Below are 62,803 nucleotides of genomic sequence, written 5' to 3'. Positions count from 1 at the left end.
CAGTTTATATATCTGGTAAGGGTCTGATATACAGAATATATTAAAAAAAAAACAAAACCTCTTAAAAGTTAAAAAAAAAAAGACAAATTTTTATTGAAAAATAGGGAAAGCATTTAAATAGACATTTCTAAAGAAGATATACAAATGGTCAATAATTACATGAAAAAATAAAAATGCCCAATACCATTAGTCACCACAGAAATACATATCAAAACCATAATAAGTGGATGATTATAATAAAAAGACAGACAATAACAAGTGTTGGCAAGGATATGGAAAGTCAGAACACTCATACAGTGTTGGCGAGAATGTAAAATGGTGCAGCCCCTTTGGAAAACAGTTTAACCAGAAGTTAAATATTGAGTTACCATTTAACCCTGCAGTTCCACCCCAAGGTATATATCTAAGGGAAATGAAAATATATGTCCACGTAACATGAGTGTTCATAGCTGCATTATTCATTATAGGCACAAAGTAGAAACAACCCAAATGCCTCTCAACAGACGAATAGATAAACACATGTAGTATACCCATGTGATGGAATATTATCCAGCCACAGAAAAACGAGATAAAGATACATGTTAAAACATGAATGAATCTTAAAAAACGTTATGCTAAGTCCTAGCCGGTTTGGTTCAGTGGATAGAGCGTTGGCCTGAGGACCTAAGGGTCCCAGGTTCCATTCCAGTCAAGGGCAGGTACCTTGGTTGCAGGATCCTCCCCCACCCAGGCCTTGATCGGGGCACGTGCAGGAGGCAACCAATCGATGTGTTTCTCTCACACCGATGTTTTTCTCTTTTTCCCTCTCTCTTCCACTCTTTCTAAAAGATCAATGGAAAAATATCCTCGGGTGAGGATTAACAACAACAAAAAACAACCCCAAACAAACAATAAAAAAAACAGTATATGATTCCATTTATATGAAATGTCCAGAAGAGAAATCTATAAAGACATAAAGTTGGTTAGTGATTGCTTAGGGTGTGGCTGGGTTGGGGTGGGGTGGAGAGTGGCTTAATGTGTTTTTTGGGGGGGGGGGGGTGATGAAAATGTTGTGAACTTAGATTGTGATGAACTTGATAATGAATATGCCAAAAACCATTTGAATTGGGGAATTTTATGGGATGTGAATTATATTTCAATAAAAATATTTTAACAACTAAAAGAAATCCCTAGGACTGATGGGAGAGAGTGGTAATACAGGGGGGACCTCCAGGGCATGGCTCCTCGTGACTGGGTCTCTCTGACCTGGAGGGTGCCCCCTGAAGGCTCAAGCACTGAAGCTGGAGTTGAGAGAGAAGCTTTGGGTCTGCACTGGCCTTGCCCCAGAGGAAAACTGGGCGGTGTCTCCTCAGTGCTTCCTCTGGGGTTTTCTGACTGTGAGGCCCCCCCCCCCCCGTAGCAGAGAAGTGCACGCAACACGGAGTGGGGTGACTGGTAATCTGAAGAGCACTTCCCCATCTTTCTTGCTTCAGTGATCGCACTAATCCTGAGAGGAATTCTGTTAATTCCACTTAACGGGGGAAACCGAGGCCCGAGAGGTGAGAAGGGTTGGCCAAGGCCAGTCGGCATGTTAGTGGAGGATTTAGCGAGTCCCAGTCAGTGGCCTTTCTATTCCAATCACTGCTGCACATCTACAAGACGTGTGGTCTGCTTTCTGCGGAGAAAGGGAGCCAGGCCGCTCTCGGGTCAGCCCTGTTCGCTCCCAGCAGGGATGAGGGCCGCAGCCGCTGTGAGGGCCGCAGTGGGTGGGATGTGGCTGTCTCGGCCTGAGACTCAAATGGAGACACCTGTGTCCACCTGCTCATGAGGAGGGCCGTTTCCCGCTTGGTCCAGTGACAGAGGTAAGGGCTCTGGTCTATTTAACGATCTCATCTCAGCCTTCTGTGCTTTTCCAGCAATAAGAGAGTTTGAAAACTCCACTTTGCTAATCTCCGTAAGATCAGAATCATTTGGGCCTCTGTGGGCATGGGTAAGTGCCCGCACATCCTGGGCCTTCAGAGCAGACGCCCCCTTAACTGGGAGGCAGCGGGAAGCCCCGACGGCTCAGTCCCACACCCATCACATCACCTGGAACTCCCGTGTCCCCACCGCTAAGACACAGACAAAACAAGGCTCGTGGGTGTAAGAAATGTTTATTCACATTCCCCTCCGGGTGTGCTTCTTGCACATGACCTGGCCACCTACCCAGCTCTGCTGACCAGACTTCTGAGAATGGAGTGGGAGCACCGGGTCCGCAGAGGCCGCCTGCATTGTGCTGGGCTCATCACCACCCCTCTCACCGGACAGGCACAGAGCCGGCTCCTCCCCACTTGGGCTCCTGTCTAGGCCACCTCCCCATTGGGAACTGGGCACAGTTCCCCTCCCCATACCCATGTTCCATGGCATTCACTCTCCTCTGACTGACTCAAATCCTGAAGTCCCTCCTCTCGCAGTTAAAGAAAGAGCTCCACTACTTCCACCACGGAGGGCTTGTGGAAATGTTTATCTTCTTTTCCACTTGGTTTTACACAAGAGGTGAGTTATTGCAGGAAGAGATCCGCTTATTTGGGACACTTGCTGCATTGAGGCACCAAACTGATCCTAGCTTTGGCTATTTCCATACATTTGCAAACTAACCTGCAAGCGGTGGAGGGGAGGGAGGGTTTGAAAATCATACAAGAAAGAGCACATTTCTTCTCTGGACCTAGAGCACGTGGTCCAAGGCAGGCTCTGCGGAGCGTGGCTGCTCACACAGACGAACTCGGGAGCCGTTACCTCTCTCTGGGTTGCTCGTTGATTGAGATGGTCCATGAAGAAGAGTGTGTTTGCTCTCCTTGCAACAATCCCATGGACCCAAGGACACTTTTTAGAAATGAAAGCCGTATTGCAAATCCTTAACTAAGGACTATCTGGGTTAACTGTCACTTCCATGGCTTGCAGAGAGCTGGTCCCCCTACCCATACCCATGTTCCATGTCATTCACTCTCCTCTGACTGACTCTCAAATCCTGAAGTCCCTCCTCTTGGGGGAAGTACTGCTCCTGCCAGCCCTCCCCTCCCCGTTTAAACCTGTCTCTACCCTCTATTCTGCTGCCGGGCACCTCCGTGTGGCAGAGCCACTTCCCTGTGCTGTGCGCGTCTCAGGGCACAGCCTCTGGCCCGTGTGTGCAGCGGGCGCTGCCTCCTGCTGCGGCTTTCCCTGCTGAAGCTCTCGATGGCTTCCAGGATCTTTTTGTTCACACCGTCCACTTGGGGCCTTGGCAGGGTTGGTGTGGTGGCCATGCAGAGAGCCCGCAGCCGTGCGCTTGGAGTGAGCACCGCTACCTGGCCGGCTGTTTCCCGGAGAGGCTCTGTGACGCCTGCTGCCCAGCGCCAGCCCAGAGCACAGAGGACGCAGGCCGCTGCTGGGCACTGCTCTCTGCCTCGAGGGCCTGCAGCCTGGCCTTCCCTCCCCATCCCCCAATTTCCGTTCAGGGTTGGGGCCCATGGTGCCGTCAACACCTGCCTGTGGACATGTCTAAGCTGCCGGCACATCCTTGGCCTTCAGAGCTGGGTGATGAGCCCGGGGGCTTGCTGAGTGCTGGGCGCTGTGTCTGGAGCAGCAGGAGCCCGGCGGCTTCTCCTGGGGCCGAGGCAGCCTGTGGGAAGCGGGAGTGATGGTCGCTTTGGGAAAAGCACAAGGATTTCCTCACTCCGTGTCCAGGAGGAAGGACCTATGCCAGCTCGAGCCAGCATGGCTTCGTTTGCACCCCCTTAAGGCTGTTGAGGGACCTCTCATGTCACTCGATGGCCCTGGGGGCCCAGTGAAGGGTGCCTGGTCCCCCCTTGAAGAGCCGGCCTACGAAGACCGGGCTCCCTGAGGGCCACGCTGTGAGGGAGCTCCAAGCAGGGCCATCAGTCCGCGCAGACCCCTTGCCGAGCATCTCCCAGGCTGGAGCCTGCAGCTCAGAAGAGGCTGCTGCCCGAGAGAGAAGACAGGAAGGATGGAGCCTGTGGGGGAGGGATGATGGGGGTGGTGTCCGAGCTGGCTTCCTCCGGCTCCGGCTCGCTGTCCTCGCTGTCCAGGCCAGCGGCGAGGGCGGGGATGATCCTGGCCGCACTGTCTTCAAAGCGCACCTGCTTCTTCACGGCCAGTGAGGCAGCAGGCTCCAGAGTCAGCTCGGTGGGGGCCTCCGGGCGCTGGGGCGCGCTGGGCTTCCTGGGCCCCTTCAGGATGCACCTCATGTGGGCGAGGAGGGAGCCGGGCCCCGGTCCGAGGGCTCCGTGGAAGGTGTAGGTTTGCTCAGTGTCCCCGGAGCCGGTGGTGCTCCTGGCGCTGCTGGAGGGGTCCGTGTACTGCTCCTGGGCGGCCAGCACTGTGGGCGCAGCTCTGCTCTTCTTCCGCTTGCTGAGCAGGAAGTAGGCCAGGCCAGTGAGGACCAGCATGGAGCCTGGAAGAGAGCTGGGCGGTCAGGGTGCTGGAAGTGTCCTGGAGAGAAGCCCGAGGCTGCCCAAGCCCACGGTTCCCGAAGGCCCCGGCGCACACCTGTGTGGCCACTCAGGCTGCTGTGCTGCAGCCCTCACTTCCCCTCACACCACAGCAGGCCCCGGGGGCGGCCTGATGCCGCGCTGGGGCCCTGCCCCTGCCCGTGAGCTAGGGGACCTTGTGCCCGAGGCTCCCTTCCTGGTGACAGCCCCCTGGTGCTGCCAGAACAGCCTCCATCGCTGCGCTCAGCCTCTCTCACTATGGCTTATTGGAGCTGGACCTGGACCCGGCCAGTAGGTCCGGGTTCTATGTTGGATACCAGGCCCCACCTGCTGAACTGGATTTCCCGTCCCAGAGGCGGGAGCCCGCCTTCACTGTAGCCTCCCCAGCAAACAGAAGCAAGTGCAGACTCCTTGGGTAGGGCCGGCGTAGCATCGCCCCTTCCTGGCCTGCCCAAGGCCTCCAGGCAGAGGACCCTCCGTCCCAGGCTGGGACCTGCTGCTCTGGGTTCCCTGCTGGGACCCCTGCCCTGTGCAGAGGAAGCGGGGACCCAGTCCTGCCTCTTGGGCCAGAGCCTCCTGGGCCTCTCTTGCTTTCCCAGGGGCTGGAAGCCATGGCTTGCTCTAGCTCTACAGGGCTGTGTCCTGCTCAGGCGTCCACGGAGGCCGTGGGGGTGGGTTGAGGGGAGCCCTGGGGGATATGACAGGGACTGCAGGAAGGAAATGGGGCTCTGCCTTCAGTCTTGTCTCCCTGGGAGGTTTGCTTTCTGGATTTTAGGTGGGTCACGAGGAGGGTGTTAGCGGAAAAGCCATGAATAGAACCCGGGAGGTGGGAGGTGGGAGGTGGCAGACTCCTGCCTTCGCAGCCAGGAGCCGCTGACCCAGGGCCTGAGGAGCAGGACATGCTGCGGCTGTGAGGGTCTTCGGTCCCTTCCTGCTGTGCTCCCACCTCAGGCCGAGGGTGTGGCCTGAGTCAGGGCACTGGGAGACACGATGGGCAGAGAAATGACTGTCACCCTCTGAAAGCTCAGTCCACACACAGGCTTCGACAGAAAGGCCACGTCCGTTGGGGTGCAGCCTCTGGACGCCTACACGAAGGATGCACTTCTGGCACATTCCTGCCGCTGCATCAGGTCTGACAGGTCCTCATCCCACGGCCTGAGCCAGAGAGGGCAGTGGGCTTGGGGCCCTGGGGCCACGTCACCGCAGGCTGAGTGAGGGGGACCCAGCCCTCGTGCTCAGAGCCTCCCCGTGTGGGCGGCCTGCCTCTACTCCCCCTGGCGTCCTACCTGGGATGGTCACATGCCAGACCAGGACGGGGTGGAGGAAGCAGGCCACGGACAGCAGCAGGTAGGCCAGGAACTTCTGGAAGCAGCCCAGCCAGCGGGCCTTCTCCCTCGCTCTGGCGGCCAGGGACCCTGGCTGACACCTGGGAGGAAGGAGTCGGGGGTGAGCAGGGAGCAGGCAGTGACTCGGGAAAGCCCAGCAACTCTCGAGGCTGTGGAGGCTCTGCTGAGGCCATGCTCTCTGCAGACACCCCGTTGGGAGTCCTCAGTGAGGGGTCTCGCTGTGCCCCTTCCCCCTCAGGGGTCCGCTGGGGGCCCACAGGCGTGCAGTGTGGGGGACACGGGCGGGGCATGCCCTGCACGAGGGGCCTGGCTGCTTAGGGTCTTGCCTGGGCGTAGATGACACGGGCCCAGAGGGGCTTCCTGACGGGCATGCAGAGTCCACACCCGCCTGATTCCTTCAGGGCTGCTGCCTCCAGGTTCAAAGGAGAAAAGCACCTGCCCTTAGGCCCAGCTCCTTTGCCCTCTAGACTGACTTGGAGCAGGGATCTCACCTCTCTTCCTGGCAGGCTGGCTCTGGGGAGCAGTGGGACTGGCGGATGGTGTGTTGGCCCAGACATGGCCTCTTCCACACCCACTGCCATGGCTCTTTGGTCCCCCCTGGTGGTCATTCTTTTGTGCCCAGGTCCTAGTTGGGGTGGAGCCCTCCAGAACTGGTAAAATGCCCTGCAAGCCTAGGGCTCCTCCCTCACCTGCCCCCAGAAGTTGCAAGGATCCCTGGGTGGTGGGAGCTACTCACTGGAAGCAGATGGCCAGCAGCTGAGCCACGAAGTAGGCCCCTTCGCACACGGCGACGGTGGCTCCCGTGAACCTGTGTGGAGACAGGTGAGGGAGGCTGGGCCTCCTCCGGCTCTCCCTTCACCTTCCTGCGGTCGTCTTGTCGCCGCACCTTGTCCTCCTGACCAGAAGCTTCTCAACCTCATCCTGTCACCCAGCCAGCGTCCCCCAGGCGGGTCTTGATGCCAGGGCCGGCACGAGGTTGGGCTGTGGTGGTGGAGGGGTTGGGGCCTGGGGCCCACAGACAGGTGAGGAGGGAGCTGCAGGCCAGCAGGAGGGGCCACCTTGACCCAGCACCGTGGGGAACACTGGCAGACGTTCTGCCTACTGTCACCAGGACGGACACCCCCTGCCCGACCGAGAGGCTTAAAGCTGCACCCGTTCCCGAGCCTTTTCTTCTCCCGCTTTGCTCATCACGCACAAGGTCGCTGGGACGGCTGACTGTGTCCTGAAATCATCTCAGCATCCATCCCGTTCTCTCTGGCCTCACCCGAGAGCCTGCGTTTGGGCCTTGCTCCCAGGCACCTGCACCACTTTCCCCTTTTGGTCTCCCCGGCTGCCTGGCCCTCACCTGCTCCTCCACGTGGTCACACCAGCTGCCCAAGGGCTCCTTCTGACACCTGAATCTGATCATACTCTTCCCAGGCTAGGATTCTTCAAAGCCTCCTCATGTTCCAGTTGTGGTCCGGAGACCCTCAATCAGAATTTCCTGGGAATATGTAAAGTCATCGATTCCTGGACCAGGCATCACAATCTTCGGGAATGGGACTCACATTTCTTATTGGAGAGTCTCACTGGCCGATAGGATTGAATTTCCTTAGCACACCTTTTAAAGCCCGTCCACATACTCTGACTACACAGGAAGCTGCTAGGTGCCCCAGGGCCTTTGCACAGGCCGGCCCCTCTTGCAAGGACTCCTCCTTTCTCCCCCTGTCTGGTAGCCTCTAATTCTTCCATGCAGCCCGGCCCACTCTGGGAAAGGCTTAGTGTTAAGTGTTCCATGGACTTCTAGGGAGACTGTGCACAGTGGCTGGGACACTCAGTAGGACCCGGGGACCTTCAGACAGGAGGTCACTCCCAGCCGGTGGGGGTCCCGGCATGGGCAGGGGTTTCAGGGCCGGATGCCAGGAAGGACCCTGGGACTCAGGTGAAGTGGGTGGAAAGGCACCCTGGGTACCTGACGGGACGAGCAAAGGCTCAGAGGTGAGGTGGGTGAGTTTGGGAAAGAGAACCGCTTGGGTGTAAACCGAGTGACTAGAAATAAGGTGGAGGTGAGGGATGACAAGCATGGCCTGGAGGCTGTGGCAGCCATGAAGTCACCAAAGGGACCTGTGTGTCCAGGCGGCTGACGTGGTGGCAGTGTGCACATGCACTGCAGGGTCGTGGCCTGGCTGGGAGATGGTGGACATGACCCACCTCGCGTACTGGAGAGCTTGTCTGAGGCAGGGGGGCTCCTTAGGATGCCGAAGAGGCCACATGCTGAGCTTGGACATGGAGGGGAGTGTGGGGGCAGAGGAGGCATCCTGCTGACCCCACAGGCATGCTGGGCTCCTCTTGGGAGGGGCTGCTGGGAGCTGGTGGTCAGAGCTGCAGGGGTGCCAGGCTTCCCTCCCCCTCAGGGACTCACTGCACAGTGCTCTCCCCCTGCCAGGGGCATTTGCAGGGACAGCGGGCAGAGAAGAAAGGACAGAGGCTGCTCATGAGCTTGGTGATGTGGCTAAGCTGCTCATTCCCACTGAATTTCTCATCTGCAAAACCAGCACTGGTCGCTTCTCCGGCTGCCTGAGCTAAAGGACACCGTGTACAGAAAACCTTTAGCTGCTTGGCAGGAAGGTGGCACAAGTTTATAGTCCTCTGAGACCCCCTCTCTCTAAAACAAGAGCTCGGTTAATGTTTGGTCCCTAAAAATTCCTGAAGAGATGAATGGGTGGATAGGTGGCCATGGGAATAGACGGATGGATGAATATGGATGGATAGATGGGTGGGTGGATGAGTGGATGGGTGTGTGGATGAGTGGGTGGGTGGGTGGATGAATGGATGGGGGGTGGGTAGATGAGTGGGTGGGTGGGTGGATGGGAGGGTAATTGGTTGGTTGATGGGATAATTTGATTATAGCCCTTTCTAAAGCAGAGGATACTCTAAGGCGCCCTCTAGCCCTTCCACCTCTGGGACAGGATGGACTCAGGAAGAGAGGGCGGGCTGCTCCGCATTAATCCGAGGAGAAAGCAAACACACCCCGAGGAGAGCACGTGCGTACTCACAGCAGGTAGAAGGCCAGGCTCTTGAAGTGCCCCTGGAGGAAGGTCTCGGTGCCCACGCCGATCAACACTGAGAGGGGAGAGGAAGGGACAGTGGCCCAGGTGCTCCCGCCATAGCCCTGCCCTGAGCAGGGCGCCATGGCCAGGAGCCAGGCTGTCCCTGGGACTGAGAGCTGGGGAGGCTCTTCCCATGAGGCACAGAGACAGGAGGCTGGGAAGATGGAGAGAGCAGGAGCCTCCTGACTCATCTCGGAAACCAGGGTGGCTTCAGGCAGAGCCCCAGAGGTGTGCGGTGCAGTCTCCCCAGAGCACAGACGCCACCCACCCAGGTGCCCCAGGGACAGCCACGACGCCAGGACCTCCGCTCTGCTGTCACCGTCCTGCCTGTGTCCTGGTGCCGAGGGCCCTGGCTGCCCGCAGGCCTGTGCCGGGGCTGCTGTGTTTGGGCGTCAGTGCGTGGTCCGGGGGGACCCGCCTGCTCTTGCTGTCCCGTGGCTCCGTTTCCCTTGCTGTTTGGCAGCTGCCTCACACTCACGGCTCGGCCCCAGGGCCGATCAAGCCCTGACACAGATGCCGCTCAGCCCCATATCCCTCTTGCCCTTTCCTGGCAGTTGGTACTCGGACACTTAACCCCCCTTTTCCCAGGGTGCACTTTGCCTTGGAGCCACCTTTGCAGACTCGCTGGCTCACCGTCATCTCCTCCAGGGACGCGCTGCTCTAACAGCTTCACTGCCCCAGCCACTGCTCCCACCCCAGCCCCTCGCTGATGAAACAGGTCACGGCGGCACTCAGAGCTCCCAGGCCTGTCCGGACCGTGGTGGCCCCGGGTCAGACCTCTTTCTGGGCCCAATCGATCATACTCCTTGCACCTGCATGTCTCTCTGGGCTCAGGTGATGTCGTAGCCCGGTGTTTCCCCTGTGGTGTTTGCCACCGTGTCCTTCCCGCTCTTCTGAAACTCAAAGAGGCAGCTGGGGTTGCCAGCATTGGCTGAATGGCCCTCGATCTGCGGCGCCCGGGTGGGCTGCTTCCCTGGGCCTGAGGCCTCCCCTCATCCCAGGTGGAGATGCTGTGTGAGCTCCCGCCCCTGGGTGACCCCAGCCCTTTGGGCAGAAGGGCTGCCCCCCTCGAAGTGTGGAGCCCCTTGCTTAGGCCTTAGGCTGCCAGCACCTCCACCCTCACTTCTGGGGGAGATGGAAGTGCTGCAGGGAGACGGGAGGGGGTACCTTGACCTAGGAAGGGCGGGGAGGCACCAGGCACCCAGGTTGTCTCGCTGATGGAGCCCCGTGCTCGAGAGGTGGGGACAGTGTCTCTGTCCTCTGCAGGATCAGCCAGGTGAGGAGCTGGGGATGCGTGTCAGCACCACCTGCAGACTCACTGGTTTACACACGATGGTCACACATGTCCCGACTAATAGCATCCCTGCACACAGTGAGCTCTGCACGCCCCATTTTGCAGGGAAGAAAACGAGGCTGGTGTGCTCACAGGACACACACTCGCCAGAATGTGAAGGAGCAAACGTGAGGTTTCTGGCTGCAGGTGGTGAGCAGTTTCCTGGTTTCCACTGTGTACCAGTGTATGTGTGTGGTGTGTGTGTGCGTGTGTGCACGTGCGTGTGTGTGCATGCATGCACATGTGTTGTGTGTGATATACATAGCTGTGTGTTGTGTGTGGTATGTGATATGTGTATTATATTTGTTATGCATGCATGTGGTGTATGTGGTATGTGAGTGTTAGACTATAGTATGTGTGTGGTGTATGTGATATGCATGTGTGTTGGTATGTTTTGTATGTGGTGTGTATGTGTGGGTATGGTGGGTGTGATGTGCATGGTGTGTATGTGTGTTATAGTGTGGTGTGTGTGTGGTATGTGTATATATTAGTGTGTGGTGTGTGTGTGTGTGTTATAGGCAAATGTTCATTTATTTAATTTTCACTGTGTATCCTGCCCTGTTCTCAGCACTTAGCATTTATTAACTTATTTAATGGTCACAACATTCCATGTGAAAGTAGCATGTCAACCTCATTTTCCAGGAGAGGAAACTGAGGTTCAGGGAATGGAAGCAAAACAAATAAACCAACCGGCCACGGTGGCCTAGGTCAGATCCTGCAGTTCAGCCTCACATGCGCTAGTTAATAGCTGAGTCACTCATCCCTCCGGCCTCAGTTTCCTCATTGTCCCTCTTGAACATAATGATTATGAGGATTTAGTAGGCTAATTGATCCCAAGCACATCACAGTTGCTCAATGAAATAGCTTGTTATTTTTTGGGGGGGTTTCATTCTGATCATGGTCTTTGTAGATTCCCACGGGCTTGTGGCAAATGGCCAGCAGATGGCAGGAGAGGGCCTTGGGAACAGCCTGGTTCCCTAACTTGCACCATCAGGCCTGTGGAGAGCTATGTTAATACCTATTGACTGAAACAAAGGGTCAGTGGTCAAAGGGGCATTGGAGAAGCACCAGAGGCAGAGGGGTTTGCAATCTAAAAAATCAAAGTGACAATAGAAATAAGAAAGCCGGCTTAGACGTCCAGTTCTAGGTGATGTGACCTGGGTAGAGTGGGTACATGTGACCTTGGGGTGGGTATGCATGACCTTGGTGGAGTGGGTACATGTGACCTTGATGGATTGGGTACATATGACCTTGGTGGAGTGGGTACACATGACCTGGGTAGAGTGGGTACACGTGACCTTGATGGATTGGGTACATGTGACCTTGGAGTGGGTACACGTGACCTGGGTGGAGTGGGTGTGTACTGACTGTCTGAGCTGAGTTCCCTCTGAAAGGGGAGAATAAGTTACACCTCAGAGCTGTTGCTGGGCTTGGGGAGACTGACAAAGCTGAGATGCAGGGCTCTGTGCGTGGTGGGGCCAGGGGACCGTGCACACGAGCTCCTTCCTCCCCTTACTCGGTTTGGGCAGCTTTCCCAGCCTCCATCTAGCCCCGTTCAGAGAGGTGGGGTACCCACCCAGAAGCTCTGCAAGCCCAGGGCAGGGGTGCCCTTTGGCTGGAGGAGGGGGACAGGGTGATGGAGTGAGGAGGGTGGGTTCTAAGGCCAGGAGATCCCTAAGGGGATCCAGTGGGATTCTCCTGGAAGCCAAAGGTCCTTCGACACTGGGGCCATAGGGTCACCTGCTTTCTGCTTGATCATCCCAGTTCTGGGCTCCCGAGCTCAGAGGCAGACCATGCACGGCCGAGACAACGTAAAGTCCTTCCTTGGGTCCCTGCATCCGCCTCTCTGCCTGCGGCCTCAACCCGATCCCGTTTCTGCCCTGGAGCTAATTGGCTGACTCCTTTGTCTCCTGGCAGCTCTTCCTAGGCTGTGCTTCCATCTCATCTTCTGGGTTTTCCTGTTGGGGTGAGTGGGGGTCCACCCAGCGGCAGGTTGGTCAGGCATGTGCTCCTCTCTGGGGCATGCTTGGTCCAGGGGAGACACGTGGTATGTATAGACTGAAAAAGAGAGGCTCACCTAAGCATTCAGAGAGCCAGAGAGAGGAGGGCCATTCCTGAAGGTATTGAACCAAGAAGGACTGGCAGGCAGGCAGGCAGGCAGGAGACAGACCTGAGCCACTGGGCCCGGCAAGTGTGACAGTAAGTGATTTCCTCTGGAGCTGGGGCCTGGGATGGGCATGGGCAGTGCCTGTGGTCTGAGGCCAGACTGTGGCTCTTTAAATAGCAGGCTCCACGGGCTGGGCACGGGGTGGGGGGAGCAGCTGAGTGATGTGCTCAGATTGGAATCTCAGAAAGCTTCCTGCCCTTAGGCAGAGGGTAGGAGGCTTTGGCGAGATACTGGCTAAGACTGCCTGGCGGAGGAGAGGTGGTGGCGGAGGTACAGGACCTGCTCCGGGTGCTCCTGGCCTCCCATCCCCCAGCACACCGGCAGCCTCCAGTTCCTTTGTGGGTCTGGCTTGAAGCAAAGTTCTGGTCGTGGCTCCTAACGGTGTGCTTGGGTGACTCTGTTCACCTGCCTGCAGGCAGGGCACCCGGGAGAGGGGGCAGGGGAGAAGGGCATGGCCTGCTGTCGCATGATGGCCTTTTTCCGTGTAGAGGAAATGGGATGGTCAAGGTGACCACAAGACATTGGGGTTGGAAGCTCTCTGGGCGAGTCAGCCCAGCTGCCCCACAGGGCGGTCCCACCCAGTGCTGTAGACTGCAGCAGGCCCCGCACACGTCCTGCGACTGTGCATAACACTCCTCAAGGTGGGGCTTGTCAGCCCCATGTTATCATGAAAAAGTTCCAACCAGCGCCCGGGAGGTGAGCACCTTGGCCCAGCACCCGACTGTGATGGGCAGAGTGACGGGATCAGGACCGCCTCGCACGGTTCTGAGGTCCCTGCTGGCAGAGGTCGGGGAAGGACTCGAGAGAGAGCGTGCAGGTGGGGAGGATGTTTACTGGGGCCAAGCATGGGGGTGTCAAGTGAATGAGACCTTGTCACCACGGGCAGTGGGCCATGGCATCGCCCCGTCCAGCTGTGCATGCATTTTTGCTATGTCTTCATCAGATAGAGGCAGGAACCTGCCCCTGCACTGCCTCAGCGACCAGCTGGTGCCCAAGCTGTGGGTCAGGGTGGTGATCACCCCCTCACCCCTCACCCTGGGCATGTTGCAAAGGGCCCACAGCCTGGGCAGAGCTCTCTGCTGAGTGTCACAAGTGGTCCCAGCCTGAATCTCACCCCCAGGTTGTTGCCCCAGCCACCAAGGGTTGCTCTGGTTGATCAAGGCACAGGGTCCCCATGGCGAGTCCACACCCCTGCTCACAGCACATCCTCTGAGCCAGGTCCAGGTAAAGTACAGGGGTGCAAAGCAAACGCATGGCCCGCCTGGGCAGACAGCCCCAGCACCCACCCAGGAAATGGGGATGCGGAAGGTGGGAACAAGCCACAGCACGAGGAACAGGAAGAAGGCAGAGGAGACAGGCAGTCCCTGTGGAGGAGACAGGCCAGGTGAAGCAGGCTGACGGAACAGAGTTCAGGGCTTGGATCTGTGACGCCGTGAGTCGGTGCACAGGTCAGGGGCAGGGCCTTGTCTCTGGGTGCCTCTCAGTGCAGCTCCCGGAGCTGAGCAGGTTCACGGGTTGCACTGGAGCAGACAGCGTGGCTTCCGGGGCCCACACCCTCATGCTCTTTCACCTCGTCCCGCCCTCTAAGGGCGCCACGCCGGCTGAGAAGCTGTGCCCCATGTCTGGGGAAACCCCTCCATGGGCAGCTTGGGTGCAGCCAAGTGCCCTGGGACCACTGCTTTTGCGAGGACTTACTCTAGTGCCTAACACCATCTCCCCAAAGGTCTCCCAGGCCTCTCTCCTGTGAGGACATCCCTGCAGACCCCGGCAGGAGCTCATCCAGAGAGCTGGAGAGATTGTTGCTGGATCTATGACAGACAGTTGCCCCCCACAAACTTAGTCTGCTTGGTGAGGAGACACCCTGACTGTAACAATGTAAGATGGGGTGCTTCGTTACAGCAGATGCTAGATGGAAGCCGGGAACAAACCGCAGCTCTTCCCATCGAGAGGTGTAGTGTAACCCCTCCGCTGGAGGGTCTGTCTGATAGAAGGAAGGATGTACAAGTAAAGTTTGGGGACTGGCATGGCTAATTCGCAAAGAGCTTCTTCTACTGTGACTTTCTAAAATGCTTGTTCTGGGAGAAGCTACCCACTATGTGGAAGTCTGACGCTCCTGAAGAACCCCAAGATAATTATGGAGAGAGAGAGAGAGAGAGAGAGAGAGAGAGAGAAGAGAGAGAGAGAGAGAGAGAGAGCTCTCTAGCTGGTTTGGGACCTCTCAGCTGGGCATTGGACATGGGAGTGAACTTCTTGGACATCCAGCCCCAGAAGGTCCAAGTGGAGGAGAACCACTGACTCGAGCTTGCAGTCAGGACACATGGCCAACCCAGCACCCACCCAGGCCCCGCATGGAGAGATGCCATCCTCACGGTGCCCTGCCTGTGCCCCTGAGCCACAACGTTTGAGCAAAAGGAAAGAGCTGTAGTCTTAAGCCGCTAAGTTTTGAGTGGCTTTAGATGTAGCTGCAGATAACTGGAAATGCAGCTAATCCTGTCCTCTGACTGCCTGGCAGTGGGGCCCGAGGTTCCCGTGCCGGCCTGGTGGGCCCTGACTCTCAGCAGTGAGCATCCCCAGGCCCCATGGCCTCTGCACCTCTCACCGGGGCTGCCCCCTCCAGGCTCCCAGATCCTGCAGCACCGGTCCCCTGCCCACATGTGTGCACAGCCTCAGGGTGCAGTCCCCAGGAGCAGGCTGGTGTCGGCCTGCGTTTGGGCCGTGGAATCCTCTGGTATCTCGTGCCTTGGCTTTCCTGGAGGACCCTTGAGGGCCTGCCTTCCACTGGGCCCTCTGCAGCTTCATTTCACAGAGACGCTCAGTTGAAAAAGCGAGGAAAGCAAGTGAGGCCTCCTGCTACAGGGGAGTTTGTGACCTCGCCCAGTGCCCCCTGGGCAGCCACCCCCTCCAGGCGCGCTGGCTGACCTGTGCTGGGGACCAGCTCTCCTTGGGAGGCACCACTGTTCCCTGTGACACAGACATAGCACCCCAAAACTGCTCTCACCGAGGCCTGGAGTTCCCTGTGCTTTGCAGGGACTAGTCTTCAAAACCAGACACTTCAGAAGCCAGGAATTGGACATCAAGTGTAGCCTTAATTGGGGGTGAAGAGTGGGATGGGTGTGTGAGAAGATCGGCCCGCCTGCCTCCCTCTGCCCTCTGCCCAGACTGCAGGGGGCACCTGCTCGCTAAGAGGCCTCAGGACCCATGGGAACGAGGACGGCGCAGTCCTCGCTTTGTGGCATGGACTGAGGAACGGCCCGGTTTTCGGCTGTAGGCAGGGCTGTCTGTACAACAGAGAAGTTATTCAGCGGAGCCAGGACTAGGATGAGCTGAGCCAGGCACCTGGGCACACATTTAAATTCTAAATTGAAGGAGGCATTCACTCCCAGGCTGGGCTGCAAGCTCTGGCGTCCAGCGCTGTACACGGCCCATGGTTTGTGGGCTTCTGGCTACTCATGGAGGTTGGCCTGCACTCTGTCCTGGCTGAGATGTCTGAAACTCTATATCCCCGGGGCTCCAGTTCAGTACAAAATGGGCGACTTTCATCAGCAACCCACCCAACCAGTGACCCCGAGGCCTTGTCTAGAAGTCAGGAGAGCTGACAGTGTGACATGGAGACAGGAGACAAGTGCCCTGCTCACCCCAGAACCGGGCTTCATGTAAGAAAGTTTTGCCCCCAGAACTGCCTTCATGTGGCCACATGGTTCTGCCCACTGTCGGTGGGCAAGGTGCTTTCACAGAGCTGTTCAGGGCCCGTCCTTCTATCCCTCCCTGTTATCTGTCCCTCAGGATCCTGTTAGCCCTCATCCTAGTCCCGTGGCTGGCAAACTGCGGCTCTTTGGCCCCTTGAGTGTGGCTCTTCCTAAGCCTTAGGAGTACCCTAATTAAGTTAATAACAATGTACCTACCTATATAGTTTAAGTTTAAAAAAATTTGGCTCTCAAAAGAAATTTCAATCGTTGTACTGTTGATATTTGGCTCTGTTGACTAATGAGTTTGCCGACCACTGTCCTAGTCCAACAGAGCCAATTGCTCCATCCCACTGCCCTGCACAGTCCCCAGCGAGGCCCCCTGGTGGTGCCAGCTGGAGCCAGCTCTTCTCCTCAAGCCCTTGTGGACCAGCCTGGCCCCTGCATCCCACTGCATCCCACCTCGGCCGCTAGTCTCTGTCCCTCCTGTCCGGGCTGGGTCCACACCCCCCACAGAATTTCCTTCTCCCAGAGGCCAGGGTATTCTTCTGCACTGTCTTCCTGTGCTGCTTACACCGGCTTAGCAGTGGTCCGGACCCCGAGGCTGAGGTGCAGCCTGGGCCCGTGGACACCTTCTGAGCACCTTGTGGGCATCCTGGCGCTTGGGGCCAGAGTGTGGGGCAGGGGCAGGAGGGTGCTGAGCTGCAGCGGGCAGGAGGGAGGCGCCTCAGGAAGGTGGATCCTGGCTCTTCCAACAAGTCATCCTCTCACCTGCTTCCTCTTCTGGAAAATGATGAGAATAAAACGTGAGCATTGGCTGTGAGAGTTGGGCCTTGTAAGACGGATGCTCTGCAAATGTAGCGATGGCCAGAGTATTGTTAGGCGAGGGGGTGTTCCCGTTAGTGCTCTCGGGGAAGAGGGGGCTTATTGTCACCCTTCCTTCCACCGATGCACACGCTGACTGGACTAGGAGCCCTTCTCTGTGCCCCGATGCTGCTCATGGACTTTCTGGTCTCAGCTTCCTTCTGCAGCCCGGCAAGGATATAAGTGATCCAAAGCCCCATCCACACACATCTCTCTTGTAACACGCTCTGTGTGGGCCTGTGTGTGTGAGGCTGGGGCCTCCGTGCGGTGCTGCTTGCCCAGGCCCAGCTCCCTGGCTTGAGCATGTGCTGCTTTTGCCTCAGGGTGTACCTCGCGGCTGACGACGGCTTGTCTGTTCCGACTCCGTTGCTGGGTTGAGTTCTGATGCCTGTCTTGCATTGGTGCAGTGCCCTGGTGGCAACACAGGACACTTCACAGTGGTCACTAGAGGCCACACTAACTGGCTTTTCTTTTCTTTTTTCTTTTTGTCAATCCTTATTCGAGGATATTTTGTCCATTCATTTTTAGAGAGAGTGGAAGGGATGCGAGAGAGACACACTGATTTGGTGGCCTCTCACACGTGCCCCAATCAGGGCTGGAGATTGAGCCTGAAAACCAGGCCCTTGACCAGAATCGAACCCAGGACCCTTCAGTCCATGAGCCAACACTCTAACTGGCTTTTCATGCCAGGCAGTGGTCTGGGCCCGGGCTGCCCTGGTAGCTGCATGAGAATGTCATTCTCACTGCTGCAGGGGCAACCTCCTAACTCCCGAGTCTTAGTGACCGCTCCTCTTTCTCAGGGATGGCTGTCTCCTGCTGGTCTTCGGGCTGTGAGGACCCCTTAGGAGCAGGTGCACTGGGTTGATGTTGATTTGATGGCTGGAGAGGGCTTCAGGTCAGAAGAGGGCACAGCTGGTTGCAGAGGTGAAAGCTAGATTTCCACTATGGCTAAGGACGTTGGAGGTATTAGAACTAGTTAGTGGTTGAAGGCTTCTTACTCAGGAGAAGTTCTGGCAGATTCTAACACGGCAGGGACATTTACCTGGGTACTGAGAGCTGTTCAGCCTGACACCTACGAGCCAGGTTTCAGAGGCACTGCGATTAAAGGCCAAGGTTTTACAGGAGAAAGTTTCCGATAGGCAGTTAGAAGAGCTTTCAGAGTACAGCGTGGCACTCAGTACACCCTCACTCTCACACGTCTGTGTAGGTAGAGTTCCCCAGAGGCAAGAGTCAACTCATTCTCTGCTGGATCCTTCAAACATGAGCCACAGACCGAAGCTGACCAGCCAAGAGGCTGATCTTGCACTGCGCAAAGCCCCCGTGCGGAGTGCTGTGGTGCCGAGTGCTGTGGTGTGGAGTGCTGTGGTGCTGTGGGCTGGGGGAAGCTTCCCCTTCACCCCTCTGGGCATCCACACGCTGTTAAGGGACTGCCGTAAAGTCTGTTTCCCTGACCCTTGCATCTGGACTCAGCAACATGGCCTGCTTTGGGCACCATGCAAGAACAGGCGAGAAATGGGCTTGTAAACTTGCATGTTCTCTCATGGAGCATGCCAAAGCCAGTCTGCTGGAGCACCAGGGACACAGAGAGCAGAGTGGCCTATTCATCCCAGCCCTGGCCAGTCTAGACGAGTCAACAGCCCCAGCATGGGAAGCACACCCAGCTGGCATTAGCAGGGCTGCCCAGCCTGCTTGCCCAGATGTGTGAGTAATAAAAGCTTGTTGCTCTCTCCCACTGAGGATCTGCAGATGTTACACAGCATTATTTTGGCAATAGATAACCGGCACATCCCCCCTTTCAAAACAGTTTTATTGAAGTATAATTGATATATAACAACTGCACTTATTCAGAGTGTTCAGTTTGATAAGTATTGATGTGTATATACCCAGAAACCATCACTACAATCAAGATAATGAACATATCTCTCCTCGTATCCTTGTAAACCTACCGTCCTTACCCATCCATCCACCCTCCACAACCACTAATCTATGTTCTGTTACTAGAGATTAGTTTTCATTTTCTAAAAATTTATTTAAATGGTACTCTTTCCATCTGTTTACTTTCATTCCGGGTGATTATTGAGATTCATCCATGTGGTAGCATGTGCTTTTTCTTTTAAAAAAAAATAAATATTTTAATTAATTTTTAGAGAGAGTGGAAGGGAGAGGGAGAGAATGAGACAGCGATTGGCTGCCTCCTGCACGCCCACTCCTGGGGCTCAAGCCCACAACCCAGGAATGTGCCCCGACCAAAATCCAACCAGCAACCGTTTGGTGCCTGGGGCGATGCCCACCTGAGCCGCACCTGCCGGGGCAGCATGTGCTCTTCTGTTGCTGAGTAGTATGGATAGAAGCCTTCTGTTGCTGGGAACTTGGATTGTTTCTAGTTTTGGCTACTATAGAAAAGACGCTATGAACACTCATGTACAATATTTTCAGGAACATATGCTTTCTTTTTCCTTGGGTAAGTACCTAGGAGTGGGTCATTTTTAAGAAACTGCCAAACCATTTCCCAAGTGAGTGTGCCATTTTACATCTCCATCAGCAGAGCTTGAGAGTGCCACATCCTTGCCAACACTTCAGCACGTGGCATGGTGTCTTTCAGCCATTCTAAAGGCCGGCGGTACCTCATTGTAGCTTTGGTGTGCATTTCCCTAGTGACTAATGATATGGAACATTTTTTCATGTGCTTTTTGCCATACAGCTCTTTGTTAACTTGGTTTTTTTTTCATTCTCTTAAAATTATATTTTAAGAGTAAAGTGTTAAATTTTGATGGTGTGCAATTTATTAATTTGTTCTATGGATTGATTGAAATTTGGTATTGTGTCTAAGAAATCTGCCTAACCCATGACTTAAGTTTATCCTATTTTCTAGGAATTTCATAGTTTTAGGTTTTACATTTAGGCCCATAATACATTTTGAGTATTTTTTTTTTTTGTATATGGTACAAAATATAGATAAATTTTGTTTTTTAATTAATGAATATTCAATTGTTAGTAAGCTAAAAAGTTAAAAGTTATTCTTTCTACACTAAATTATCTTTGTACTTAAGTCAAAATTCTGCTGTACATATATGTCTAGTTCTATTTCTGAATGTTATTGTGTTCCATTCATCAATTTGTCTTCTTTGTGTCAAAACTGCATTGTCTTTATTTCTGTAGCTTTAAAAGTCTTAAAATCAGGTAGTGTTAAATTTTTCATTTTGCTCTTTGTGTACAAAGTTGCTTTGGTTATATTAGGACCTTTGCATTTCCAGGTGAATTTTAGAAACAGCCTGTCTACTCTTAGGAAACACACATGCACACACACAAAACAAACCTGCTAGGATTTTGGCTGGGTTTGCAATTACCAGGTGTACCAGTTAATAATGTGGATTTTGTAATCAAAGAAAACACGATAATTTTAAGAGAAACATCAAAAGTGCTTTATTCAAAGTAATGTCCATCACTAGCTGTACATTTCCCCATCTTTAGGTAATTTGTGGATACTGTCCCAATAGAACTTTTCTTGTTTTGAGGCAAATCATTCAGAGACCCAATTTTCCACTTCTTTGTATGTTTTGAAGTGCTGCTCAGAAAGTGCATGTGCCATCAATCGGAACAAGTGGTAATCTGAAGGAGCAAGGTCTGGTGAATACAGTGGGTGGATTAATACTTCCCAGGCAAGATCTTTAAATGTGTCTTTAACTGGTTTTGAAGTGTGTGACAGTGTGTTATCATGAAGCAAATTTTCTTTGCCATGTCTTCTGGCCCATTCTGGTCATTTTATGAGCAAAGCGTGGTTCAAATTGATTATTTGTTGTCGGTAGCAATCATTATTAACGGTTTCATCTGGTTTTAGAAGCTCATAATACACCACACCTTCTCGATCTCACCAAACACAGAGTATTGTCTTCTTTCTGAAGCGATTTGGCCTTGCAGTCGATATTGATAGTTGACCTGGATCAACCCATGATTTTGTGCTTTTGGGATTCTCAAAATAAATCCACTTTTCATCGCCAGTCACAATTCGATGCAAAAAAGACTTTCTTTCGTGCCAGTGAACCAACATTTTACTGATGATTTTTCGGTTTTCCATTTGTCTTTCGTTCAGTTGATGTGGCACCCATTTTCCTTCCTTTAAAATCTTCCCCATTGCTTGAAAATGATCAGAAATTGTTTGCTGAGCAACATTTAATATTTCTGCAAGTTGTTTTTGAGTTTGACACACATCTTCATCCAATAATACTTGTAATTGTTGGTCTTCAAACTTTTTCGGTTGACCTGGACATTCTTTGTCTTTCACATCGAAATCATCACTTTTAAAGCATTTAAACCAGCATTCACAAGTATCTTGAGATGGAGCATGTTCACCATAAGCTTTCTGAAATATATCATAACTTTCAATAGCACTATTCTTCAAAATAAAGTAATGAATTAAAACTTCCCGCAAATGCTCTTTTTTTTTTTTTTTTGGCATGAAATTCGACATTTTTAAAGTGTAAAAATATCTATGATGTTAACACCTTCAGAAAATTTGATGTATGAAGTTTGGAAGCTTGCTGTCAATACAACAAAATAGCATACATGTCAAATCTCATATATATATATATATATTTATATGTATCTCAACATATGTGTAATTCCATCTATTAAAAAAAATCTGCATTATTAACCGGTACACCTGATAATCTATAGAACAATTTTAGGGAGAACTGGTCTTTTAAAAATATTTTTTAGTTTCCAATGTATAAATTTTTGTCAGGTTTATCCTATAGTATTTCATAGTTTGATGCTATCATTTTACATGTTTTTATTTGATTTTCTAAAACTTGGTTAAGAATGTTTCCCTCTGTGTGGATGGGGGATGTTAATCTGTGGCTTTCTTGTGACGTCTTTGTCTAGCATTGGAGTCATGCTAGTTTTATAACGTGGGTTGAGACATATTCCCATCTTTTTAAATTTCTGGAAGGGTTGTGTAGAATAGTGACTATTTCTTCCTTGAATGCTGTAGAACTCACCTGTGAAGCCACCTAGGCTGATACACCAGGTTCTGGTGATGACGTTGTTCACAAGGAGGACTCTGCAGATCTGCAGGATTTACGATAGTATTGAGGATCTGGCCTCCAGCACAGAGTGCCATCTCCCTTGTAAGAACCCATGAGGGAAAATTTCTTCTAGGTCTTGACTTCAGGTCAAGGTATTTGTCCAAGATATTTGATTCTTTTTCTATCTTGCATTTAAAGAGAACACATCTGATCATTCTTCCAAATGGCAGCTTTCCTGGTGCCAGAAAACAATGGTGATGCCTCCAGGTGTTTTCTGCCATGCCACACATGCCATGTTTCTTTATCTGACCTTTACCTGACCCATGGGAAGCTAGGAAGGCTCAGAGGGAAGCCCCAAGAGAGCTCCCTCTTCCCAGCATCAGCCTCTTATGTATGACTTCATTTCTTTCCGATAATAACCTCTATTCAGATGGTTGCATAGACTAAGAACAAGCTTAAAAGAACTGCCATCCTATGAAAAATAAAACAAGGCTACCATCTTCCTTCTGGTTGGATCACTATGAGGGGATCCAGTGTATAGTGATGGAAACTTAACTTTGGGTAGTGGGCACACAGTGCAATATACAGGTGATGTATCATAGAATTGTACACTTGAAAGCTAACCAATGTCACCCCAATAAATTTAATATTAATAAAAAATAACCAAGTCCTGGCCGGTGTGGCTCAGTTGGTTAGGTATCCTCCCATGCACCAAGAGGTTGCTGGTTTGACTCTCATTTGGAGCACATGTCAGATTGCAGGCTCCCTCCCCAGTGAGGGGCCTGTAGGAGGCAGCTGATTGATATTGAGCTCTCACATCTATGTTTTTCTATCTTCCTCCCCCTTCCTCTCTCTCTCTCTCTCTCTCTCTCTCTATATATATATACATATATATGTATATGTATATATACACACAAACACACACTAGAGGCCCGAAATTCGTGCACAGATAGGGTCCCTAGGCCTGGCCAGTGATCAGAGCCAATCTGTGGGACAACTGGTGGGGTGATTGTGGTGCCCCTGCTGGCACCCGCCTTGGCAGGCCTGGCGCCACTCACTTGATGGCTATGCCCTCTGCCACCGTCGCTGGTCGCCTCCCTCTCCAGGGTGACCAGGGGGGCAATCGGGGGCCACCACTTGCACCCACTGTGGCTGGCCTGGAGACTGTGGGCTGGGGGAAGCTTCTGCATTTGAGTGACTGCCCCCGGTGGTCAGTGTGCATCATAGCGACCAGTCGTTCTGCTGGTTGTTCCGCTGTTTGCATATTAGGCTTGTATTATATAGGAGATTATATATATATGAAATAACCAAGTTCTTGAGAGACTGATCTTAATAACCCAAGCTCAAAATGTGAAGGAAAATGTTACTCAGCGTCAGATCTCTCACAGTCTAGCCCCGTTCTCCCTCTCCAGCTTCAAGGGTCATATGTTGCCTGTTCTTTTCCTCTGATCTCCCATTTTCCCATACTGCAGGAAGAGCCCGTCACCCATGCTGCACAGCCCCTGTGTTCTGCAAATGCCTCTAAAACCAACCAGCACTGTTAACCAGCACTGCGTGAGAACCTGTGTGCCAGGCCTTTCCCTGGTTTAGTCATTGTTTCACTGAATGCTCACAACCCCAAAGGGTAGATGCACTTGTTATTCCCATTTCATAGATGAGAAAACTGGTTTTTTAAGTTGAATTTGTTGGGGTGACATTGGTTAATAACAGTTATACAGGTTTCAGGCATACAATTCTATAATACATCATCTGCACGTTGTATCATGTGTTCAAGTCTCCTTCCATCATCATTAAAGTGCTAGGCAACATGCCTGAAGGCACACACCTAGTCAGGGGGAGAGAAGGACGTGTTTCATCCTCCCAAACCCGGGGCTGCAGTGCTTAGTGCCAGGGCATGCGTTTTCTAGCTTGTCTCCTTGGTCACCACATGCTTCTCGGGAGGGAGGTCGTGCCGTTCTAATATGTGTGTCTACATGGTGCACGGTGGGAATCCTGCAAATGTTTGCTGAATAAATGAATCTTAAGTGGAGTTCTAGGTTTCTTGTTCTAAATCTAAGATAAAGGGCACGAGTATAATGAAATAAAGAAAGAAATGCTTAAGCCAAATCGCATTATCTTTCAGGTGGAGCAGAGGTAGGGAAATTTCATTTACTTGTTGAAACAATCAGATTGGAAAAGAACCAGCCAACATCCGCGTGGACGATCTGAAAACAGTGTGGTTAATAAACCCACCTGTGGATGTGCTGGGTGCAGGAAGCTTCCTCCTGTGGCAGGAAGTGGTCGCGGGGATAACATTTCACAAGGTGGAAATTAGCATGGAGAGCCCGGGCTGGTTGCCTCAGAAGCATTAGTTTGTTTCTGAAGGCTTTGAAAAGGGCTGAGGTCAAACTATGCATTTGCTGTGCCCTTTGAAAAATAATGAGAACATCTGGGTTTAAGTGCTGCTGTCGTCCTAGTCTACATTAATAAGTCACCATTTCAAATGGAGTGTGGCAGGAGGGCGCTGCTGAAAATCTGGCTCTGTCCTTGGTGTGGAGGAGAGGTTAATGGGTCAAACCCTAGAATAAAACAAACCCCTGAGCGATCCCAGGTTGGCCGTCACGGACGCAGGTGGGGCTTCAGCAAGATGAAGACTTTCTAGCACGTTGTGGTCATGCAGCTCTGGGCCCGTCAATGGAAGGGCCTGCTGTGACAGTTGTCTCTGGAAACCTGCGCAGATTTGGATGAGGTCCAGGAGAGGGTCTGAGAGTGGTCAAAGCACGTAACCATCCAGAGAGCATGAGCGGCGTGTCAAACATCAGTGTCTTTACGTTTCTGAAGTGTTGGTCATTCTTGACTATACGTCACTGTAACTGTCCACCCTCACCATGATCCACCTGCCTGACAGGGCTGACTGGGGGTGGGGATCTAGGGTAGATGATGGGTGGCTTTAGTCAGGCCTCACTGGTACCCTCTGTGTGTTTTGCATCCTGCATCCTGGGATACCCAAGATATGGAAAGACTTAGGCGGAGGGCACGCTGATTTAGAGTGGGGCCTCGGGAGTGGACCACCATCCATTCACATCTTGCCTCCCTGCTTTCTGGTTGTGAGGACCAGAGCAAATGCTTTTTTGCACGAGGCCTCAGTTTCCCCCTGCACAGGGTGAGGATGAGGATGGGCATCACGGCGCTCCAAAGGGTAGTTATGAGGATAAAACGAGACACTACATTTAAATCATGCAGCAGAGTCCGGCTCACAGTGAATACCCACATAGTAATGTCCATTGCCAGCTCTGACTCCCAGAGCCGAGGCTGGAAGAAGAAAAACTGCCCTTGAGTGTTGGCAGCGAGGAGCCTCAGGCTCGAGCCCTTTGCTCTGAGGAGTGTTAGGCGGCCTCACCAAATGCATTTTCTTGGCAGCTCCTCTTTTGGGGAGACTTTCCCCAGTGGTCAGGGCCTAGGGAAATTAGTCTCCCCTCTTCCCTCCACACTCCACTCAAGTCTAGGACCCTCAAGGTGCAACATCTACCCGGCATGGGGAACTCTTCCCATCCTGTTTCTGGCAGGGCTGGGGCAGGGCTCAGGAGCGGTGAGGAAATTCATGGGAGTCACCCTCGGAGGGGGGGACTGCAAAGTTCACAGGGAAACCAATCCCTCTTCCCCAGAGCAGGAATGGGGCCCAGCCCACGCCCACTTTGTGGGGGAGGAACGCCCTGGGCTGCGGTGCCCCCACCTCAGTTACAGCCCCTCTCCCAGGCCCCTCCTGACGGTTGGTCTGCAGTGAGAACTGCACAAGGTAAGGCCCCTGGAGCTCTTCTCCCAGGCACACCTGGCAGGGCAGCTCTGGGGCAGCAGGCAGATGTGGGCACCTGCGCAGGGAGTGCGAGGGCTCCCAGTCCGTGTGCAGGTCCCGTTGGTGTGCTTCTCTGGTGGCTGCTGAGGCCGCATCTCCATAACAAGCACCGAGAGGTCACACACGGACGCGCACGCACAAACACACCAACACACTCCCCGCCTTCCCTGCCAAGGAAGTTACACAAATGCGTGCAGCCAGCTAAGTGTGAGACTAGTGGGGAGGCGTGGGTTTGTGCTGACCTGGAAACCTTATGATTGATTCAAAGGAAGAGAATTTTCTGGTTTTCGAAACACATCTGGCTGGGCACAGTCTGCCCATGGCCTGTCTCCTCCTATTTGGTGGTATGGGGCTGGCCATGGGGTGGGGCAGCATGGCCTGGGGACCACTGGGCGTGCTAACGAAGCTTCATCCACAGGGGCCTGGGTGGAGAGGGAGAGGTGAGCTCGGCCAGCCGCTGGGCAGCTGTGCAGGCACGCGGTGGCCAAGCTGCTGTGCCGTGCCATTGGGGGAGACCCCGGGGCCTGTGCCTTCGGAGCCTCTGACAGTCACGGGTCCTGTCTGCAGAGGGAGGGAGGCCCAGGGGCCAGGCCAGTCGGTAGTGCTGCCTGGTCCCTGCAGGTGACTGTCTGGGTGGCCTTGGGTCACATGCTTTTCCCAGCTTCTGGGGAACCACACTCCTCCCCACAGTGGGGCCAGGGTCTCCTGAAGTTTCTGCAAACTGAGCGCCTCTGTCTCAAGCCTTATTTCCTCTCCAGCAGCGATGCCTCTGTACACAAGGCATGGGCTTCTCAAAGGGAATTTCACCAAAAAGGAGGCCGAAGGGAATAAAGAACGTGCAAACCTAATACACTGGAAACAGGCCAGGAGTTCCCCGATACTGCCAGGAAACGGGAGGTACGCCCAAGAGCACGAAGTCCTCTCTCTAGCTTCCCCGTCTCCTGCACTTTAGAAAGCCCCAATAAAGTGACCGAGAAGCCCGGCCAGTAAAAGGCAATCTGTGGCCTACTTTCAGCCTGGATCCTTTTCAAAACCAAGCGGAGGCCTGCCCTCAGCGTTAGCAGCGCCCTCTGTGCGGAGGAAGGCATGTGGCCAGAGGAGCAGTGGTGTGCGCCATGGCTGCAGACCCTTCCTCTGGCTGAGAGAAAGCGGATTTAAACGTCTCTAGCTAGTCCATTAGGGTAGATACAGGTCAGAACAGATTCTAGAAGGAGGTGGGCCGGGCTCTGGGTAGGTGTGGCCGGGACCGTCCCTGAGACATCTGCGAACGGAAGGGCTGTGCTTCCGCTTCAGGGAACGGGGCTTACAGGAGGCAGGGCGGAGTCCAGATCAAGTTGTAGAACAGACCTTGAACCCAGACATGGGAACCTATGTAGGGTTCCCTGCCCCTCCCTGGGTGGGCAGTTGGGGGCCTGGGCAGTCATTCCCAGAGTGCAGGGGACAGGTGGCCCTGACAGTGTCTGGAGCTGACTCCCCGCCAGCTCATCTCCTCGGGTCTCAGCAGAGCAGGTCCAGACCTTCCTGGTGTCTTCGGGGTGGGCTTCCTACCCTGTAAGGCAGAGAGCTCTTGGGCAAGAGTCCCAGCCTTTTTGAAAGTTGAAGGACCAGTGCTCCAGGCCGGCTGTCCCTCTGACCTGCAACGTGACCTTGGGTACGGTCATGCCCCTATTTGAGCTCATCTTATGTCGGGAGTTGTGGGATTAGGTCACCTCAAACGGCGGGTTCTGTGCTAACTCAGGGCCTCCACGCTGCAGACCCCACTGGCCAGTCCACCAGTGAGCCTGGCCTGGCGCCTGGGAGTGACCTGGGTCCCCTGAGCACTGAAGTATGTCATGGCTTCTCCCAAGAGGCTTTATCCCCAGTCCAGCTATCTGATCAATTCATGCATCGTTGATCCTTCAAAAACCTGGCCAGCAGGGCTGGTTACCTCCATTGCACAGACCAGAAAGTTCGGTCCCAGAGGGCCCCGATGGCTCTCCCAGGTCACCTGGTGGCAGGTGGCAGGTGGCAGGCCGAGGCTGGAAGCAGCACTGTTTGAGTCTGAGCTGGGGGACATTCCCCATCCACCAAGATCCATGCACAGGATTTGGTCCAGTGATGGAGAAGGACTCGCTGAGCTGTGGGCGTCTCCTCCTTGTCCCCAGGGACAGTGAGGCCCGTGCTCAGAGCTCAGAACACTGCTGCTCACTTCCCCGACACAGATCCTGGCCCTGTGGGGGGCCTGGGCTAGGGCAGGGTTTGCCCTAGGGAAGTGAGAAGGCAGCACTCAGGGCTGTGGTCCCACTGGTTCTGCTCTGTCTGTCCTCCCGCAAGTTGAGCAGCCCCAGGATTAGGCGGGTGAGGGAGAGGAGCCAGCCCAGGAACCACTCCCCCCCAGCCCTGCAGAGCATCGGGGAAGCCCGAGGTCTCCGTGACCAGCCCTCCAGCTCAGCTGGGAATTCTCTCTCCATGACAGGGGCCCGTGGTGTGAATAAAGCCAGATGTGCTCTGCTAACTCTACAGCGAGGCATCAGCCTTTTACACCTTCACCTTCCGCCGCTGCCCCCTCGCAGCAGCCCCACGTGAGGTGGGGCCAACCCTCCACTCATTTCCAAGATGAGGAGGCTGAGGGCTCCCAAGGCCCTTTGGTTCCCAGTCCCCAGCTGACTCCCTGCACCCGCTGTGCCCCGCAGAGCACTGTTCCTGGGGGTCTTGGGGAAGAAAGTGTGGTCAGATGCACCTGCCCATCCCCAGCCAGCTGGCTTCCACCGTTGGGCCAGCCCATCTACTCTGCCCAGCACGCAGAGGACTACAGCAGGGAGGTGGGGTCCTACCTGCAGCGGTGGTGATGCCGAGGAGCCGGCAGGTGTATTCCAGCCCCGTCCAGAACACCTGCAGCTTCATGGTGCCGGGGCAAGGGCAGCGGCCCAGCAGGGCGGGCAGCAACGGCTCTGGCCCGAGATGCTCTCAGACGTCCCGTGTCCAGGGAGGCTGTGGCTGCCAGCTTGGGGCCCTGGTGCCCTGGGGCCCTGCTGTCCCAAACCAGTCCCAGCCACTGCAGCCTGGTCGAGGTGTGAATGGACTCACCTTCCTGCCGGCTGCCTGTGCCTTTGCCAGGCACTCAGCTTAATCATTACCTTGGAAAAATGTCCCCACTGCTTTCACCGGCTGCCATGGCCCCAGTGGCAGCCTGAGATCAGGCCGATTAGGGCTGGGCTGGAGGCAGGCAGCCTGGAGCTGGCAATCAGCTGCTTCTGGCTGGGAGGAGGGAGCCCGCCCAGGAGCCAGCCTGGGCTCTTCCGTCCTGGGCAGCTCAGAGACAGGCCCACCTGGACCTCGGGCCGCGGGGTCTGGGGAGTGGTGTCTGGAGGTGGCAGTGTGCAGGTGAGAGAGAGATGTGTCTCTAAATCAACAGCAGAAACACTCTCTGAGAGGAGTTCTCAGCTCCCACATTTTGGAATATTGGGGATTAGAAAGCTTTCGAGTCTGGGGCAGGTTTGGACTCTGGCCAGGAACACTAAGCTCAGACCCGAGTCACATGGGACCTTCCTTTATTCCCGATGCGTCTCTGGACATGTGATGTGGGAAATCACTATGATTCTTCGGGAGGGAGTTGCTATGACAATAATTAACTGGTGACCTTGGAGAAACACAAAGGTATTTGTGAGCCTCAGAAACTTGCAGAAAATAAGTGAGAGGGTTTGACTGGATTGGTGGTTCTTAAAGTATGCCCCGAGGGCTGCGCCAAGAAGCCCGGCTTCTAAAATTTGGCCATTGTGGGCTTTCACTAATTCTGAATTTACTAAATTATGTAAGAGGTTGAATGATGCCAAGTGTTAGCTTTTCTCCCAGGCTTTTTCTGAAATCTTTACCCCCTAAAAAAAGTTTGTATTGATTGTTTTAGAAAGGAAGGGAGGAGAGAGAGAGAAAAAGAAAAAACAAAAAACATTGATCGGATGCCTCCCACAAGCGCCCCAACTGGGGATCGAACCCATAACCTAGGTATATGCCCCGACGGGAATCAAACCCACCACCCTTTGGTACATGGGATGATGCTCCAACCAACCGGCCAGGGCTCATGTGACCTTTAGGACCAAGTTTCAAAGTGTATGATTTGACATAACTATTTATTTCTTGGGTTAGCTGAATGTGTTTAACAGCAGACACAGATCTCCACACCTGAACCCCCTCCCCCAAACATTGCTACCTGGGCCCCTGTGGCACGCCCTGCACCACGCAGACGCAGACAGAGCTGCTGGGCTGGGGCAGCCGAGGCTCCCGAGCAGGAGGCCCGTTCTCACTGGCTGCCCTCCTTCATCCCTCCTTCATCCAAGGGAACAAAGCTGTTGTTCCTGACGCCTTTGGCCCTGGAGACAGGGAGCCCCTCTAGGCTTTGGGAGGCGGGTCTGGCCTCACCTTCCCAGTGGCTTTGGTTTAGGAATGAGACAATGACCTAGTTCTGTCAAAGAGTCTGGGAGCAGCATGTGCTGCTGGCTCCTGGGAAAGTGAACCTCAGGTTTAACCAGGCCCAAGGACAGGCTTCGTTCCTCCCATTGGGTCCACCTGTGCTGGAGGGGAGCTAGCTTGTGATGGGAGGGCCAGGGGCTGAGGCAAAGGACTGAGCGGCCCCTGGAGCCTGCCCGGTGGGATGGGGAGAGACACTTAGCTGCTGGACTTCCTGTTCCGTGTTGTTAAGCGGCCTTCCTTAGGCTTCATCGCAGCTGGAAGCATCTCTCCTGACACAGTGGGTGGTGCCTGAGCCGAGTTCTCCCCACAGCCGTTTCCTCGCCAAGCTCTCTTCTGCGCACCAAGCCCAGCTGGAGGACTAGAGGCTGGGGGTTTGGGTGCTCTTCCAGCCTGAGGGTGCCCCTGCCTCACCAGGGCTGCCCCTAAGTGGAAGGAAGAGGGGGTGAGGGGCTGGTGGTGGAAGGAGAGGAGGGCGTATTGCAAAAGTAAAATCTCAGAGAGGGCCCATCTTGAAGAAACTGCAGACTGACCGAGGTCGTGACCCCTCCTCCCCCAGTCGGCCTTCTGTGAGCTCTGCGGGGAGAGGAGGCACCTGGCTAGGCGGACCAGTTGCCTTGACCTCAGAATCTGAGGGAAGGTTGCCAGGAGCCAAGGGCCAGAAGCCCTGCAATGGAGGCTGACGGAGGAGGTGGTGAAGTACCAGTACCCACGTCTGACCTGCAGCGGCTGCTGGGCCTGGGGAAGAAGAGAACCTCTCTAGCATTTCCTAGACAGAGGTCGGCAAACCGAGGCTCGCGAGCCACATGCGGCTCTTTGGCCCCTTGAGTGTGGCTCTTCCACAAAATACTGGCTCTTCCACAAAATACCAACTTCTGCACATGGGCCACGAAGTTTCAATCGCACTTTACGTGCGCGCCCACACGTGGTATTTTGTGGAAGAGCCACACTCAAGGGGCCAAAGAGCCGCATGTAGCTCGCGAGCCTCGGTTTGCCGACCACGGTCCTAGAGGAACCCGCGGACGCACAGGGAGCTGGTGAGGGGCTGAGAAGGGGTAGGACAGGGGGAAGGAGAGAGCTGTGGGTGGCTGTGTGAAACCTTCACAGAGGGTGGAAAACACTCTGAGTGCCCAGAGGGAGTCTAAGATCACAGCAGCATGGGAAGCTCTGCCCATGGGCGACGTGGGTGCTACACGGAGCAAGTGCAGTTCAAGTCCCGTTGTGTCCTTATGAGCCCAAACTTGCACTAGGAAGCAGAAGTTATGGGGGAAACAGCTCTAAGCAGGGGAAGGTGTCCTCACAACCGTTCCTTACTGGTAGGACGGGCTGTTGTGGGCGGCCATGACTCCCGGGAGGCCTATGAACATGGGGGGTGGGGGACTGTGGGCAGGGCTCCAGCACTGATTGGGTGGCTCGGACCTGGGTTCTAGATTCCAGATGGCTGTGGTTCCTGAAAGAATCCAGGCAAGTGCTCCAGGAAGGGCCAGGGACAGCACCTGGGAGAGGAAGGCAGGGGCTGGGGCTTCCTCCCTGGCCTGGCTCCTCTTCTGGTCCCTGCCCATGGTCCCCGAGGTGCCAGGCCAGGGCAGAGAAGCACTGTGGGGAGATGAGGGAGGGGCAGGCTCACTTTGCAGGTAACATGTTCGGCCTGTGACATTCCTTATCCCCCCTCCAACCTAGTCTCCTCTTGTAATATGGTGAACAGGGTGTCTTCCTGGGTCCGAAGTCCCGTGTCAAAGGTGCCTGCCTAGGGCAGATGCCAGGAAATGGGAGCTGATGTTACAAGTGAACAAAGAAAACCGACTTCTTTGTGGCCAACCTAGGTAGCTTTAGTTGCCACAGGATCCACTCACCGAGCCAAGAGCACACGAACTGGGGCACAGCCGGCCCTGACCTCATGGAGACCAGGGCGAAGGGAATGACAGGGCTCCCCCAGAGCTCTTTTCTGTGTGGCTTCATTTCACGGTACACCAACCAGAGTGTCTGTGTGCTGTAGCCACAGGAAGGCAGGTTCACTTAGTCAACCTACAGGAACCCAAGCCACTTGGTAATAAAATGCCCTGTTTCCAGGGCTGTGAGGACTAGTGGTGATGTCAGTGACAGTCATAATAACCAGTGTTTGCTCAACATTGACTACATTGCAGGTGCTGTGCAAAGTGCGGCATCTCCGCCCTGTTCCTCATAATGTTCACATTTACAGAGGGGGGCGCAGAGTCTAACAACTAGAGGTTAAGTGCATTCGCTCAGACTCACACAAAACAGGAATGAGGGGTCCAGCAGCCTCAGCCCCGTCCCTCTAGTTTTCAGGTGTGTCCATCATAAAGCCGCCCAGTGACAGGAGACCGCCCCTGTGGCCCCGGCGCATAGCATTTGGAGGCAAGATGGGGGGACTTTAGGTAGAACTGGGCATTGCTTTCCTCACAGCTCCGGGATCGGAGGAGGCAGTGGTGATGTGGGGGAGCGCTCCCCTGTCTTCTCCGGGTGGTGGCCATGGAGTGCAGGCCGGGTCCGGCTGCCTCTCTCCCCTGGCCTGGCCTGGAGCTTCGGTGTGAAGCTGTGAAGCTTCACCGATACTTGCTGCCACGGGCCTGGCCACACATGGTGCACCATTGGTTGTAGCACACAGATTCCAGATGCCAGGATGGCTCTGGAGCTTGAGAAGTCGGGGAAAGCGGAAGTGTGGGTATGTATGTGCCAATCTTCACCTGCTGGCAGTGAGGAAACTTGCACAAAATAGTAGGAAGCTCATGGGCGTCACTCAAAGCAAATGCTGGGCCCTGGAAACCAATCTGTGGAGCTGCTCTAAGACTTTTAAAATATATATATATATATTTTATTGATTTTTTACTGAGAGGAAGAGAGAGGGATAGAGAGTTAGAAACATCGATGAGAGAGAAACATCAATCAGCCGCCTCCTGCACACTCCCTACTGGGGATGTGCCCGCAACCAAGGTATATGCCCTTGACCGGAATCGAACCTGGGACCCTTCAGTCCGCAGGCCGGCGCTCTATCCGCTGAGCCAAACCGGTCAGGGCTGCTCTAAGACTTTGAGCTCTTCAGCTCTCCCTGTCCCCTCACCCCTCGTCTCAGTGTCTGCGGAATAAAATGGAGACCTCAGACCTGCGCCATGCAAACCCCATGTGCTCCTCTACCTGCACCCTGTCCTTTCCTTCCGGTGGGGGCAGCGGGGTTATCCTCACGCGCGCTTTCTTGCCTGTCCCCTGGGACCTGGGACCGATGTCTTCTGACTGTCCCTTGCACCTCTCCCCTGTGCTCACCCACAGCCCAGGGCGAAGCTCCCCTGCAGGACCCGCTTCCCCTGCAAACCACACGTGGTCTCTCCTCCCTTCCCACCTCAGGCTTTTGAAAACGGTCTCATTGTCCACTCCTCCCTTTATTCCTTTACTTTCTGTTCACTTGTGTGTTTACTAACATGTGGTATCCACCTGCACCCACGCTGAGGGGATCATGCTGGCCTGGCCGCTGAGCGCCACACCCAGCGGCCTGGTCTCTGTGCTCACTCAGTCACTCCGCTCCATCTCTTGGGCTCGGTAGCACTTGAAACTGTTCACTGCTCCTTCCTCCCAAACTCTCCCTATGACGTTGTCCTCTGTTAACCGTCCCTCAGGCATCAGGGTGTGTGCTCTCTCTTCTATGTGTCCTTTCCCGAGTCCCCTTTCTTTGCTGTGTCCCCAGGGATGCTCTGTGGTTGGCAGCCGCCACGTGTTCCGGTGAGGCCCGCCTGCCATTCCCACAGGCACAGCTCGGCCGGTGTGGCTGCACGCAGCAGGAGTGGTAGTAGCCACCCTACAGTAGCCTATCAGAGACCCTGCCTTGGTCACTTTCGTGCACAGATGCAGAGCACGGGCCTTTCCCTCCGGGCTCGGGCTCCCTGTGTCCTCCAATACCCAGGCTGCCCGGGTGGCCGAGAGGTGACCTTCATGCTTCAAACCAGGAAAATGGCCTCAGAACACCTGTGTTCTGGGCAATGGGAGCCCCTTTGGATGGCTGTGAGGCCTCCCCCTGACAGTCAGCGTTTTCTTGGCGGGGACTCTTTCTGGTCTCCAGGCTTACCCTGCCCTGCCCCTGTCCCAGCACACACCAGTGCCTGTCCCAGCACCCCCCAGTACCTGTCCCAGCACCCCCCAGTGCCTGTCCCAGCACCCCCCAGTGCCTGTCCCAGCACCCCCCAGTGCCTGTCTAAGCACCCCCAGTGCCTGTCTCAGCACCCCCATGCCTGTCCCAGCACCCCCCAGTGCCTGTCCCAGCCCCCCCATGCCTGTCCCAGCACCCCCCAGTGCCTGTCCCAGCCCCCCCAGTGCCTGTCCCAGCCCCCCCATGCCTGTCCCAGCACCCCCCAGTGCCTGTCCCAGCCCCCCCATGCCTGTCCCAGCACCCCCCAGTGCCTGTCCCAGCCCCCCCAGTGCCTGTCCCAGCACACCCCAGTGCCTGTCCCAGCCCCCCCAGTGCCTGTCCCAGCACCCCCCAGTGCCTGTCCCAGCCCCCCCAGTGCCTGTCCCAGCACCCCCCAGTGCCTGTCCCAGCCCCCCCCAGTGCCTGTCCCAGCACCCCCCAGTGCCTGTCCCAGCCCCCCCAGTGCCTGTCCCAGCACCCCCCAGTACCTGTCCCAGCACCCCCCAGTGCCTGTCCCAGCCCCCCCCAGTGCCTGTCCCAGCCCCCCCAGTGCCTGTCCCAGCACCCCCCAGTACCTGTCCCAGCACCCCCCAGTGCCTGTCTAAGCACCCCCTAGTGCCTGTCTCAGCACCCCCATGCCTGTCCCAGCACACCCCAGTGCCTGTCCCAGCCCCCCCAGTGCCTGTCCCAGCACCCCCCAGTGCCTGTCCCAGCCCCCCCAGTGCCTGTCCCAGCACCCCCCAGTGCCTGTCCCAGCACACCCCAGTGCCTGTCCCAGCCCCCCCAGTGCCTGTCCCAGCACACCCCAGTGCCTGTCCCAGCCCCCCCAGTGCCTGTCCCAGCACCCCCCAGTGCCTGTCCCAGCCCCCCCAGTGCCTGTCTCAGCACCCCCATGCCTGTCCCAGCACCCCCAGTGCCTGTCCCAGCCCCCCCAGTGCCTGTCCCAGCACACCCCCGTGCCTGTCCCAGCACACCCCAGTGCCTGTCCCAGCACACCCCAGTGCCTGTCCCAGCACCCCCCAGTGCCTGTCCCAGCACACCCCAGTGCCTGTCCCAGCACACCCCAGTGCCTGTCTCAGCACCACCCAGTGCCTGTCTCAGCACCCCCAGTGCCTGTCTCAGCACCCCCATGCCTGTCCCAGCACCCCCCAGTGCCTGTCCCAGCACCCCCCAGTGCCTGTCCCAGCACACCCCAGTGCCTGTCCCAGCCCCCCCAGTGCCTGTCCCAGCACCCCCAGTGCCTGTCCCAGCACCCTCCAGTGCCTGTCCCAGCACACCCCAGTGCCTGTCCCAGCACACCCCAGTGCCTGTCCCAGCACCCCCAGTGCCTGTCCCAGCACACCCCAGTGCCTGTCTCAGCACCCCCATGCCTGTCCCAGCACCCTCCAGTGCCTGTCCCAGCCCCCCCAGTGCCTGTCCCAGCACCCCCAGTGCCTGTCCCAGCACACCCCAGTGCCTGTCTCAGCACCCCCATGCCTGTCCCAGCACCCTCCAGTGCCTGTCCCAGCCCCCCCAGTGCCTGACCCAGCACACCCCAGTGCCTGTCCCAGCACACCCCAGTGCCTGTCTCAGCACCCCCATGCCTGTCCCAGCACCCCCCAGTGCCTGTCCCAGCACCCCCAGTGCCTGTCCCAGCCCCCCCAGTGCCTGTCCCAGCACACCCCAGTGCCTGTCCCAGCACACCCCAGTTCCTGTCCCAGCACACCCCAGTTCATGTCCCAACACACCCCAGTGCCTGTCCCAGCACACCCCAGTTCCTGTCCCAACACACCCCAGTGCCTTCCCAGCACCCCCCAGTGCTGTCCCAGAACCCCCAGTGCCTGTCCCAGCACCGCCATGCCTGTCCCAGCACCCCCCAGTGCCTGTCCCAGCCCCCCCAGTGCCTGTCCCAGCACACCCCAGTGCCTGTCCCAGCCCCCCCAGTGCCTGTCCCAGCACACCCCAGTGCCTGTCCCAGTACCCCCCAGTGCCTGTCCCAGCCCCCCCAGTGCCTGTCCCAGCACCCCCAGTGCCTGTCCCAGCACACCCCAGTGCCTGGCCAGGTGTGCCCTCTTGTCTTCCTCATCCCTGGTGCACCCAGGCTGTTCTGCCTCTGTATCCTGGGCCAGAGTGGGAAGGTCGTGTGGTCCCTCTCAGGGTGGCCGAGGCCCGTGTGAGAAGGAGGTGAAAGCTGACTCCAGGGTCAGCTGCAGCCGTCCTTGCAGCTGATGCATCCACCCTTAGTGCTTCCCCTCCCACCCTCCCAGAGCTCCCGGGGCCACCTGCACCCTCATCTGTCTTCAGCAGACTCCCTTGTCAGTGTCCAGCAAATCAGGGTGCCTCTGCTGAGGGGCACGCGCTGCTCCTAACAGCCCCGTCTCCACCCGTTTACTAGGTATCGGGGTTGCGGGGCCGGGCCCGGGAGCGACAGGCACAGGTGTGGGGTCTGCCTGCCTCCCATAACCCCCTGGCTGTGACCTGGACAATGAGGTGAGAGGGGCTGGGGGTCACAAGCCCTCCCGGCTCTGACACCGGAGATGGTGAAACAAGGGGAAACTTGAACAGGGGGATGGCCTGCTCGCCAGCGGCACACCTCTGTCCTCTAACCTCCACTGAGCCGCACACTGGGTCCAGGGGCCTGGGCCCCACCAGCTCCTTCTGCTGTGAAACAGCTCAGAGGGAATCCTCTTTCTCACTCCTGGGCATCAGTTAAGCCTCCTTCTGTGCCTTCTAACTTGGCAGGTGACACAGGATCTACCAATCACATAGGCTTCACATCTCAGAGCCAACTCTTGCTCCTCGTCTCCTCCCAGCCCTGCCCAGGCAGCCTCAGCCCCGCTGTTTCCACCTCCTTGGCCATCCTCTCCTCACCCGCCTCCTTCTTTCCATCCCCGTGGCTGTGGCCACCCCAGGGCCTGCCTGCGTATGCTCCGGCTTGTGCCATGGACTGCTAGCTGACTTCCTTGCCCTTTGCACCCGCTCCGGCTAGTCCAGACGCCACACTACAGCAGGGGGGTGTTGAGACACAGAATGAGCCATGGCACTGCCCACAGGGTTAACAGTGCCTGCAGGGGACGGACACAACCCTCGCCAGGCCCCGGACAGGAGTGTGCTGGCTGGCAAGCCGTTAACAATCGCTGTCCAGGAACAACGCCCTTACTTGTAGCCTTTGCCGTCTCTGTGGTGTCAATACCCCACCGTGGCTGATTTCGGGCTTCCACGATGTCACTGGGGGCAGAGCCTGGGAGGCACGCAGGAGCACACCGTGATGTGATGTGGGCTTCCCTTGTGCAGACGCAACGGGTGCTAATGACATCAAGAGCAGAGTGAGAGTAAAGCGTAACATTAATTACAGCACGATGAGTTTTGAATATTGGACTTTACTATGTAATTTATTTACTTGGATATAATTTAATTGTTAATGATGGCTTTGCCTAACAACTGGCTCTTAAAATACCTGAAGTTTAGCAATCAGCTCTTACTGGACAACATGAGTGGACCCCGCACCAAACTGCCCGTCACCCCGGGGGTCTCCGTGTTGACTGAGGTTGTGACAAAGGACCTCGCCAGTGTGCACAGGGCTTCTTCCTGGGTTCTGATGAGCAGGTTCTGCCTAGTAGGTCTCCTACTGTGGGTTCCTGCTGAGAACCTCGGTCTCCCCGCAGTGGTCCTGCCTTGCAGTTGTCTAGCTCCTTCCCCCTCCAATGACCCCTCCCCATCGTGTTGTGAATGACCCGCAGCAGCCAGGGCAGCGCCTGCTGTGGCCCTTGCGGGCTCACAGTCCAGGGAGCTCTCTCTGTGTGTTCAGAGTTGCCTGACCACCAGCGCCCTCCGCATCCTCCTTGCAGAGCACAAGGCAGGCACTGTGCTTTGGGTCTGTGTGCTGGAGTGGCTGGGACGGCCCGTGGCCTGCTCTGTCTGACAGCCTTCTAGCTGCACAGCGTATACATCATCTGACGTCACTTGACTGCTTCCCAGGGTGAGTGCACACTAGGTTGCATATGTTTTGCGAGTGTAGGAAGTGGAAGAGGCAGGGAGCTTACCGCAGAAGGAGAGGGGAGAGGGGGAGGTCTGCCCTTCCTCCCGCCCCTCCTCCTGCCCATCCTCTTATAAAGCAGGCTCCAGGAGGATGGCTGTGCTGCTCACAGCATCAAAATAGGCCCCAGAGACCTTCAGGCCACCTAAGGAGCTGGGTGGAGTTGATCCTAAAAATAGAAACCACTTCCTTATCTCACAAGAAGGAGCGTGTGCACGTGGGAAAGCTGCTCTCTGGTTTAGATCCAGATGGAAGGAAGTGTTAGAAGCATATTCCAGAGTCTGAGAACCTGAGGGAGGGTCCACCTCGGAACCCCAGGACGGAAAAAGCTACCCATGGAATTGGAATACGAAGCAGCACATACTCAATATCCAATCTTTAACCCAGAGTCCTTTCCATTTAGGGGAAACAAAGCACAGTAGTTTTGGAAAGCCCCTGGGATCCAGTGAAATGCCATTTGAAACCATTCTGTGGTTTTCCATTACGAGAAGTCCAAGGGCTGGTAGGATTTATGGCTGGCATGGTACAGATCGCTGCGGAAGAACTTTTCTTTGTAATCAGTTGTCCTTTTCTCTGATACTCATTTCAAATATGCGGAGTTGAAAGGGGAAGGAGCCCCTTCCTGGGAGGGAGAAAACCAAACAAACAACGTAGCCTTTCTTCAAGTCCGCTCACAGCAATAACACTGGTGCAAGCTCCACTGTGAACTGCCTGGTCCTTGGGCCAAGATTCTGGGCCCTTGGCCCATCCCCGCAAACCCCAAAAGACTCTCCGAATGCCCAGGCATCCTCAGAAGCCCTTTGCCGTCTGCCCAGACCTTCTCCTGGCCCTCTGCATCTTGTCTCTTTCTCTGCCTCCAAGCTTGAGCAACCTTCATTCTACGGGCCCTTCCCTGACAAGTTGGACAAGCTTGTCACTCATTTTCTTTCTTTTTTTTTTTCTTTTAAAACCATGAATGGGTCTTGGATTTTGTCAAATGCTTTTTCTACATCCATTGATCTGATCATCTGGTTTTTTGTTTTTATGCTGTTGATGTAATGGATAACATTAATCGATTTTTTAAAATCCTCCCTTGAGGAGTGTGGATATTTTTTTTTTCTTCTAAAGAGTGGAAGGGAGGGAGAAGAGGGAGAGAAAGAGAGAGAAACATTGATGTCAGAGAGACACATCCACTGGTTGCCTCCCACACATACCCCAAGCGGGGATGGGGATCAAACCTGCAATCCAGGTATGCACCCTTGAATCAAACCCAGGATGCAGGCCAACACTCCAACTACTGAGCCACGCTGGCTAGGGTAATCACTCATTTTCTATGCTGCCAGAAAACCTCATTTGCACCTCTAAGGTTGCCCTTACCTCTCTGCTACCATCATCATCATAGCTACTACCGTTTCTGAATACTTACAAGGGGCTAGGCATGGTGCTGAACAGTTTGAGTTATTTATGTGTGTCTGTCTTCTATCCTTGTTCTCTGAGCTTCATGTTTAATATGCCTTAGTCCCCTTGGTCTAGTGGCTAACACAATGCTGGAGTTATAGCGGGCATCCTATACATATTTGTTAAAAGAAATTGTAAGATGAATTTGTAACCAGGTCCTTTAAAAATCAGTCATTTCTACTTAATGAAATGGTTTTGTCATCTGTCTTTTGCAAGAAGATCTTTCTCTCTTCTCAAGGTCCAAGTTCCTGTAATTAATGAATGTAATTCATTTGCAGGACACAAGTTCAGCTCAACTTCTCTTCTCTCCCCACTGGGGCTGAGATGGGAGGACTCTGTGGCTGGAACCAGAAGCTATTTCTTGGCAGCGCAGTCACACTGATGATGTTCCTGCTGCTGTGAAGCGTGGCCCCTCACTGGGTCTCCCTCATGTGGCTGAGGGGCTAAACCTGGACAATCAGAAGGCAATGTTTGCACCCATGTAAGTGAATGTCATGGAGTGTCATTAATAGGCTCAAAGTGCAGAGCTCCAACTTCAGCACCAGATTTATAAGCAGTTGCTTCTGTGCATCCTCATAACTTTGGTGGATGATATGACCTCTTACTTCTTAACTAGAATCAACCCTTGATCACTCCTTTTTAAGCCCCAAGTAACTGTCTTTTTAAAAAAATCTAGTTCACTCTACACTAGAAGTTTTCATTATTTCCTGGAGGTGGATTGGTTTCCACAGTGATGCTGGGCCAGGTGCAGGTAATTCAATCTGACCTAACTCAGGGATGTGTCCGGGAGTCTATCTTGGGTCTCAAGCAGGAGTTGTGTCCCCTACCCCCTCCATCTCCTCCCTGTACTTCAATGCAGAAGAAAGTTGAGAAAGCAGGAATGGATGAGGTGGATGAAGTGAAGGAACTCATGTGACTCTTACCCCATACAGATCTTTTCACAAAACACACATGTGATTATTTCCATCAACATGGAGAGAGAGAGAGAGGAGAGAGGAGAGAGAAATAGAGACAGAGAGAGAGAGAGAGAGAAAGAGAGAGAGAGAGATTACCCCATTTCTCTGCTCCCCCTAGAACACAGTTACTAAGCAAGTGGTCTGCATTTGCTGTCTCTTTGGTATGTGACATGAAGAGAATACTATCCCACCCCTACCACTGTTGGGTTGTAGAAACTCCACAATTATATGGTTAATACAGTCAATGCATGTTGACTAACTGTGGCATCAATGGTTGGGTTTTCTGAGTTGTCTATAGCCAATCTTGGTATTTATCAACTTAGTACACTTTAGAATTTATAGAGCACCTCTGGTCTTCTCGCCCTGCTAGGCATGGAGGATCAGAGATGAATGACACCTTGCTGTGTCTTGGGAGTTTCTGGGTTGGGACCTCAGAACTGGGGGAGGCAGGCAAAGACTGTGACTCAGGAAATTCACTTTATAGAATCCTCAGTAGGATTCAGGGAGAGCTAAGTTTAAACCTGTGTTCACATAGACATCGAAACTCATCCTTAGCGAGTCCCCAGGAACTAATTCAACTCAGGAATTCAGGGTTGGCATATAGAATGAGATGGGATTTGTGCTTTCAGCCCAGGTGCCCCTTTTCCTAACCAGAGACCTCCATGCAGTTCCTAGGCCCATGGTCCTTCCTAAGAGGGCTTTAAAAAATGGTTTAAATTGAGGTACAACCAATATACAGTAACAGGAAAGATATGAAGCTTTTAGTTTAGAGAATTTTGATAATTATATATGCTGTGTAACCTCCACTGGAAACAAAATATAGATCATTTTCAGTCTCTGAGAGAAGTTCCTCATGCCCCTCTCCAGTCATTCACCTAACAACTGTGTTCTTACTTTTGTCTTTTTAGATTAGTTTAACTATTCTAGATTTAATATAAATAAAACCACAAAGTATGTACCCTGTTGTGTCTAGCTTCTTAAAATTTTGAGATTTATCCCTGTGGATTTGCATATTAGTATGTCAACTGATGGTAATTGGTGTCAATTGGACACCAACAGGAATCCCCCATATGGGGTGTGGTGAAGAAGCAAACTTTATTCAGTGCAAACAGCTCAACTGTGATACAGCATGGTTGTTAGGAGGCCCTAGGGCCAGGTCCCTGTCCAGCTAGACAGCCCTGCTCTGCTCTTTGGTGGTCTGGGCCTGTCTGCTCCACCCTGCACTGGTCTGCTGTGCTCTGGTCTGGCCTGCTCTGCTCCGGGGAGATATCTTTAGTGTTTCAGCTCCAGCCCTCCAGCCAGGGAAACGCAATCTGCTGTCTTCAGTGGAAAGGAAAGTGTACTCCCTGAGTCAGAGGGGAACTGACTTATAGACAGAGTTCTTCACCCCTTGTCTCTGATTGGTTTATTCTCTTGTAAATGAGGATTCCAAATCCTTGCAGTTTGATTGGTCCAAAAGGTACTGTACTGATTGGTCACAATGAAGCTGCTCTGATTGGTTGGTGAAGAAGTTGAAGGGATGTAGCTGTAACAGGCAGTTAGAGAGAGAGGAGCAGAGCAAAGATGATGGGCCAGGTACAGAAGGCCACCAGGGCAGAAAGCCCCAGGTGCCTACCAAGGGGCAAAACTGGGGAAATAAGGGCCTCGCCCCAGGGCAACCTCTCCTCCCCTACCATGTCGGGGGTCATGTGGTTTGGACCCCATATTGATGCTCAGGCAGTTTAGACCCCCTGACCTTTTCCTCCCTAAAGATAACATGGAGGCCTCAGTTGTATTTCAGCTCCAGGCCCAGAAAAGCTGCAAAACGAGACAAGTGATGCTGTGGCTGCCTCATGATCAGCTCCATTGACTAAGACCCCCTGCCCTGGTGCAGACCAATCAGTGGAGACCACAACCCTGAAAGGACACACCTGCAAAGCTGGTGAATATTCTACTGAGATCCTCCTCTGAGAGTGCCCCTAAGATTCCCAACCTGCAAGAGAGAGATAAACACCATCAAAGCAAAGGACCCAGTGCAAGCTCTCTTTCTGGGGAGCACAGCCTTGCCGTTCCCTTCCCCCACAGGCATGCGTCTCCTAAACTCCAAGGGACCCCAGAGACTTGCAACCAGGGGAGCAATGGGCAGCAGCAGCTTGCCCCGGCTCACCCCTGAACCTCCAAGGCTCTCTTTCCTCTGATTTCCCAGTGAACCACAGCAGCCCAGCCCAGGCTCTCCTGTTGCTGCTTCTATGCCCTTCCTTGTTTCACTGTCCTGACTGTGCATTTGCTGCGGCCAATAAATTCTTGCTTTCTTTGCTGCCCTTTGTCTCTTAACTGAACTCTTTCCTTCAAGAAGACAAGAACCAAGGTCTTGTCATCTCACCAGTAACATGGCTGCACAGCTCTGACTGAGTGAGGAAAAGTTCAGTCTTATTTTTGAGACAGGATTCCAGGAACTGCCTTATAAGGCCTGGCTCAGATGGCAGGAGCAGCGCAGGCAGGCAGGAGCAGTGTAGGCGTCTCTGTGAAGTGCAGTTTGCATGAGAGTCCCCAGTGTAGAAACATCTGCTAGGCTCTGCTTTTTAAAAAATATTTATTTATTTATTTATTTATTTATTTATTTATTTATTTATAATCATCACTGAGGATATGCTTATTTTATTTTTTAAACTGTGGACAATATTACAGATGTCCCCATTTGCCCCAGGAGCCCTTCTAAGTAGGTATCTTGTTTCTCAAGGACCACAAGTAGTTCATTCCTTTTTATTACATCACAATTTCTTTACCTATTCAATTGCTGTTTCCAGGTCTTTTTTTGGAGAAAAAGGAAAAAGGCGAAAGCTGCTCTGAACACTCAGGTACAATTCTCTTTTGTAGACATAGGTTTTTATTTCTTGTGGTAAAAACCTAGGAGTGGAATTGCTGGGTCATAGGTTAGTTGATTGTTTAATTCATAGAAACTAACAAACAATTCTTTTTAGTGTGTTTGCCAATTGATACTCTCATCAGCTGTGAGCGAGAGCTCTGGCTGGTTCCGATTTTTAGCAACACTAGTGGGTATGAAATAGAATCTAATGTGTGTGGAGAGTTTTGAACTCACACTTGTTTGCCACTTTCACACTCTCCTGGATGCGTGCAGCCTACCTGCTAGGTAGGTGGGGGAGGTCTTGGGATGTTTATGGACCAGGAACCCAATGCTCAAGGAGCGTGAGTGCCTCACTCAGCCAGTCATGTGATGTATGGCAGTGCCAGCATTTCAGCCTGGCTCTGGCTGTGGTATAATAAGAAATAGATACTTGGTCTGTGTCCCTGGTTACTGGCAGAGTGTTCCTAAAACCCGTGGAATTTCCTGAGTGATGGGAGTGCCTTTTATTACTCATAAGGAGTCCCTTTACCAGGGATGGGGAATGTCCGGCCAAAGGCCTGAGAAATCATCTGGTTTGGCCCTGCCAAGGCATTAGAGGTGAGTTAATTAAATGTTTGACCAAATATAGCAGAATAATTTTTAAGTTAGTAATTTTGTATGGCCTGTGAATGATGTTATAAATATCCAAAAAGCCCTTGGCAGAAAAAAGGTTCTCCACCCCTGATTGAGACCATACCTGGGGTAGTTCTTGGTAGGCCCCTAGATAGCTTCAGGATGGAGAGCTGGTTGCTGGAGGAACCAACCACACGATTAGAAGATTAGGACTTTCAGCCACACCCCTTTGACCTCCTGGACTTGAGATTGACTTCAATCATCAATGACCAGGATTTAATGTCATGTCTACCTTAAAAACAACAACAACAACTTGTGTAAAAACTCTGAAACAACAAGGCTATCAGAACTTCTGGTTGGTGAACATGGCCAGGTGCGGGAAGAGGGCATGGGAGCTCTGCACATCCCACCCTATACCTTGCCTTACGCACTTCTTCCATTTGGCTATTCATTTATAGTCTTTATACTAAAACTATCCTTCTTAGTAGAGCTGCTTTCCAGAGTTCTGTGAATCTCCTTAGCACATTATCAAACCTGAGGGGGAATTATGGGTACCCTAAATTTTTGGTCAGATGGACAGCAGTGGAGGTTGTTTGGGGGCTCTACTTGCAGCGGGTATCTGAATTGGGACAGAGCCCTCAACTTCTCGGGTCTACTTTAGCTCCAGGTAGTTATATCAGAAATGAATTGTGCTGTTGGACCTCTAGTTGGTGTTGAAGAATTAAAAAACTTGAGATGGAACTAGGTATGTGACGCCAGTAAAAATTACAGATGCTGGTTCTTGGCTACCCTCTCCCACTTCCCCTCTGTTTTCTCTGGGCACATAATTCTCACTTGTCCTCTAAGTGGCAGGACCCGCCAGTGTTAGGACTGAAGAATGACCAGAGAGCCTTCCTCTGAGCCGTGGGAAATGTGCTGATGCCTGTCTTAAAACGGCAGGCTCATTTGTTTGTTTCCCTTGCCTTAGGAGACATATAAAAAATATTGCTAAGAGTGATGTCAAAGAGTTTCCTGCCTGTGTTTTCTTCTAGTTTTATGACGTCAGGTCTTACATTTAAATCTTAGATCCATGTTGAGTTTATTTTTTGTATATGGTGCAAGAAAGTGGGTCTAGTTTTATTTTTTTGCATGTATCTGTCCAGTTTACCCAACACCATTTGTTGAAGAAACTGTCTTTACCCCATTGTATATTCTTGCCTTCTTTGTCATAGATTAATTGAACAGATAAGCATTGGTTTAGTTCTGTGCTCTCTATTACATTGATCTATGTGTCTGCGTTTATGCTAGTAACCATTGGTTGATTACTACAGCCTTGTAGTATAGTTCGGCATTAGGTAATATGATACTTCAAACTGTGTTTTTCTTAAGATTTCTGTGGCTATTTGGAGTCTTTTGTGGTTCCATATAGATTTTAAGATTATTTGTTCTAGTTCTGTGAAAAATTCCATTGGTATTTTAATAGGGATTACATTAAATCTGTAGATTGTTTTTGGATAGTGTGGACACGATGAAAAAGATTCAGGGAGTAAGAAGTACAAATTGACAGCTATAAAAATAATCACAGGGACATACAGTACAGCATGGGGCATATAGTCAGTAATATTGCAATAACTGTGTGTGATGTCTGGCAGGTACTAGATTTATTGGGGCAATCACTTCATAAGTTGTATAAATGTCTAATCATGATATGTTGTACATCTGAAACTGATATAATATTGTATGTCAACTGTAATTGAAAAATACATTTGAAAAACAGGAAAACAAAAGACTCCCCACCCCAGCAGTCTATGACGTGAGTGTCCGTCTCCAGGGATTTGCCAGACACTATTTATCAAGCTTTTTGAGACAGACTCTTACAAAGACTGGATTCTAGAATGTGGCACAAAGCAAGGGGGGAAGCAGACAACATAACTGTCCCTGTGAGCCGAGGGTGAGGACACAGAGAAGTTTTGCAAGAAGACCTCAATGGAGATGGGAATGCTACCAATGAGCAAAACTAAATGGCCCTGAAGTGATAATGTTTTATGAGTTTTTTTCTATTTTATGCATTTTAAAGTACTAACAACAGGAAGGAGGGACATTTATACATTTCTCTTCATTATTATTTATACATAATAAAATATTCATTAATATTTTCGGAACTGCTGTTATCACAGAGTGTCCAGGACTTCCTCTCTCAGACGGAACCTGGAGTCTATTGCAGTTTCAATTGTGAAGCCGACTCTATTGTGGGAGCATCCGGGCAATGACCCATACGGCTGAGGTGATCCTTCCCACGATCTGCCCTCAAAAGCAGCTGCACTGAGACTACACAGGTACATGAGCATCTGTTGAGAATCATGAACTTCCAGTTTTATAGATTTTTGCAAGAAGCGGCCCTCCATTTCGTCTGTTTTCACCACTTGCTGGCAGATGAGAAGTTGAGCCCTGGATTGGGAAAGTGCGTGTGTAAGTCCTGCTGGTGGCTGAGAGCAGCGGGAGGAGAACTCCATCTATTTGGGCTTTTGCTGCTGTGCAGGACACAGGTTGTGGGGCCTTAGGGAAATAAAAGCTACAATTTATTGGGCATTTACCACATGTCAGTGCTTTCTCAATGTTTTATGTGCACCCCAGCCCTAAGGACAAAATGACACTGAGCCTGGGAAAGGCAAAGTCAATTCCCCAAAGTCCAAGGTCTCGCAAGTGGGCTTTGGCCATGTGGATGGAGTGGACGGTACAGTGGCCCCGTGTAGTGAACACCGCCCCCTGACAGATAGTCTCACTTTCCTGGTTGTCCTGATGATGCCTTGATTTGGGTCTTCCCAGCCGCAGTATCCCAGAGCCCATTGGCAGCTCTTGGCTGTTAGTGCGCCTGAGGCTGGTCCCTGCTCACCCCAGGACCACGTCCCCATTGTCCGTGTGGAGGATGCTCAGGCTGGGTCCTGAATTACATTCGTCCATTTTCTCGGGTTTCCCTATGGTTCTCAAAACGAGACACCACAACAGAACACTACAGTTCTTGGGGTGGCAACATTCAATCATGCCTTTTATTCACCTCGAGTGTCTGCAGCTTTACCTTGGTCTAGACCAGTGGTTCTCAACCTTGGCTGCACATTAGAATCACCTGGGAATCTTGTTAAAATCCTGATTTCTGGGCCTCATCCTCCAGAAATTCTGTTTCTTTGTTATGGGGTGAGGCCACAACATTAGTAACAAAGAAACAGAATTTCTGGAGGATGAGGCCCAGAAATCAGGATTTTAACAGGATTCCCAGGTGATTCTAATGTGCAGCCAAGGTTGAGAACCACTGTTCTAGTCCATGATTCTGTTTTCCAGCAGCTGAAGGAAGAGGTGCCATCTGTTCTGCTGCTTGCTCTGTGACTTCCACAGAGCCTCCTTGCCATGCATGGCCCTGGGAAGTCTCCGAGTCTCAGACGAACATCCCTGGTCCTCTATGAACCCTTGAGGCTGTCCTGAACCCTTTCCGTTCACAGTTCCATCCAGGGACCAGCACAAACCTGCCTTTAACAGCTTGGATTTAAATCTAAAAATCTGGAGAGCAAAATATTGGACTCACAGGGGCTTGGGAGCAAGAGCAAGTATTTGGCGAAGCTTTCCCATTTGGTTAAGAGGTTGAAGTAGTCTCTGCTAGGTGGCTCAAAGTAGGCCGCACCCAATAAAATGCACCCGTGTGAAGGCCCTCGACTTCCTCCTCCTCATCTCTGCAGCCTTGATCCTGATCTAAAGTGGCCCCACCTCACCCATGGCCTGCCTTGCCTGCAGTATCAACCTGTTTGCCCACGAGCAGCAATAAGGCCTCTCACACCCATGATTCCCCCTGATGCAGGAATGAGGAAGCCGTTCCCTCCCCATTCTGCAGATGGGCAGACTGACGCTTAGAAATAGTGAGTGGTTTGCCTTTGAGGACACAAGATGGTGGGGAGCCTGCCTGAGGCCAGGCCTTCAGATTTCCCGAGGGTTTCTGCCTCTGTCCTGAAGTTCCCCACTGGGGACTTGCTCTCCAGAAGACCAGGCAGGAGCATCTCCTTACCATCCTTGGGGATTAATCTGTTTTTGGGGTGATTTCTAGAAGCTGCTGTCTCCTGGATGACCTCCCCTGGGTGTTCCACAGGCATATCAGTCCTTCTGTGCCCATGACCGGTGACGTCATCTCTCTCTCCCACACCTGCCCTCTTGGCTAGGGCCCCATCTTCTGTCCAGCACCCCCCGGAGGCCTGGTGGTGGGCTCATCTGCCACATTTGACCCTAGTGTCTTTGCTTTCTCATTAGCTCACTAATCCATCCCCTTCTCTGCACAATCACTGCTCCTGCCTTGGCTTAGGAACTAGTCATTTCTCACCGTGACAACTGGGATAGTCTCAGACAGGGTTCCCCTGTGCCAGCGTCCCCTCTCTCTGTTTACCTGGGTGCCTTGTCCTCTTTAGTTCATGCAGTTCTTTGATTGGAAGCAACAGGGGCCTAATCTTGTAACAAACAGGAGAGGATGCCTTGGAGGGATGTGAATTGGCCCATGGGATTGAAGGGAGGGCTGAAGAACAAGGACCAGAGTACGCAGATGTCTAGGGTCTCACTAAGAGAACAAACTCACCTCTACTACCTACTTTTTGTAAATCAAATTTCCATTACAGCTGCCAGATGTGTGATAGTGTCTAGCTGCAAGGGAGCAGGGTCTGGTTGAAGGGAAGAATTTGGGAGTAAGGGAATTAGGTGATGGGTAGTGTCTGGGAGTAAGATGAAATCAAAGCTTGGAAGGTCGTGCAAACAGTCATCAAAGGAAGAAATAAGGCCAGGAGAGAGAGGAAGGGAGAAAGGGAGAGGAGAGGCAAAAAAAGAAGAGAGGAGAATAAATGAAGAAAGAAGGAAAGAAGGAAGGAGGGAGAAAGAGGAGATTTGAGATCTGAGGTAGTGACAGTGTCTAGAATCTTGGAAGTCCAGACAGGAGTTAGCCAGAAGGTCTGGAGCAGAGGGTGGGAGGTGGCTCCTGGGGAAATTCTTGAGCTGTGCTAGTGGCCTCTGGAGCTTTGGGTGAAAGCTTTGTGGCCAGTGTGAGCAGAGAGTGATTCTCTACGAACACACCCCAGAGGTGCCTGAGCATCAGGAGAGCAATGAGCCACAGGCCTGTCCTCAGTGTCTGTAAGTGGCAGGGACCTGAGACAGGCTAGGAAATTGGAGACAACCAAGAATGGGAGGGGACGCGAACAGCTAAGGCTGGTGGGTGCCAGGTTGTTCCAGGTCCCCTGCAAGATGGGTGTCACTGTGCCCCCTTCCTGATGGGGACATTCAGACTCAGAGAGATGGAGAGGCTTTACAATATCACAGCTAGGAAGTGACCCAGCTGGAAAGAGGCAGCTCTGGGGTCTGAACACAGGTCTGTCTGCTTCCAAAGCACCCGTGTTTTGCCCTGGCCGGTGGCTCAGTGGTTGGGCATTATCCTGTGCCCTGAAATGTTGATGTTTCGATTCCTGATCAAGGTACATGCCCAGATGGTGAGTTCGATCCCCAGTAGGGGGCGTGTCAGAGGCAGCCTATGGGTGTTCGGCTCTCACATTGTTGTTTCTCTCCTTCTCTTTTCCTCTCTCTCTAATACTCCATAAAAAATTTAAAAAACCAAACCAAATAAAAACAAAGCACACGTGTTTTGTCCATACTACATATGTGGACTCTGAATATGGATCCCAGATTTGAGGCTCTGGGGGGCTGGGGAAGGGCTGAGGGCTTGGAGCTTCTTGGGTAAGGAGGCCTTTGTGGTGGGCGGAGGTGCTGCTGCCTCAAGGCAGCTTTTCCACCTGGGCCAGGGGCACCCAGATCCCGCCTGGGACAGCTCAGCACTCAGCTGGTGGAGAGCACAGGGCCCTTCCCCACCCCACGCTGGCCTTTCAATGTCACCGCGCTCCCTCCCAGGCTGCCAGCACACGCCCTGCTGACTGCTCCAGGGCCTTGGAAATAGGTCCTGTGACCTGGCTGTTTTCTCAACCTGGTCACAAGGGGTGGTTTTGTTTTGTTTTGTTTTGTTTTGTTTTCCATCACTGCTATCAACCCAAACCTTGCCACGCAGCATCGGATTTTGGCCTTCAAACACCCTTGTTTAATTTACAGGCCTGCCTCCATTTGTCATACCTTTCAATATACCACCTGGCAATCCTGTAACCATTCTGGAAGACAAAGGGTTCTATGGCTTGGAATTCTTTGCCATCTCCTAATGAGTAGATTGAATACAAATGAGCCATTAGGTCAACTGAAAATGCCACATTCAGATGGGTCTGTTTTCATTGATATATTTCCTAGATCTTGGCCCAGCCCTGCAAATAAACATTTGAAAATGATGCAGTAACTTCATTTGCTGGGGTCAGATTGAGTACCAGCCTCTCATGAGTGACCGTTCTGCCTTCGCTGTGGGTTGCTGAATGCTCTGATTTGCCTGTTGCTCTGATTACTGAGAGGATCGCTGGCTTCTTCCTGTTGGAAGGAGTGTGGGAAACGCCAGCTTCCCACGTGCCCTTGGATATGGACATGACACTGGACCTGGAGGCCCAGAGCATTGTCACTCCCGCTGCAGTGAAGGAACTTCCCCGTGGTCTCTGCTCCATGCAGGAGCGCAGTAGCTCTGAGGACTAGCATGAGAGCAGTGAGCCTCCTGCTCACTCACTGGGGGAGGGGAGGGCAGCCTGGAGCAGAGGCCTTCCCACTTGGGAGATACCTGTGAGCTGTGTTGGGCAGAGCTGTGACCCAGCTTTCGGACCCTGTGCCACACTGGCGGGGTGGGGGACTTTAGAGGAGCAAAAGGACACAGCACCCTCAGCAGGTGGGGGGCTGAGGGCCAGCCCCTGATCCAGGAGGGCTGTTTGCTCCACTGGCCCAAACTGTGACAGCATCTCCTCAGATGCAGGAGCTGTCGGTGTTTCATGCTCCTCCACGTTTACCTGGGCCCACCCAGTGTGCGGTGTAGTCCTGCCCAGTGCATTCTCTCGATCTCGTTTCACAATCCCGTACTTGAAGGGAGTGACAAGAACTGGTGATGAATCCTGGGAGTTTGTCAGGCACCACCCTGACGGGGAGGAGAGGCCACCTTTCTCACAGGTGCGGTCTTCGGTTTCATTTCCAGGCCAGGGCTCTGGCCCAGCACCCACTGATGTCCTCTCCCCTCCTGGCCCCTCAGCGGGGACCTAGATGTTTGATCCTCCACATTTTAAGGGCCCGCAGCCCTTGGCTAGAGCTCCTGGTTTCCACCCCCTTTCACACCCCAGATCTCCCCCCTCTCCCCTTCCCGCAACTCAATTGCCTTTGCAAACACTGGCCTCTGGGGCTGTGCTCTCTCGAGGCACATGGAGGAACCAAAGGGTGTTATTCTACAGCGCTGGTCCCCCCGCCCCCAGCCCACCACCTCACTGTGAACAGGCCGCTGCGCTTGGGATGGTGTTGTTTGCATGCAACAGTCCGGAAGCACAGGGGAAGCCCACCGTCCCCTCAGTGCCATTCTCTTCATTAATCAGGAGGTATGGTCACCCTGGATGCTCGAGAGCAGGGTTCATGAGACAGAGCCACTCTCCAGCAAGGCAGGGCCGGTCCAGTTAGCGGCAATATACGAGTGTGTATACACCTGTGTGTAAGGTTAACATGCGCTTATGTCTGTGTGGGGCCCTGTCGCCCACAAACATGACTGTGGTGCAGGCTTGGATGTCTGTCATCGTCGTCTCGCTTAGGCAGGTGACCCAGTGCTTTCCCGTCACTGAAACGGCCCCCAGCTGCTTGCATCTGCTCTCACTGGACTCGGGATCCTTAGAGTTACTCTGCGTAGGAAGTGGCCTCTCTGTTCAGTATTGAACTCTGAGAGGGACACGGTCTCCACTGTGCTTACTGACTAGGCGACCATGTTGGAGATGATACAGTGTACAGAAATGCCACGGACTGTTTATATTGCTATTACTGTGCCTACATGTATGTACATAGGAGCCCTCGCTTTTACCCTAAAGCGCACTGATCACCAGGCGTTGCCTGGGCTGCTTGGTTAAGGCCAAGTCTCAGGGCTGTGATGAATCAATAGAAACGCAGTTCCAACTCCAGAAGCGTTTCTGATTAGCACCGACTTTAGGTCTTGGTGGGCCAGCGTGCGGGGAACCAACGCACAGTGGAGGCCCCACAGGATTGCTTCCCTGCCGTCGGCCTCCGTGGCCTTCTCCTCACCCCTCTCACAGGCCGCAGTCCCTCTTCTGGTCTTTCCCCCAAAGCGCCTCCGGCCCCTTTCAGGACCACTCCCTGCCCCTCGGAGCTGTCTGTGGTCCCTGGCTGCCCACCACAGGCCACTCAGGAGCCTGCTTCCCCTCGCACTTCCAAGGTGAGCAGGGGCAGGTTATGAGCACTGTATGCCCTATTTTTATCTCTGTGATGTATGCTAGGAAACCATTCAAGTTGGACCTGAAGCTTTCTTAGGACTGCACACCCTGTCGTATTGCACAGTGTGGGAGTTGCCCCTTCATAACCACCCCAAAAAGCCCCCCCCCACCCCCCGGCGGGATATACAGGAACAGGAATTTCAGCCTCATTTACTGAGGAGGAAACGAAGGTTCAGAGGGGCGATCTGACTTGGCCAGTCACAGAGCCCTCAAAGGGCTTGGTCCGAAACCCAGGCCTTCTGGCTCCACGGGGAAGACTGTGCCCACTAGCCGTCCGGAAGCAGGGACCGAGCCTCCGAATTGACCTTTGGGTGGAACAGCAGGGAGCGCAGCTCACAGGGAATACAAGCTGGTGGTGTTTCCAGCAAGAACACTCACTAAGGGATAATCATGGTGGGCTGAGATTGTGGGGAGGAGGGGGAGCTGCCTTTGGGACTCAGACTGGGTGACCCCATCTCACCTGTGCTCCCTGAGGCCACCCAGAGGACACTGCTGTCCAGCCACCCAGGTGGGGCCTCACTAGGGCTTCTGTTCCCTCAGCCCCCAAAGCTGCTTTTCTTGATGGAATGCAAACCATTTCCTGCCCGGGTCCTGCGCGGCTTGGCAGGGTTACAGGTGACATTCAGTTCCAGATTAATCCCTGTTGGAACAGCCCTGCGGAAGGCGCAGGGCCTACTATTTATTTATTTATTTATTTATTTATTTATTTATTTATCTGAAACCCTGAAACAGCTTTAAGGACATGGTTTTGGATTTCTGCACATAAGATACATGAGCAAGATTCATTTCATTGTTATAATGCATATCCTTAATAATTACCATAAAACGGCATCTTAAATTTAAGGTTTACTTAGCCTTTTAGGCTTTATCCCAGGAATCTGGGCTGGAATTTAGGGCTTCAGTGTGAGAGGGAGGACGTGACTCACCTGCTCTCTGAGTCCTCGCTACGAAATCCCCGCGGAGGGTGAGGAGGGTCCTCAGCGTGGACTCCCCGCGCCCAGGACTCCCCACCTCACAGAGCAGCCCGTTCCCTCCGGCAGCACAATCTGAATGTCTGTCCTGAGAGGAAGCAAGACGCACAAAACCTGTGAAAGAGTTACAGGTCGGGAGGGACTCCGGCCTGCTCTCTCATTCTGTGGGTATGAAAGCAGCTCCGGCTTTGATCACTTCTACAAATTGTGCGATCCATGACCTTGCCCAGCCCAGGCGTCCCACCTCCGAGTGCCTCCCACTGTGCCTGAGCCCTGTCCAGGCTGACGAGTAGTGACATGCCTCTAGCGCTTTGAGATATTAATTAAATCAATTTAAATGGATTACATTATTATTAAATTGATACATTTATTAAAGGTATGATGTGATTACAACTTGTTAATGTAATATTATGTGGGGCCGGGGGCTGAGTGGACATTTTTCAAGGGGTTAAAAGAAAGTCTTTCTTATTAAAAACTTAAATGTTGGAAAAAAATTCAAGTGATTATACAGAGAATGCAGATCAGAAATGAATTCCATGATGATTGTTCATGATGCTTCAGTGTCGTCACTTGGAGCCAAGTAGCCATCCCAGTAAGCAGCAGGGGTTCTCCCACTGCGGTCCCAGGACCAGCATCACTGGCAATTGTTCCAAAGGCAGCCCTGCTCTGCTGACTCCGCAGCTCAGGGATGGGCCCCTGCACCTGTGTTTCTGCAAGCCCTCCGGGGTCCTCCCATCCATGCTTCAGTGTGAGACGTACTGCTGTACAGAATATTGTCTCCCGGGTCCATGTGACGTGTATGGATAATTTTGTCTGTCCGCCTGGCTAGCCATGGTGCCCTGTTTATGGGTCAGTCGATGTTGCTGTGAAGACAGTTTATTTTGGATGTAAATAAGTAGACTTTGGGTAAAGCAGATTACCCTTCATGTGCATAGCCCTCATCCAGTCAGCTCAAGGGCTTAAGAGAAGAGCCTGATTTCCCTGGGGAGAAAGGAAGTCTGCCTCCAGACTGTCCTGGAGGTCAAGACCAAGACATCAGCTCTTGCCCCGAGTGGAGTGCCAGTGTGCCAGCCTGCCAGCCTGCCCTGCACACTTCAGACTTGCCCGCTCCCACAGCTATGGGAAGCAATTCCTTAATCTCTCTCTCTCTTTCTCTCTCTCTCTCTCTCTCTCTCTCTCTCTCTCTCGCCTACTGCCTCTGTTTCTCTGGACAGCACTAATGCAAACAGCGTTAGAATCCTATCTCTTTACTCTTTCTCACTTAGCCCACACTTAGCTGCACAGCTACTTTCATTAGGCAGGAGTTAATACAGGACTAAAGTATTAACTAGGAGCTTAACATTTTGTAGGTTTACCTGATTTACTGCCTCCATGTATAAGTCTTTTTATAGACATGCACTTTCATTCCTCTGGAGTAAAATACCTAGAAATAGAATGGCTGGGTCATATGACAGGCATATGCTTAACTTTTTAAGAAACTGCCACCATGTTTCCAACGTGATTGCATCATTTCACATTCCCTCTGGCAGTGTAAGAGTGTCCGCGTTTCCACACCCTCTCCCACATCCAGAATGAGTAGGCTTTTCTATTTCCGTGATTCGAATAGGTGCATAGTGGTGTTCCATTACGGCTTCAATTTGCATTCCCATAATGACTAATGGTGTCGAACATGTTTTATGTGCTTATTCATCACCTGTATATTGTCTATGGTGACGTGTCTTACAAATCTTTTGCCCACTTAAAAAATTGGCTTGTTGCTTTCTCATTATTAAGTTTTGAGAGTTCTTTATCGATTCTGTATACAAGCCCTTATTAGGTAGATAATTTGAAAATATTTCCTCCCACTCTGAGGCTTGCCTTTTCATTCTCATTGTACTGTTCTTTGAAAAAGAGAAGCTTTAATTTTGATGAAGTCTAATTTATCATTTTGCTCTTTGGGCGAGTCATGCTTTTGGTATCACAGGTAAGAAATTTTTGCCTAACCCAAAGGCCACAAATGGTTTCTCCTATGCTTTCTTCTAGAAGTTTCTTAGTTTTATTTTGAGTTAACTTTGGCAGCTGGTGTGGAGTATGAGTTAGAATTTCTTGTTATTCATAAGAATACCAAATGGTTTCAGCATCATTTGTGAATAGACTGTTTTTCTGACATTGACTTGCCTTTCTTTGCACCTTTGTCAAATTTCGGTTTTTCAGTGTAGGTTTATTTTTGGATGCTTCATTCTCTTCCATTTGTCTATTTATATATTTTTGCCCAAATACTACATTATTTTGATTACTGTAGTTTTATAATAATTCTTGAAATCATATAGTGTTAATTCTTTTTTTTAAAAAATATATTTTATTGATTTTTTACAGAGAAGAAGGGAGAGGGATAGAGAGCCAGAAACATCGACGAGAGAGAAACATCGATCAGCTGCCTCCTGCACGCCCCCCAGTGGGGGTGTGCCCGCAACCAAGGTACATGCCCTTGACCGGAATCAAACCCGGGACCCTTCAGTCCGCAGGCCGACGCTCCATCCACTGAGCCAAACCGGTTCGGCTAATTCTTTAAATTTGTTCTTCTTTTTCAAATTTTTATTTAGATAGATCTGAATTTTAGAAGCAGTGTCTCAGTTTTGACAAAAAAAGAAAATCCTGCCTTTTGATTTACATTGGGATTGAGATTATACTGAATTTAGAGAAGAATTTTTAGAGAATTGACATCTTAGTGGTATTACATTCTGACTCATGAATGCAATATATCTCTCTACTTTTTGAGGTCTTTTAAAACTTTTCTCAGCAACATTCTATGGTTTTTATTATATACTAGAGGCCCATTGCAGGAAGATTCCTGCAAGAATAGGGCTTCCTGAGACTGGAGCGAAGCAGAGAAGGGAGCGAAGCCCACCGAGGCGGGCTTCGCTCCCTTCTCCACTGCCTCACTCCCTCTCTTCGCCACTTCACCCTCGGCTCCCTTCCTTCTCTGCTGCCTCAGCTCTCTCCCTGATCCGCCACTTTGCTCCTTCACTGGGTCATGGATCCGAGGCCCGGATCCCGCGGGCAGCGTCTAGCGCTGCCCACCCCACCTGCAGTATGCAAATTTAATGACCATCTTTGTTGGCTTAATTTGTATACTCTTCTGATTGGCTTATGGGCATAGCAAAGGTATGGTCAATTAACATCTTTGTCTTTTATTAGTGTAGATAGGTCTTGAACATATATTGTCAGGTTAACACCTAAGTATTTCATATTTTTGATGCTATTGTAAATGGCATTGTGTTTAAATTTCTGATTGTTAATTGCTAGAATATATGAAACAATCTAATTTTATATATTGATTCTCTATCCTGAAACTTTTCAAAACTTGTTTATTAATTCTAGCTTGCTTATGTGTTTATTTATTTATTTTGTGGCGTGCACTGGATTTTTTACATAGATTAGCAAGTCATTTATAAATGAAGATAGCTTTACTTTTTCCTGCCAATCTCACTGTCTTTAATTTTTTTCTCTTGCCTTGTTGTGTTCCCCAGAACCTCCAGAGAAATGTTGAGTAGAAGTTGTAAGAATGGACATCCTTGTTTTGATCTTGATCTTAGGGCAGAGGTTGTCAACCTTGGCTGCACATTAGAATCACCTGGGAATCTTTTTAAAATCCTGATTTCTGGGCCTCATCCTCTGGAAATTCTGTTTCTTTGTTATGGGGTGAGGCCACAACATTAGCAACAAAGAAACAGAATTTCCGGAGGATGAGACCCAAAAATCAGGATTTTAAAAAGATTCCCAGGTGATTCTAATGTGCAGCCAAGATTGACAACCACTGTCTTAGGGGGAAAACATTCAGTCTTTCACTGTTAGTTGCAATGTAAATAGTAGATTTTAAAAAAAGGCTCTTTATCGGGTTGAGAATATTCCTTCTATTTCTAGTTTTCTGAGAGTTTTTATAAGGAATGAATGTTGGATTTTCAAAAATATTTTTACTATTTTACTATGTCTATTGGGATACCTATATGGTTTTTCTTTTTTAATTTACAAATAAGGTGAATTATGGTGAATGACTTTCCAATCATAAACCAATCCTGCATCCCTGCGATATACCTCATTGGCCATGTTGTATTATCTTTTCATATTGTTGGATTTGATTTGCTAAAATTTTGTTCGGCTTTTGTTCACAGGAATATTGGTCTGTAATTTTCTTTACTTGTAATATCTGTCTGGCTTTGGTATCCAGGAAATACTGACCTCTTAAAATGGGTTAGAAGGATTTCTTTCTCTATAATTTTCTGAGACAGTTTACATAGAATTGATATTTGTTTCTCCTTAAATGTTAGTAATAAAGTTATCTGGATCTGGAGTTTTCTTTGGGGGAAGATTTCAAAGTAAAGCTTAAATTAAAAAATAAATCCAGGCTCTTTCAGGTTATCTGCTTACACTTGAGTGAGCCTCAATCATGTCTTTCAAGGAATATGCCCCTTTTGTCTAACTTGTTGAATTTATTGCCCTCAAGTTGTTGTGATATACACTTATTTTATTATTTTTTAACATTTATAGCATCTATAATTATCTCATAATGATATTAGTTATCATTCCTGATATTAATAATTTGAGTCTTTCTTTTTTCGTGATCAACCCGATCAGGGGTTTATCAATTTTATTGATCTTAAAAATATCGTCAGCTTTTAAATTTATTGATTTTTCTTTCTTGTTTTCCTGTTTTCTACTTATTGACTTATGCCCTGATCTTTATTATTTCACTAGAGGCCCAGTGCACGAATTCGGGGTCCCTCGGGGTGGCCAGCAGAGATTGGGCTGAAACCCACAGTCCAATGCCGCCTGCAGCTCCTACCTGCCACTCCCACTCATCCTGGCCCCACTGTTCCTGCTGCAGGCTCTTGCCCAATTAGCCCCATTTGGGAGAGGCTCGTGCCACTGCAGCATCACTTGCCAGCCTTGAGCCTTGCATCTGGCGCCTTCCCGAGGGCTCTCCAACATCCCCTGAGGGGTCCTGGATTTTGAGAGTGTGCAGGCCAGGCAGAGGGACTGGCAAGGGACCACAGGAAGGCTCCAGGGCATGTCCGGCCAATCTCGCTCAATCCCAATTGGCTGGACCCCAGCAGCAAGCTAACCTACCTGTGGAAACATCTGCCCCCTGGTGGTCAGTGCACATCATAGCAAGCAGTTGAGTGGCCTTAGCATATCATTAGCATATTATGCTTTGATTGGTTGAACAGTCGACAGGTCACCAGACAACTGGACACTTAGCATATTAGGCTTTTATTATATAAGATTTCTTCTGCTTACTTTGGTTTTAATTTGTCCTTCTTTTAAGGTGAAAGCTGAGGTCATAGACTTGAGCTTTTTCTTCCTTTCTAACCTAGTTTAGTCTATAAATTTCCATTCAAGCATTGCTTTATCCACACCACACCTATTTGGATGTGTCACTGTTTTGTTTTCACTGCCAGCCGTTCTCCCTGCCTTTGTGTGTGCATCATGTTTTGTTGGCTGGCACGCACTGTTACTCTTTTCTTGCTCTGTGCTGTGTTCCTGTGTCTACCCTGAGCTTTGTTTAGGATGCAGTTAAATTACTTAGGGACGGTTTGATTCTTTCAGGTTGTGCCTTTAAACTGTCTTAGGTGGATGGGGTCGAGTTTACTCTAGAGGTAATTGTTCCTCACACTGAAGCAAGACTCTGCCTAATGCCTTCGGCTTTGTGAGCATTAGGTCTGGCTGGGGGAGGAGACTGTGTTACGGCTCTGTGGAAGCCGGGCATTGTTTCTGGGCTCTGGTAGTCCCTGCACCGTGGGCTGGCCCCCGCTGCTGCACACCCGGTGGCTTTCTGGAGTGGCCTCTGTGCAGCTCCCTCTCCTTCCAGGTACTCTGCGCTCCCCGGTTTCCCTGGCCTCCCTGCTTTGTCTCCTCCGCTCCTGGATTCTGTCAGCGGTGCCAGGGTCCCCTCGCTCTGCTGCGGCCTGGAGACACCGGCAGTGTCGTGGGAAACTACAGGGACCATTTGTTTCCTGACTCTCAGAGATCACTGCCTTTTGAGTCTTGAAAAACTGTTAATCAGGTATTCTGTCAGCTCCCCCTGGTTCTTTCAGGTGGGAGGCTGACACGGTGCCTGCCACTCTATCTTGGCCATTCAAGCCTCCTAATCCTACAGATTAGGATTATTATCACTCCCACTTTACAAATAGGTCAACTTCTGCAGGGCTATCTTCTATCTTAAATAACTTCCCAAAGTCACCCACAGGAAAGTGGCAGTGTCTGAGGGGACCCCAGCTCCAGGGTGTGCTCCCCATTCCTCACCCCTTCCTCCCCCCCCCCCCCCCCGACCCCCAGCACGGGAGGAGGAGGGCTGCAGTGTATGCTAGAGGGCGGCAAAGGTCCAGGTCCAGTTTGTCTGGATAAACCTGGTGCCCCCACCGCACCCCCCTCGTGGCTTCTTTCACTTGGTTCTTGTTCTTGGCTCCTGTCCTGCCACAGCCCCGGGGGCCACTCCAAGCTTCGCTGCCCACAGCTTGCTCCTTGGATGGTGGGCTGAACAGAGCCCCAGAAGCACTCTCCTGAGGGCAGCAGATCACAGCTGGGGCCAGGGGAGCCGGGGGCCTCTCTGTCAGGCTGACCACATGACACAGCGCGTGGGAAAGCTGATTTCCCTCGCTCTCCAGTGTGGCTCACACAAAGCTGTACAGGGCTCAAACCATGCTGGCAGGCTCTCACACGAACACCTGACACCGCCCCAGGCGGGCTCGCTCCCCACTCCACACCAGCAGCGATGACACAACAGAACCATTACTCTGCTTATTTAAAAAAGTATCTGCTTTCTTAGACATTGATGAAAAATATAAAAATAGTTAGATGCCCTAAACTCATTCCTCAAGGTGGATGTTGAAGGCACTGGTATCAATTGGTTACTCTTGTTGAAAATTCTGGAACTAAATCGGCCATTCCCCGAGCACAGAATGGTCACACCCTCTCTGACACCTTAGCAGTGTCCCTGCTCCAGGAGCAAGCTCAGGCCCAGGGGGTGGGGGGTGGGGGGTGGGCAAGGGGAGCAGAAGTCACCAGCTGCAGGAGACGCCAGCTCATACCTGCATGTTCACATCTCCTCGGTCCGGCCTCCTGCAGGCTCACCTTGTGTCCCTTGGAGCCCACTCAGTTCAAAGTCAGTTCCAATGAGCATTTTTAATCAAACTTAATGAATGATAGCTGCCTATATTCACGATCGCAAAGGCTTTTCGACACTTTCATTTCTTTACTCACCCACGTAAATATACTTATAGGCCACGTGCTGGCACTACGGTGGGCTAAACAAACAACCACTGTGTCCATGGAGCTTGACATCAACAAAGAGGGTCAACGCACAGGGTGCGGGGGCATGAGGCCAGAGGACCTAACTGGGTCCTGGGTCAAGGAAGTCTTCCTGAGGAGTGAGCGCTAAGCCTGCTGGTGGGAGGGCAGTTTGCCGGGAGCAGGGCGGACATCTGCAGGGAGGGCATCTGTAGGGGGTGTATTTGCAGGGGGGGGGGCATTTGTAGGGGGGGATCTGCAGGGGGGCATCTGTAAGGGGTGTATTTGCAGGGGGGTCATTTGTAGGGGGGACATCTGCAGGGGGACACCTGTGGAGGCATCTGCAGGGGGTGTATTTGCAGGGGGATATCTGCAGGGGGGGCACCTGCAGGGGGGGCACCTGCAGGGGGTGTGCAGGACGGAGCAGGGGCAGCCTCCTGAGCTGGCAGCACCCAGGACCCTGTGAGTGTAGCTGAGGGGCTCAGCGCAGGTTTTCGTAGGGAAGAGACTGCATTTGGTATTTCAGCAGAGAGAGACTGAATACAGGGGACTGGGGGCTTTTCACCTATTGGGGAGGAGCCTGGGGAGGGGAGGTCAGGGAGACTCCCTCAGGACGTCCAGCACAGAAATCAAAGGGAAGTCATCACTAGTGACCTCACGACCTAGAGGACCAAAGCAGGTGCTCTCAGGAGGACCCTGGGGACCTGAAGGCTGCTCGTCCACAGAGGGCACCTGCTTGCACCATTCGGAGAGTGATTCTCAGGAGAAGCGTTGGGCGGCCAGAGAGAGCCCCGCCAGACACCACACTGCAGGGCAGAGAAACACGCAATTTCTCTCTTCACACTCCACCCCAGGGCCGGTGCCCACGGCCGAGTCTAACCTGGACCCAGGCGCAACAGCGGCTCTGTGACTCCAGGCACAATCCTGAGGACAGTGTAGAAGAACAAGGAGAAGCTGATAACAACAGATAATCCAGAAAAATGGAGTTTGGAGACGGAACTTGGTTTGCGCCCTGCCTCTATGAATTGCTGGCTGCATGTCTACCTCCAGGCCTCAGTTTCCTCCTCTGCTAATGTCATAAAACAGTAGATAAGGTAACATGACTAACAGTGTTAGCATGCAGGTGTCAGTGATTTGTGGTATTATTATTATTGCTAGTGATGTTTTGATATTATATCTTGAAAGTGACTAAAGGGGTTTCAAAATAGAATAGGAAGATGTCATCTTTTTAAAAAGTTGCAGTAGCTTGACAGTGTTAAAGTGGACGCATGTGCAGAACTAACTGGTCTGTGGCCAAGATCACCAGGGTGAGGCTCAGAGAGCTCCCACAGCCTTATCCAGCTACGATGCTTGTGGGGTGGGGTGGGGGGACGATTGGCCCCGCTTAGAGCCATTGAGAATTTGCCTTCCTACAGGGGCCGCTGTGACGGAAACTCTGTGGAGTTCAAATAGCAGAGTTTGCTTCGTCTCTGAACTGGGCCTCCTTCCTTTCTCTGGGGGCGGTGTGGGGCCACAGGAGCCTCTGACCAGGCTTGCACTCCTCCTCTGGGGGATGGTAGCAATGAATGCTGAGAGGATCTTTCTCATGGAATAGCTCATGAGCAAGGGTGGGAATGAGACCGACCCCTGAGCAGGGTGTGTGTGGAGTTGGGGCTGAGACAGATACTCGAGGTCCAAGTGCAAGGTTCACAGGCCCAACAGGAAACTTGCACATGGAAAACTGAAAAAAAGAAATCGGTGCACAGAGGCCCAACGACATGAAAACTGAAGGCCAAGAAAATGAAAGGGTCCAGACTCCATCTGCAGTGTGGCTGCTGCGGGCTTCCCGGTCCTGGGGGCTGGGCCTGCAGGAGGAAGGCCTGGGGTTGCTCCTCACTGTGTGAACGGCTGTTCTAAATGCTGTTCTGTTTTAACCATTTAGTCCCCACATCAACGCTAGGAAGCCGGTGC

The 62,803-nt window shown here is 52.4% G+C and overlaps 1 protein-coding gene across 2 annotated transcripts; it reads right to left on the bottom strand.

Moving 5' to 3' along the window:
- Positions 1 to 2,116: 2,116 nt before the first annotated feature.
- On the bottom strand, positions 2,117 to 28,951 carry TMEM72 (transmembrane protein 72). 2 transcript variants are annotated; one of them, XM_070433149.1, is made up of 5 exons: positions 28,597 to 28,951; positions 8,827 to 8,893; positions 6,528 to 6,599; positions 5,732 to 5,871; positions 2,117 to 4,408 (listed from the first exon to the last, which is right to left on the bottom strand). In XM_070433149.1, exons 1-5 carry the CDS (start codon positions 28,664 to 28,666, stop codon positions 3,924 to 3,926), a joined length of 834 nt encoding a protein of 277 aa, XP_070289250.1. In that variant the 5' UTR covers positions 28,667 to 28,951; the 3' UTR covers positions 2,117 to 3,923. The 2 variants fall into 2 exon arrangements, with proteins under 2 accessions (XP_070289250.1, XP_070289251.1); XM_070433150.1 differs by lacking the exons at positions 8,827 to 8,893; positions 28,597 to 28,951 and adding an exon at positions 7,137 to 7,152.
- Positions 28,952 to 62,803: the final 33,852 nt, after the last annotated feature.

This window comes from Myotis yumanensis, unplaced genomic scaffold (genome assembly GCF_028538775.1).
Source record: "Myotis yumanensis isolate MYYU_CA2020_CCGP unplaced genomic scaffold, mMyoYum1.0.hap1 SCAF_13, whole genome shotgun sequence".
NCBI lineage: Eukaryota > Metazoa > Chordata > Mammalia > Chiroptera > Vespertilionidae > Myotis > Myotis yumanensis.
This window is presented reverse-complemented; position numbering and strand designations above follow the sequence as displayed.

Coding starts and splice junctions, on each gene's coding strand:
- TMEM72 (XM_070433149.1), bottom strand. CDS start 28,666: ATGAAGCTGCAGGTGTTCTGGACGGGGCTGGAATACACCTGCCGGCTC. Junction 8,894..28,596: donor CGGCATCACCACCGCTGCAG/GTAGGACCCCAC, acceptor CTCCCCTCTCAG/TGTTGATCGGCGTGGGCACC. Junction 4,409..5,731: donor CTGGCATGTGACCATCCCAG/GTAGGACGCCAG, acceptor GCTCTCTTCCAG/GCTCCATGCTGGTCCTCACT.